At 42.2% G+C, this 72,089-nt stretch overlaps 1 protein-coding gene across 1 annotated transcript; it reads right to left on the bottom strand.

The window, feature by feature from the left end:
* Positions 1-12,848: 12,848 nt before the first annotated feature.
* On the bottom strand, positions 12,849-69,188 carry LOC122655208. Its single transcript, XM_043849421.1, has 15 exons — positions 69,064-69,188; positions 65,941-66,903; positions 64,242-64,342; positions 64,003-64,117; positions 63,620-63,697; positions 63,327-63,419; positions 62,950-63,033; positions 50,632-50,730; positions 48,113-48,175; positions 47,963-47,993; positions 35,784-35,830; positions 22,258-22,316; positions 15,939-15,961; positions 15,528-15,580; positions 12,849-13,007 (listed from the first exon to the last, which is right to left on the bottom strand). Exons 1-15 carry the CDS (start codon positions 69,109-69,111, stop codon positions 12,849-12,851), a joined length of 2,016 nt encoding a protein of 671 aa, XP_043705356.1. The 5' UTR covers positions 69,112-69,188.
* Between the last annotated feature and the right edge of the window lie 2,901 nt (positions 69,189-72,089).

Genomic DNA, 72,089 nt, shown 5'->3' with positions numbered 1-72,089 from the left:
GTCGTGAGGTTGAGCTGTCAGTGGCTGGGGAGCGAGCTATGGCTGAGTTTCGGGGGTCTCGGGCGATGATAGACTTGTTCCACGAGAGTACCCAGGACGTATATGAGGGGGGTATCCGTGATTTGGCGACTCGTGTTTTGAAGGAGACCCCTGGCTACGATTTCTCAAAATTCTCTGAGTTTGTCTCGGTGCTGTCTGCGATGACTCACGCTCCCACTAGGGATGATGCTGCTGTGCCTGGAGCGAGTGCAGTCTTGCCTGAGGAGACCGTGGCCTTGCTTGAGGAGAGCGTGGCCGTGCCTGGGGAGAGTGTGGCTCATCTTCCTGAGGACGACATGATGTCCCCCACAGGGTCCGACGTGACTCCTCCCGTCGACGCCCCATGATTTTATATGTATTTGTGAACAAACCTTTGAGATTTTGAACTTGGTTGTACTTGTGATTCCCGTCGCTTGTAGTAGATTTGTTTTCCTTTTACTTGCCTTCTTGCTACTTAGGATCTTGATGGTCTTCGGTCCCTGGCAGTCGAGGGATGCAGGTAGCCTCCTGCGGTACTGGTTGTCGGACCTTGGTGGTCGTTGGGCCTGGGTGGCCTTATGCCATGGTGGCCTGCGGGCCTTGGTGGTCAACGGTCCTGGGTAGCGTTATGCCTTGGTGGTCATCGGACCTTGGTGGCATTACGCCTTGGTGGTCAGCGGACCATGGTGGCATTACGCCTTGGTGGCCTACGGGCCTTAGTGGCATTACGCCTTGGTGGTCAGCGGACCTTGGTGGCATTACGCCTTGGTGGTCAGCGGACTTCGGCGGCATTACGCCTTGGTGGTCAGCGGACCTCGGTGGCATTACGCCTTGGTGGTCAGCGGACTTCGGCGGCATTACGCCTTGGTGGTCAGCGGACCTCGGCGGTATTACGCCTTGGTGGTCAACGGACCTCGGTGGCATTACGCCTTGGTGGTCAGCGGACCTTAGTGGCCTTCAGCCTTGGTGGTCAGCGGACCTCGGTGGCATTACGCCGTAGTGGTCAGCGGACCTTGGTGGCATTACGCCTTGGTGGCCTACGGGCCTTAGCGGTCATCAAACCTGGGTGGTCTTGTGCCTCTGTGGTCATCGGACTTTGATGGTAGTCGACCAACAAGAAGGAGTAGACAAGTGTATCCCAATTTCCCAATATAAATTTCAAATAACTCTTGAAAATCCAAATCTACTGTGTATCATAGCTGATTGCTGACTCTGCTACTGCTACTTGGCTGACTGGTGACTCTGCTACTCCTACTGCTGCTAGTGTTTCTCTTACTGGCAGTACTTCCTCAGGTGTTCTGAGTTCCAAGTGCGCTCTACCTTCTTGCCCCCCTGAGTCTTCAAGCGGTAGGTCCCTGGACGTATCTGCTTGGAGACTATGTATGGTCCTGCCCAGTTGGCTAATAGCTTTCCTTCTTTCCATGGCTGGGAAGCACTGGCCCTTCTCAGGACCAGGTCTCCCTGGTGGAACAACCTCTCTCTTAACCTGGTGTTGTAGTATTTGGCGGTTCGTTGCTGGTAGGCTACATTCCTTAGGAGTACGTTCTCTCGGACTTCATCGATGAAGTCTAGGTTCGCCCGTAGTCCATCAACGTAGAGTGCGCTCGTTGAAGTGTAGGACTCGATGGGACATAGCGAGGACTTCGGTCGGTGCCGGATGCCTCTGTGCCCGTATGCCAGGCGGAATGGGCTCTCCCCTGTGGGTGTCCTAACTGTGGTCCGGTACGCCCACAGTACACTTGGTAGTTCCTCGACGCACTTCCCCTTAGCGCCCTCTAGCCTCTTCTTGACCCCTTCTAGTAATGTTCTGTTGGTCACCTCTACCTGACCATTGGCCTGTGGGTAAGCTACCGAGACAGGCTGATAGTCGATGTTGTAGCTCTGACAGAATGCCCTGAACTTGGGTTTATCGAACTGTTTGCCGTTGTCCGATACTAGGATTTGTGGCACGTCAAATCTGTAGATAACTTCGTCGCGGACGAATTTCTCCATTTCACTCTCCGTTATCGTGGCCAAGGGCTTAGCCTCGACCCACTTGGTGAAGTAGTCAATGGCGACGACCAGGTACTTCTTGTTTCCTGATGCTGCCGTAAAGTCGCTTAGGATGTCCATCCCCCCACATGGCAAAGGGTATGGGGTTAAGGATTGATGTCAGTTTGGTGGCGGGTAGATGGGGTACTGGGGCGAACAACTGACACTGCTCGCACTTCCTGACATACTGTATGGCCTCCTCTTGTATTCGTGGCCAATAGAGTCCCTGGCGGAGGACCTTATAGGCTAGGGCTCGTCCTCCTATGTGGCTGCCGCATATCTCCTCGTGGACTTCTACCAGGGCGTACTCGGCTCCCTTGGGTCCCAGGCACCGGAGTAGTGGTGCTGTGACGCCCCGCTTGTATAGCACCCGGTCCAGGACGGTGTACTTTGCAGCTCTCATCCTTATTTTCCTTGCCTCGATCTTGTCTTCTGGTAAGACATCGTTCTGCAAGTAGTTGAGTATAGGGTCCATCCAGCTGGGCCCTTCTTCGATGGCATTGACCTGCTTCTCTTGGTACGTTGGTTCATGTAGTACTTCAATGTACACCGCCCCTGCCAGGTTCTAGAATTCATCATTGGCTAGCTTGGATAGAGCATCAGCAGCGGTGTTCTCGATCCTGGGAACGCGAACCATCTCGAACTTCACGAACCCCTCGATCAATGACCGGGCATGTGCTAGGTATGCCTCCATTCGCTCGTTCTTTGCCTCATATTCTCCATTCACCTGGTTCACTACGAGCTGGGAGTCGCTCCGGATGGATAGGTGTGTTACTTGGATGGCCTTGGACACCCAGAGCCCAGCCAGTAGTGCTTCGTACTCTGCTTCATTGTTGGATGCCGGGAAGGTGAATCGAAGTGCATACTGGATCCGGAATCCCTCGGGGTTGGTGAGTATGAGGCATGCCCCATTTCCTGTTGCATTACTCGAACCATCCACGAACATCGTCCACGATCCGCAGTCCTGTTCCTCTGATTTCTCTTCCTCTGCTTCAATCTTAGATAGGGTGCACTCGGCGATGAAGTCCGCCAGAGCTTGACCTTTGATGGCTATCCGGGGTTGGAACCTGATGTCGTGTTCACTCAGCTCTACCGCCCAGGCCACCAGTCGCCCAGAGACATCTGGCTTATATAGCACCTTCTTCAGAGGTAAGTCGGTGAGGACCCTGACGGTATGGGCTTGGAAGTATGGCCGTAGCTTCCTGGCTACTACCACTAGTGCGTAGGCTACCTTCTCGATCCTGGTGTACCTGGTCTCTACGTCAATCAGAACATGGCTGACAGAGTAGATAGGTCTTTGGACCTTGCCTTCCTCTTTCGGGATTACTGCGCTTACGGCGACCGGGGTGGCGGCTAGGTAGACCTATAGGTCGTCGTTGGGTTCTGGTCGCCCCAGCAGTAGCGGGCTCTCCAGGTACTCCTTCAGTTGTTCGAACACCTTCTGGCACTCTGTCCACTTGAAGTCCTTTGGACTTCTGAGGTTCTTCAATGTCTTGAAGAACGACAGGCACTTGTTGCCCGACCGTGACACGAACCTCCCGTTCAATCTCTGCACCTCTCTGACTGTCCGAGGGGGTGCCATCTCCTGGATGGCCTTGATCTTGGACGGGTTGGCTTCTATTCCTCGTACTGAGGCCATGAACCCTAGGAATTTTCCTGACGTTACCCCGAAGGCGCACTTTGCGGGGTTCAGCTTCATCTGGTTCCTTCTCAGTACTGTGAAGGCTTCCTCTAGGTCGGTGAGGTGCTGGTGGGCTTTGACGCTTTTCACGAACATGTCGTCCACGTACACCACCATGTTGCGCCCAATTTGTTCCTCGAGCATCTTGTTGACCATCCTCTGGTAAGTAGCCCTTGCATTCTTTAGCCCGAACGACATGACACGGTAGCAATAGTTCTCCTGGTTCGTCCGGAATGCCGTGTAGGGCTCATCGTCCTCATGCATAAGGATCTGGTTGTACCCTGAGTAGGCGTCCATGAAGCTCAACATCTAATGGCCGGCGGTAGCATCGATCAGCAAGTCGATCCTGGGCAGGGGGTACTCATCCTTCAGGCATGCTTTGTTCAGGTCGGTGTACTCGACGCACATCCTCCACTTTCCATTAGGCTTAGGTACCATGACCACGTTCGCGAGCCAGGTGGGGAACTTCTCTTTTCGGATGAACCTCGATTGGCTCAGTTTCTCTACCTCTTCTTTGATGGTTGCCTGTCGATCAAGGGCGAAGTTACGCCTCTTCTGCTGGACGGGCTTCCTGGTCGGATCGATGTGCAACCGGTGCTCTGCTATGGAGCGTGGTATACCTGGCATGTCAGAGGTCGACCATGCGAAGACATCCATGTTGGCTTGGAGGAGGTGCCCAAGGTCGTTCTTCTGCTCGTCGCTCAATAGTGAGCCTATCTGCACAACCTTGGAGGGGTCATCCTTGCTGAGTGGCCATGGGACAAGGTCCTCCACCGGTCTACCTCTCCTCTCTGTCAGTTCATCTCTCTGGTCGCTGACCAGGTTCTCTAGGCAGAGTGTCATTCCTCGGGTGTTGCCATTGTTCTTTATGAAGGTCGCATAGCACTCCCTTGCTTTCTTCTGATCTCCTCGGACCTCACCTACCCCATTATCGGTAGGGAACTTCATCTTCAGGTGGAGTGGTGATACTACTCCTCTAAGGGCTATCAGGGATGGTCGCCCTAGGAGGCCGTTGAATGACACCACGGATTTGACAACCATGAAGTTCACCATGATCGTCACTTGCTGAGGGTGTACTCCGAAGGTGACTGGTAACTCTATGGTGCCTCTGATGGAGGCAGTCGCGCCCGAGAATCTATGGAGGTAGGTAGGTTCTGGCTTGAGCTGATCATCCCCGAACCCGAACTGTCGGTAGGCGTCCAAGGAGAGCACGTCTACAGATGCCCCTGTGTCTATCAGTACCCTGTGTACAGGTCGGTTGGCTACCTCCACCTGTACCACCAAGGTATCCTCATGTGGGAAGCTTAGTCCTTCCAGGTCTTCATCCGAGAAGGAGATCACCGTCTCGGTCTTGGCTATCTTGCTTGGCTTCTCTGTAACTCCCACAAACCGGGCATTGGCTTTGGCCTTCCTAGTGGACTCCTGCCCCGGCCTTCCTAGTATGGTGAGGAAGGGGGCTCCTTTGGTGCCACTAGGCTCTGCTGCATCTCTCCGCTCTTTTGGGCGGTCCCGATCTGTTCTCCTTCTCTTCTGGGTCCTTCTCTATCTTGGTCACGGCCCCTATCACCCTGACCCGAACGGCCATCACGTCTTCCTCTAATGTACTTATTCAAACTCCCTGCTTTCATAAGGCCTTCTATCTCCCTCTTGAATTGGTAGCAGTCCTCTGTGTCATGCCCATTCTCCTTGTAGAAGAGACAGTTCTTGTTAGGGTTACGCTTCTCTGGTCCGGCTAACATGGGTCGTGGCCAAAGGAGTAGGTCACGGTCTTAGATCTGCATGAGTATCTGGGACCTGGTGGTATTCAGTGGTGTGAACTCAGGGCTGCCTGCTCTTTCACTCTTCTCTGGTCGACGGTCTGTCCGCCTAGATGGGCGGTCATCCTTCTCTTGGCGGCACTCGATCCTGGACCTCTTACTTTCTTTACGGTCATTTGGTGCTAACCTCTTGCTGTCTTTGCGGCTTGGCCTTGATCACCTTCTTCCTGGCCTGCAGTACCTCGGCCATGTTGGCAAATTCGTTACACCGCTTCAGGAGCTCCTTCATGGTCCTGGTCTTGTGACGTGCCAGGTCCTTGATCAGGTCCAGGTCCCTGATGCCCCCTGCCAAGGCAGCATGCTAGGCCTGGTCGTCTAAGTCTCGAGCTTCCAAGGACTCTTTGGTGAACCTGCTGACATATTCCCTGAGAGATTCCCCAGGGTTCTGTACCACGTTCAGTAGATTGACGGTGGTCTTTTGTTTGACGCTGCTCTAGAAGCGGGTGACGAATTATTCACCCAGCTCCGCGAACGAACCTATGGACCTCGGTCGTAGCCTGGAGAACCATGAGTAGCTGAACCCTTGAGGGATGCAGGGAATGCTCGACAAGAGATGACGTCCGATCCCCCGTATAGGGTCATCATCCCATTGAAGTAGTTGATATGGTCGTTAGGGTCGGTGGTACCACTATAGAGCTCAAAGGTAGGCAACCTGAACCTGGAGGGGAGTGTGGCGGACATAATCTCCGTGGAGAACGGATGCTGACCTGGTATGGAATGTGTCTCACCCTTGGTCTACTTCTTCAACCCTTTCAGCTTCTCGTCCAGGTCGCGCAGTCTTCGATCTAGCTCCTCATCTCGTGACTGTCCTTTATGCCTGACAGGGCGTTCACTGCGACCTCGTTCCCGCCCTCTCCATGAAGTTTCCTCCTGCCTTGAGTGCTGACGGGATGGTGAGTGGTCGCGCCGTGACGAGCCCTGGCGCGAAGGTGAGGGGCTCTCCCTGTAGGTCCAACTACGTGGTGGTATGGGACTTCCTCCCAGTCGACCTTCGAACACGGACCTCTGGATGGATCTCTCCGGGCTTGGCACCCTTGTCAGGGGTGTTGGTGTCCTCCCACGCTCTGACCTTACTGGGAGGTCTGCCGTTCTTCTGGGATGTTGGGATGGTTCCCCCTGCTGGTGTACAAGATTTGCTCGTCCTGCAACTCTCCCCGATCTGTCACCCCTGGGAGAAGACCTCCTAGGGTTTGATTCTTATCATGGTACAGGCTCTGCTCTTAGTGATGACGATGTTCTGCGGCGGTGGGACGTCGCCCGCTGCCTCAGGTAGTCTCAAAAGAGTCGTTATTCATCGAGGATCTGTCTCTGTAGGTCGTTAATCTGACCCATGGTGGCTGGTGCATTGGGGTCAGGTACCACCTCTACCACTACGTCGTTTGCATCGTCGTTGTTGGGCTCGTCGACCGCAACTTGGTCATCATGTGAGATCTCTTCCTCCAGGGGGACATGATCTTGGTCATTGGCTCTGCGCCGAGAGCACTCTGGAAGGGGTAATCCGTTCCTTGCTACGTGGTTGGTGGAGGCAGCAGTCTTCCTTCGTGGCGGCATTGTTTGAGTATGGAAGCGAGCTAGTAGGTATGATAGCTAGCGTCGATTCCCACAGACGGCGCCAATCTGTTGCGTGAAGAAATCGTCGAGCGGTCCTGCGAGTGCCGTCACCTGCAAAAGGACCAGGGGGTCACCAGAGAGAACCGGTGTGGTTCCAGCCTAGGGCTCTCTGATGCTAAAGTGAGATCTCCTGAGCAAACAGATGAATAGAGATTATTCAAGATGGGTTGAGGGTGTGAGATACCTCCTCTTTTATAGCGGTGCATGGCGGAGTGGAGAGTCCCTAGTTGATGTGGAGTCTTCTTCGTAGATGGAAGAGTGAACCACGGAGTGGATAGAGTCCCTGAATAGCAGGGCTCCTCCTTGGTTGGTTGTCTTCCTGTGAGACTTAGTGTCCCAGTAGGGTTGTCCTTCTTGACGGATAGATCCTTCTACGTGGTAGATAGGATCCCTGGTGCTTGAGTCCATCTAGGTTACGCAAGTGGTAGGTGAGGGCCCGGAGCCTTCGTGGTGGTGTGTATCTTGTTGGTGACGTGGTGGTCATGTAGTCCAGCTCGTACTTGTACCCTGTCGAGGTCCCAACTCTTCAGTGGATAAGGCCTAAGGTGGAAGGATGTACAAGTCAACATTGGCCCAAGGGGGATGACGCCCAAGTGTGGGTGACGCCCTAGTGGGTGGCGCCCAAGTGTGGGTGACCCCCCAGTGGATCTCATGCTGTCGGTGTCCGAGTGATCTCCCGCTGTTCCAGGACACGTGGTAGCTTCTGATAGGTTGGGATGATTTGTGGTTCATCACACCTTGCCAACAGTTGCTTCACTAGAAAACCCAGGAGGAATGTCAAGATACTCCTCTTCTTCAAGCTCCCCATGTAAAAAGGCATTCTTGACATCTAGTTGTTGCAATGTCCAGCCAAGATTGACGACACATGAGAGAATGACCTAAATGGTGTTCATTTTTGCCACCGGTGCAAAGGTCTCCTAATAATCCAAACCATAGGTCGTGTAAATCCTCTAGCCACCAGCCGAGGAGCCTTGTAACGATCTACGGATCCATCTGCCTTCTGCTTAACAACGAACACCCATTTACAACTGACAGTCTTCTTTTGGGGAGGAAGACTCACCAAGTCCCATGTATTGTTCTTCTTCAAGGCTTCCATTTCTTCCACCATTGTTGCTTTCCAATTTGGGTCTTTAAGAGCCTCCTGCCAATTATGAGGAATTGAAATAGAAGACAAAGACGATACAAAGGCACGAAAAGAAGGAGACAGACACCCATACGCAACAGCCTTAGAGATAGGATGTAGTGTACAAGTTCTAGTCCCCTTACGGTGGGCAATGGGAAGGTCAAGGGAAACATCAAGAGAAGGAGAATCTGAATTACTGGGATCTGAAATAATGGGCTCAGAAGGATCATTACCCAATGTAACCGGATCTGGTACAGGGGATGACGGTTGATTAGGTAGAGTTGGTGCAGCTGTGGTTGGCTCTATTGCTGCTCACGAGGTCGACGATTGTAGACAATGTCAAAAGGAATAATTGGTTGACGACCATGGACTGGAGTATGACCATTGACAGCATCAGTGTTATCCGAATTCTCCCCCTGAATAGGAACAATTGCAGCAGGAGATAGATGAGTAAGAGAAGAACCTTGATGCATGTCATCACTAAGTACCAAGGGCCCCTCTTGAGGAGATGCCGGAGAGAAGTAAGGAGCTGCCTCATTAAAAACCACATCCATAGTGACATACATACGCCGTGTAAGTGGGTGATAGCACTGATAGCCCTTCTGAGATGGAGAATACCCAACAAAGATACATTTCAGTACCCTTCGCTCAAATTTGCTAGGATGGTGATGGTTCCTAGCATAGCACACACAACCGAAAACCTTTGGAGGAACAATGAAGGTTGTCGATCCTTGAAGAGCCTGGAGAGGTGAAGTAAAATTTAGCACATGAGTGAGCATCCGGTTGATCAAATAGGCAGCAGTAAGGATGGCTTCGCCCCAAAAATGCAACGGTACATGCATCTCAAAAAGCAATGAGCAAGCCACCTTAAGCAAGTAGCGGGTCTTCTGTTCAGCCACACCATTTCGAGCAGGTGTATCCATACAACTAGTCTAATAGAGAATGCCGTGAGAATCAAGGTATGTCCGAAACTGACCATTACAATATTCTCGCCCATTGTCACTATGAAGGATCTGGATGTCGGTCTTGAACTGAGTCCGGAGACCATGTAGTGAAAGGACTGAAAACGGTTGAACACTTCATTCTTAGGTCGCATCAGATAGAGCCAGGTAACCTGAGTATGACAATCAATAAAGGACACAAACCACCAAAAACTCGAAATAGATGTACATCGAGCTGGACCCCATACATCCGAGTGAATTAACATAAAAGGAGTGGGACTTTTATTATTAGAAACAGACTAAGAAATACGGGTTTACTTGGCTAAACAAAAGCTTCACAAAAAATATCTTTCGAACTACATCCGGAAAATAAACTAGGACAAGATTTAACTAAGGTCCCCTCGGGCGGGTGACCCAAACGCTTATGCCAAAGAAAGAAAGATGCCGAAACATCAGATTTGGTGTGATAAGCTTTGGAAGATGTATCCTCATCGAGCAAATAGAGACCACCACAAGCCCTACCAAAGCCAATTGTTTCCCCCGTTACCAGATCCTAAAACAAACAGTAGGAAGAGAGAAAAAAAAAATAACTATACAATTTAAATCTGTGGTAAGACGATGAATAGAAAGTAGATTGGTAGAAAAATCAGGAACATGTAAGACATTCTTCAAAGTTAAAGTACGAGTGCATCGAACGGATCCTTGTCCAGAGACAGAGGAAAGTGACCCATTTGCAATACAAACCTTGTCTTTACCAAAACAAGGAGAATATCGGGAAAAAAGACTAGAATTATCGGTCATGTGGTCTGAGGCTCCAGAGTCAATAATCCATGGACTGGGAGCAGCAGACACACAACCAGCAAAAGATATACCTGAAGAGGAGGAACATGGTTAAAAAAGTAGAGGACGAAGCCGTGGCAGGATTGGCAGGGGCAGGTTGATCCAATTTTGTGACCAAGCGGCGAAGCAGCATAGTGACCTCATCTGGCATGGAAGGAGCAGCAAAAGGAGGAACATGGACTGGTGAATCAACCTCGGTAGTTTCAGACACATGTACAGATGGCTTGCCACGGCTACGGCCACGGCCCTTAGTGTTGAATTCCGTGAATATTGGCTTGTCAATGACACAGACCATGCCTTTATTTATAACTTCAGAATATTACAAATATGGAATGATTTACTCAATCCTTATCTAACACATTTAACATGTGCATAATGAACCTAGACACTATAGGTACAAGGACAATATTACCCCTGAACCTATATTACAACACTCCCCCTCAAGTTGGAGCATACATGTCAAACATTCCCAACTTGCTAACTATAGGACAAAATAGTTTACTACTAATTCCTTTGGTAAGGACATCAGCCAATTGCTCACTTGATTGAATGAATGGGACACAAATAACTCCTTGCTCCAATTTCTCCTTGATAAAATGCTGGTCGATCTCAACATGTTTGGTACGGTCATGTTGGACCGGGTTGTGGGTAATGTTGATTGCAGACTTACTGTCACAGTAGAGCCGTATTGGTAGATCAAAAATCATACCCAAATCTTGGAGAAGTACCTTAAGCCAGAGTAGTTCACATATGCCTTGAGCCATAGCTTTAAACTCAGCTTCAGCGGTAGACCGAGCAACAACTGTCTGTTTCTTGCTTCTCCACGTAGTTAAATTTCCTTCAACAAAGGTGTAATATTCGGATGTTGACTTTCTATCTTCTGGACTTCCTGCCCAATCTGCATCAATGAAGGCTTCTATCAGAAGATGACTATGTGGAGAATACAAGACTCCTTTTCTAGGGGATGACTTCAGGTACCGAAGTAATCTATACGCTGCCTCCAAATGAGAAGAGTAAGGGTCATGCGTGTATTGATTCACAATACTTACAGCAAATGTAATATCCAGTCAAGTATGTGAAAGGTATATCAATCGGCCAACTTATCTCTGATAGCTACCCTAATCCATTGGGTCACCTTCCTTACTCTTCAAATGTGTGTTAGGTTCAAGAGGAGTATCTGTTGTTTTGCAACCAAGCATTCCCGTCTCACTCAATAAATCCAGGGAATATTTTCTTTGAGAGAGAGATATGCCCTTTGCTGAATAAGCAACCTCAATCCCCAAGAAATACCTTAACTTTCCCAAATCTTTGACTTCGAATTCGCTGCCCCAGATAAGTCTTCAGCTTCTGAATTTCCTGTACATCGATGCCCGTGATCACTATGTCATCAATATAGACAATCAAAATTGTCACATGCTGTCCCACCCTTTTTACAAACAAGGTGTGATCAGTATTGCTCTGCTTATACCCATACGTCACCTTGGTTTTATGAAAGCGACCGAACCAAGCTCTCGGTGACTGCTTTAGACCATACAAGGCCTTCTTCAACTTGCATACCTTTCCTTGGGTCTTTGGAGAAGCAAAACCAGGAGGTATCTCCATGTAAACATCCTCTTCCAAATTTTCATGAGGAAGGCATTCTTCACATCAAGTTGTTGGAGATCCCAACCTTGATTCACAGCATATGGAATGATGACTCTCATTGTATTCATTTTTGCCACAGGAGCAAAGGTCTCTTGATAGTCTATTCCTTAGGTTTGAGTAAACCCTTTGGCAACCAACCTTGCTTTATACCTTTCTATTAAGCCATCTGACTTGTGCTTCACAACAAAGACCCATTTGCAGCCAACGGGTTTCTTTCCTGGTGGAGGAGTCACCAAATCCCAGGTCTGATTTTTCTCTAGGGCACACATTTCTTCATTTAGCGCATCCTTCCATTTCTGTTCGGCTATTGCTTCCTGCCAATTGTAAGGAATAGTAATAGAGGATAATGAAGACACAAAGGCATAGAAAGAAGGAGTTAGAGAGTTGTAAGACACAAAATTGGAAATTGTGTGTTGTTTACAACTCCGCTTTGGTTTCTGAAGAGCAATAGGTAAATCCAGACTGGGATCAGAGGGAAGCTTACTAGGAGAATGAGTGGGACTCGGAGCAAGTAATGATTGTGTAGGATCAGTGGTGGTGGTCTCTTTGTACAAAGGTCCATGAGAAGGGAAAAAAGTTCCTTGAGAGTAACCCTTCACACCTTTCTCCCCCTGGACTGATTGATGCTGCTCATTCTGTCCCATTTCTTGTTCCTGACTTGTAATCCCATCTTCCAATTCAACAGAAGAATCCTCTATAGTAGGTACATGAACATCTAGAGGAACAATCAATGGGACCTCTGAATCACTTAGAATCTCCCCCTGCAGAGGTACCGGTGATTTAAAGTAGGTCTCAGACTCTCGAAACACAACATCCATGGTAACAAATAATTTCCTGGTTGGAGGATGATAGCACTTGTACCCCTTCTGGGTAGCTGAGTAGCCGAGAAAAATGCACCGAAGCCCTTTTGGATCGAACTTGCAGTGAACATGGTGGTTCCGGGCAAATACCACACAATAAAAAATTTCGGAGGGCACAACAAAAGTAGATGAGCCCAACAGAATATCCAATGGGCAGCGACCCTTTAAGACTCTTAAAGGAAGCCTATTGATAAGGTAAGTCTCTATAAGAACTGCATCACCCCAGAAACGAGGAGGAACAGCCATAGCAAACATCAGAGAGCGAGCAACCTCTAGCAAATGTCAGTTCTTGTGTTCAGCTACTCCATTCTGAGCACGAGTATCCACACAAGATGTCTGATGAATGATCCCATGGGTATCTAAGTAGGATCGAAAAGCACCATCCATGTATTCTTTGCCATTGTCCGACCGAAGAATCTTCACTTTGGCATCGAACTGGGTCTGAATCATCTTGTGAAATAGGGTACATGGAAAAACATCACTCTTACTATGCATCAAGTAGACCCAAGTAGTCCAACCATAACAATCAATGAAGGTGACAAACCACCGAAAGATAGAAGTAGAAACACACCGAGCAGGGCCCCATACATTAGAATGTATCAAACCAAAAGGAGATTTTTGCTTTTATTATCAGAAATAGGATAAACTGTTTGAGTTTGCTTGGCTAAAATGCAAGCATCACAAGAAAGATTATACTTATTACAATGTTTTCCCAAACTGGGAAAAAGATCAGATAAAACCCCTATAGGGGGATGGCCCAAACGACGATGCCAATTATTCAATTCCAAAATTGCAGAATCAGAATCAGTAGATGAGGACTGAGATGTCAAAGCTATCGGTGAACCAGAAATAAGGGCCGATCTTTCCTGAGTAACATGATGAACCATGGTTGTACGTCGACTGTCCCCAGCAAAAAGAATCGTATAGGCCTGCTCATGAGTTGGCTGAGGGTCATGATTTAGAATATTGGCCCGGATTTGATCAAACTCAATATTGAGGCCGGCCAAAAAATAAAAAACACGTAGACCATCTTCCCACTTCCGAAATGCCATTGCATCAACATCACAGGTTCAATAAAGGTGCCCAGAAAATCCAGCTACTGCCACATAGTGCACATGGTATTATAATACTGAGAAAGGGACAACACCAACTACTTGGTAGAGTGGATCTTGTGACGGAGTTCATAGCACTGGGCGGCATTCCCAACCTGAGAATATGTGTCCTTGGCCGTCATCCATATCTTAGCAGCCATATCAAGGAGAAGGTAATGCCTGGCAAGGTCTTGTTCCATGGAATTAACCAGATAGGACAAGACCAAAAAATTAAAATTCATCCATGGATCATATGCATAACCAGCCTCCGTAGTGAACAAGCAAGAACAAGACCATAAGAGATAGTTGTTGCCATTCAACTTGATAGGGTTCACCGAAAACGGAATAAAGTCATGTTGCGACGAACCATCAGAACCAAAGGAAGCAGAAGTAATCTCCGAAACATCAGGCATAGTGGCTTTTTTTTTTTTTTAACCTGAATATTTTTTGGGACCTGGAGCAGCCCCTAAGCAATTATTAAATTCAATCAATGAAACAACAAATACAAGGGGGGGACATACCCGCCTTACCCCAAACCATACCTAGAATAAAACATTCAAACACTCCTTGACACCTCAATACCAACCCATCTATACAAGTTACTTCCTTAAAACCAGCAGACCACAAGCATCCTCACGTGTAATCCTTCGGAGGTCGGGAGGAAGATCCTCCCCCCTTTGAAACTCCGTATCCACTGCTGCGTCAAATGCCAAATTCACCAACCAGTCTGCTGCCCTGTTGCCTTCCCTAAACGTAAAAAGGCATCAGGCATGGTGGCTGGATAACAAAAATCGCAGAAAAAATATCCCCGATAAAAAATCAGATCATAGAGAGAGGAAAAAGGCCCTTGGTAGGAGTAAATTCACCACCAAGAGCGGAAAAAAGAAGGTGGCAAGGGTGTAGAGGCCTCCCGCGAGAAGGAAAGAGAGGCCGAGAGGCCTGTAGTGGCTGGCGGTGGTCAGCGGGAGGCTGGATGGGCTTGGCGGAGGCCTGGAAGGGCTGACGGAGGCTTGCAAAGGTCTCGCGGAGACCTGGAGGGGCTGGCGGAGGTCGGCGGGAGGCTAGAAGTGGCTGACGGAGGGTGGTAGTGGTGGCGGGAGGCTAGCGGAAGAGTGGTGGTGGCAGCGGAAGGCTGGTGGTGGTTAGGCTATGGCGAGATCACAAAAGAAAGAGGGACAAGAAAAAAAAGAAAAAAAAAAATTATTGCCCATATTCCCGGATGAATTTTGGCTCTGATGCCATGTTGAATTCTGTGAATACTGGCTTGTCAATGAGACAGAGGCCAAGCCTTTATTTATTGTTGTAATATGGGTTTTTTGTCCCACATTGCTTAGATGTATTCTCTTCATATGATTTCAGTATTATAAATAAAGCTAGGCTGTGATCACTTTGATCAAGCCAGTATTCAAGGAATTCCACATGGTATCCGAGCCAACAATATTCCGGGAATATGAGAATTAAAATTTTTTTCCTTTTTTTCTTTTTTTTCTCTCTTCTCCTTTGTGTTTCTGCCCTAAGGCCAACCACCACAGCCAGCCTCCTCCGCCACCGCCAGCCCTCCACCACCACCAGCCTCCCTCCGCAGGCCCTTCTTTTTCCGCCAGGCCCTCCCACCCCTTCCGCCACCACCGCCAGCCCTCCCAGGCCCCCCTTCTTCCGCCTCCACCGCCAGCCCCCCCACCTCTCGCCTTCCTTTCTTTTTCGCGAGAGGGTCTCCCTCACCTTGCCATTATTTTTTTTTTTCCACCCTTGGTGGTGAGTTGACTCCCGCCAAGGGTCCTTTTTTTCCCTCCGTATGATTTAATTATTTTTGGAGGCCTTGTTTTCTGCGATTTTTTCCAGCCACCATGCCTAACGCTTCAGAGATCACCTCTGCTTCTTCTGGATCTGATGGTTCGTCGCAACGTGATTTTATTCCGTTTCCTGTGAACACCATTAAGTTGAATGGAAGCAATTATCTTATGTGGTCTCGCTCCTGTTTATTTGCGATTGGTTCCCGTGGCTTGTCTGGCTACATCATGGGCGCCACGGTCAGGTCTACAGAGGCTGGTTCTGCACAGGATCGCTAGATGAATTTTAATTTCTTGGTCATGTCATATTTGGTTAATTCCATGGACCAAGACATTGTTGGGCGGTACCTTCTTGACTCAGCTGCGAAAATATGGAAGACAGCCAAAGATACTTATTCTCAGGTTGGGAACGCTGCCCAATGCTATGAACTCCATCAAAAAATTCATTCTACCAAACAGATGGAGTTGACACTTTCTCAGTATTACAATACCATGTGTACGATGTAGCAACAGTTGGATTTTCTAGGCACCTTCACTACCACCACTGATCTTGATGCCATGGCCTATCACAAGTGGGAAGATGGTTTACGCGTCTTTGATTTCTTGGCAGGGCTGAATATTGAGTTTGATCATATCCGGTCAAATATTTTGAATTGGGAACCTCTCCCCACTCTTGAACAGGCCTATGCGATCCTTTCGGCTGAAGACAATCGACGAACAGCCATGGTTCACCCAGTTACTCAGGAGAGATTGGCTCTTATTTCTGGGTCACATTCTACCCGTGGGGGCTCTTCCCGTTCTGCTAGCACTGATCGGTCCTCTGGTGATCGACCTCCCATTAAATGCGATTACTGTGGGAAGGAATGGCATACGAAGGGCTGCTGTTGGAAACTTCATGGTCGCCCTGCAGACACTCGCGGCCGTGGTAGGGGTGGTTCCAATCGGTCCAATAATTCCCGTGCTCATCAGGCAACTACTGAGGATCAGCCTGATCATTCTCTGTCACAGGTTATGGAGGATTTGCAAAATTTGCGTGATATGGTGACTCGTTTGGACTCATCTTCTACGACATCTGTAGCTCCTTCCATGGCTGCCTCGGCTCTATCTCTGCCTGCTAATCCCAATACACCTTCTTCCACAGGTATTTCATTTGGTAGGAATTGCACCTCGGTCATGCCCGATTCTTGGGTAATTGACTCAGGGGCAACCGACCATATGACCGGTTCTTCCTCTTTTTATTCCACTTATTTTCCTTTATCTGGTCATAGTAAGGTTCGAGTTGCTGATGGGTCTCTTTCTCCTATCTCGGGAAAGGGATCCGTACAGTGTTCTTCATCTCTTACCCTTTCCTCTGTGTTACATGTTCCGAAGTTTACTACTAATTTGCTTTCCATTAGTAGCATAACTAAGGATTTAAACTGCAAAGTAACATTTTTTCCAACCCATTGTTTATTTCAGGACTTGGAAACGGACAGTACGATTGCATGTGGTAAGGTGGTTGGTGGTCTGTACGTGCTTGACGGTTCCCGGGCAGCTTTGACATCTCAGCCTGCATCTTCTGATTTTGATTCTGCATTCTTTGAATTGAATAACTGGCATCGTCGTTTGGGCCATCCACCGTTTAGGGTTTTGTCCACTTTATTTCCTAGTTTGGTGAAGAGATGTAATAAACATAATTTTTCTTGTGATGCTTGCACTTTGGCAAAGCAAACTCGAAGCATTTTTCCCATTTCTAACAATAGAAGCTTGCATCCTTTTGGTTTGATACATTCTGATGTATGGGGCCCTGCCCATTGTGTGTCTAGCTCTGGATTTCGGTGGTTTGTCACTTTCATTGACTGTTTTAGTCGGACGACTTGGGTATATTTGATGCATAGTAAGAGTGACGTCTTTACCTGTTTCACTTTATTTTATAAGATAGTCGAAACACAGTTCGATGCCAAGGTCAAGATTCTTCGGTCCGATAATGGAAAGGAATACATGGACGGTGCCTTTCGGTCTTATTTGGACAGCCATGGGATCATTCACCAAACCTCTTGAGTTGACACTCCCGCTCAAAATGGGGTGGCTGAACGCAAGAACCGCCATCTTCTGGAGGTTGCTCGTTCTCTTATGTTCACTATGGCTGTTCCTCCTCACTTTTGGGGTGATGTTGTTCTTACAGCTACATATCTTATCAATCGGCTTCCCTCCCGTGTTTTGGATGGTCGCTGCCCCTTGAATGTGCTCTGTGGGAAATCAACCTTTGTTGTGTCTCCCAAAGTCTTTGGTTGTGTCGTGTTTGCCAGGAATCATCATGTACACGGCAAATTTGATCCCAAGGGACTGCGATGCATATTTCTTGGTTATTCTGCTACCCAGAAAAGATATAAATGCTATCATCCTCCTACCAGGAAAGTTTTTGTCACTATGGATGTAGTGTTCTGGGAGTCTGAAGCTTACTTTAAACTGCCGGAACCTCTGCAGGGGGAGATTATAAGTGGTGAAGAGGTCCCGCTGATTGCTCCTCTAGACATTGAAATACCTATTATAGAGGATACCTCTGTTGAATTCGAAGAAGGGGTTACTAGTCAAGAACAGGAAGTGGGACAGCTACAACAAGAAAAAATTGTGTACACTCGGGGAACTGATTTTCCTCTGGACGGCCCTCTATACAAAGAGACCACCACCACTGATCCTACTCAATCGGCATCTACTCCTGCTCCAAGTCTTACTCCTAGTCAGATTTCTGGTAAGCCCCCTATTGATCCCAATCTTGATTTACCCATTGCTGTTCGGAAATCAAAGCGAAGTTGTACATTGCACCCTATTTCCAACTTTGTGTCATATAACTCACTAACTCCTGCTTTCCAAGCATTCATAGATTCTTTATCCTCTGTTTCCGTCCCTAACAACTGGCAGGAGGCTATAGCCGAACAGAAATGGAAGGATGCGATGAATGAAGAGATGCATGCCCTTGAAAAAAATCAGACCTGGGATTTGGTCAGTCCTCTACCTGGAAAAAGACCTGTTGGTTGCAAATGGGTCTTTGTAGTGAAGCACAAGGCTAATGGCTCAGTAGAGAGATACAAGGCGAGGCTTGTTGCCAAAGGGTTTACTCAAACCCAAGGTATTGACTACCAAGAGACCTTTGCTCCTGTAGCTAAGATGAATATTGTACGGGTTATTATCTCTTGTGCTGTGAATCGCGGATGGGAACTCCAGCAACTTGATGTAAAGAATGCCTTCTTGCATGGAGATCTGGAAGAAGATATCTACATGGAGATACCTCCTGGTTTTACTTCTTCAAAAACTCAGGGAAAGGTATGTAAACTAAAGAAGGCCCTATATGGTCTGAAACAATCACCTAGGGCTTGGTTTGGCCGGTTCCATAAGGCTATGATTGCTTATGGATACAAGCAGAGCAATGCTGATCATACGTTGTTTGTGAAGAAGGTAGGACAGCAAGTGACAATGCTGATTGTCTATGTTGATGATATAGTGATCACAGGCAGTGATGCACAAGAAATACAGAAGTTGAAGGCTTATTTGGGCACCGAGTTTGAAGTCAAGGAATTGGGTAGATTAAGGTATTTCTTAGGGATTGAGGTTACCTATTCAGCTAAGGGCATATCTCTCTCTCAAAGGAAATATACCTTAGATTTGTTACAAGAGACAGGGATGCTTGGGTGTAAACCAGTAGATACCCCCCTTGAGCCCAACACACATTTGAAGAGTAAGGACGGCGACCCGGTGGACAAGGGCAGTTATCAGAGGTTAGTTGGCCGATTGATCTACCTCTCACATACTCGGCCAGATATCACATTTGCTGTAAGCCTTGTCAGTCAATACATGCATGATCCTCACTCTTCTCACTTGGAAGCAGCCTATAGAATTCTCCGTTACCTTAAGTCATCTCCTGGAAAAGGAATCTTGTTCTCTCCTCATAGCCACCTCAGGATAGAAGCATACACTGATGCAGATTGGGCTGGCAGTCCTGATGATAGGAAATCCACATCCGGGTATTGCACATTTGTTGGAGGAAACCTAACTACTTGGAGAAGCAAAAAACAAGCTGTTGTGGCCCGATCTAGTGCTGAAGCTGAGTTTCGAGCTATGGCCCAAGGTATTTGTGAACTTCTTTGGCTCAAGGGGCTGCTTCAAGATTTGGGGATGGTTACTGATCTTCCTATGCGACTCTACTGTGATAGCAAGTCCGCAATCAGCATTGCACACAATCCGGCTCAACATGATCGTACCAAACATGTTGAGATTGACCGGCATTTTATCAAAGAAAAGTTGGAACAAGGGATAATATGTATCCCATTTATTCAGTCTAGTGATCAGTTGGCTGATATACTCACCAAAGGAATCAGTCCTAAGTTATTTTTTCCTATAATTAGCAAGTTGGGCATGTTTGATATGTATGCACCAACTTGAGGGGGAGTGTTGTAATATGGGTTTTTAGTCCCACATTGCTTAGATGTATTCTCTTCATGTGATTTCAGTATTATAAATAAAGCTGGGCTGTGATCACTTTGATCAAGCCAGTATTCACGGAATTCCACAAACTTCAGAATATTACAAATATGGAATGATTTACTCAATCCTTATCTAACACATTTAACATGTGCATAATGAACCTAGACACTATAGGTACAAGGACAATACTACCCCTAAACCTATATTACAACACTTAGTATTACCATCCATAGGACCATGGTACTAAATCTCGTTTCGTTTCGGTGTTTCGGTCTGACCGAAATTTCCGAGATACCGAAATTTCGTCGAAATCTCGGTCGAAATATGGTATTTTTCTGTGGGTGTAAAATGCCAAAAATGTCCGAGATTTCCGAAATTTTCGAAACGAGATGACTGAAATTACCGAGATTTCCGAAATTTCCGAAACGAGATGACCGAAATTTCCGAAATTTCATCGAAATTTGGTCGAAATATTCGAAATATTGCATTTTTTCATTTCGGACTTGCGTTTCGTTTCGGACAGGTCGAGATACTCGAAATATTCGATATCTCAACCGAAATTTTGCGAGTTTTAGTACTATGCATAGGACGACCATGGAGTTTCCAGCAGAAATCTTTGGTATGTCTCCCTCGACCACAATAGTCACACTTTGATAGGAGGCCGATCAGTAGTAGTGCGATCAGTGGACTTCTGGTTACTTCCCTGAGATGGTACAGTAGGACCAGAAGTAAGGGCTGATCGCTCTGGTGCAGAAAGGACAGAATGCGGAAGCATAGCTGATCGGCGATTATCCTCGAGTTGTACTAAGGCTTAGAACTGCTCCAAAGTGGGAAAAAGGTTCACGGCTGAGAATCTGTGCACGGAGCTGGTCATACTCGACCTTAAGGCCAGCCAAGAAATCATAAACACGGAACTTATCCTTCCGTTTCTGAAATGCAAAAACATCAGTGGCGGTGGAGCACTGAAAGTCACCATAATAGTCCAAGGGAGATCGCAACTCAGAGAAATATTGAGATAAGGTTCGATCACGCTGCTTAGTCGCATGAAGCTTCTGTCGTAGTTCATAGACTTGAGCATCGTTACCAACTTGGGAATAAGCTGCCTGAGCTGCTTTCCAGATCTTGGCAGCAGTATCCGGAGCATATAACCATCAGCAATCTCTGGCTGCATACTGTTGAAGATGAAGGACATAACCAGGGAGTTGGCGGAACTCCATTTGCTTGTTAAGTTTCAGCAGTGGGTTTTGGCTTACCACCAGTGAGATAGTCACAATATCCACGGGCATCAATAGAGAGGTAGACTCACTTGGACCACTTCAGATAATTTCCCCCATCGAGTTTAACAGGACAAGGGGGAAAAGTTGGATAATGGTGACCTCCGTCCTCTCCAGAAGAACTAGAAGATACCTCTGAACCAGGCATCTCAGATTGGATAGAAGAACCTAAAGAATTGATCTTGTATACCTGATAAAAACAGGATCAGAAAAAAAAATATCGATTCCAAGGAAGTTGAGTATGATCAGAAAAACATATCGATTGCAAGGAATCAAAGATAAAACCTGCAAACAGAGATCGATTTCAGGTGATATCCTGAACAAAAATCGATAGACACAGGGAAACAATGGCCAGAAAAAATCGATTCCAAAAGCTGTAACAGAATCGATTAGAAAAGGGGAACCAGAAAAAAAACGATGCCAGTCAGATCAAAAATAGATTGGATAAAGTCTGGATCCCATCAAAGAGAAAAATAAAAAAGATTACGTCCTTCACAGCATTAGTGTAATCGAAGGAACCACAAAAAAAGAGGGAAAAAAGGCCCTCGGTGACATAGAAAGGAGCCACCGAGGTGGATGGATTGTGAGAGAGGGCTGCTTCTAGAAGAAGATGGGAGGCAGAGATGTTACGCTAGACTGTGGAAGGCACTGAAATCGAGAAAGAAAGAGAAAGAGGAAGAGAGGCTGATTTAGGATTGATTCCCTAGGTCGATCTTTCCCACTCTGATACCATGATGATTTGGGAAAATAGGAGTTGTGTCATATGAGACACAGTCAATCTTTATTTATAATGAGGAGTGGAACAATCTAGAAAGGGTACAGGACAGAAATACCCCTATGGACAATTCTACCCTTTAAACTCAAATCACAACAGATATAATTAATTTTATCTTCTATAAAACAAGTTCAGATATATAGTCTCTAAAATATTTTCTTCTCATTCTGCAGAGATGATATGGATACTCAGACTCAAACAAGGTTATAATAAATTGTCTGATAACCAGGATAAAATAAACCTATAAATTTTAAATCTTTCTTCAAAATGGTTAAATATGGATGAAGCAGTAGAATTTACCTCACATCTTGCTTAAAATCTTCAGGGTCCTCGTAAGAAGCAACACGCCGATAAATAGTCTGACAAAGAGGAACAAGAAAATAAGCAACAATAGAGGAATAATGGGGACCAGAAATGCCAAATAACATCCTACAATTTTCTTACAAAAGGATGTTAATTTGATTGGAAAGGATTCTTCCGAACCCCATATTTCAGATATATTGGGACATGATATTGGGACAACAACAACAACCATAACCTTATCCCAACTAAATGGGGTCGGTTACATGGATCTGATAAGAGGCTATGACAGTAAAAGAAATCAGAGAAGTAAAAAGGAGTAAGAGGAGTAAAATGAAGTAAAAAAAGACAATAAGAAAAGGGAGAAATCAAAGCAGCATCCCAGGAACATTCCCCTACAAGGGGTCGGCCACACGGGTCTTTCTCCTCCACACCACTCTATCGGCTGTCATACTAGGATCAAGCCCTACCACATGCATATCCTTTCGTACCGCTTCTCCAATAGTCATTTTAGGCCTGCCCCTACCTCTTTTAGCTCCGTCAACCTGAATCTGATAAGTCTTCCTTACTGGTGCATCCATAGGTCTTCGTTGTACATGACCATACCACCTCAAGAGGCTCTCATGAAGGGAAAAATGATGACAGCAATAGTACAAAAGATACTCTTTCTACATAACCAACTGATGAGAAGTATTACTATCAAATATTAGAGAAGATATGTTGAACACAATGGCCCTCTGAGAGGGGGTGAATCAGTGGCTCACAAAAACTTCTTCCCTGACGATGAACCTGATGCAGATAAGTCACCTAGAGAGCTTATTTTATTGGAAATAAGCTTTGGGTTGGGTTATGTAGGTGTTGGGCCTTTGATCCCAAGGTTTTCTTGGTAATGGGCAACTTTAATGGGCCTAAAATATTGTTAGAAAGTAGGAAAACGGGATTTACTTCATTAGTTTAGTTAAGAATCCTGTTTTGAGTCAATTTCTTAGTCAGTTTATGGTGCCTTATTAGTTAAGGATTGGGTTAGGCCTCTCCTTTTTAGTGTTTGAGTCTCCTAAATAAGTTTGTAAGGGGCTACAGCCTTATACACCAATTTAAATTAATGAGATTGAGAAAAAGAAACATAGCTTTGTGCTTTGCTCTATGCGAGAGTGGTGGGATGCCATTGGTGAGAGACCAAAATATAGTGAGAGGCCCGAGTCTGAGAGAGACTACTCTATCTTCTTCTTCCCTTCTTCCATTTATTGCTTTTTTTTTATTGTTCTGAAATTTCCTGCAAATCTGAGAACTGATCGAAGTATTTACTATTGTTGGACCTGATGTTTGCGATCCTCTTGTGGACTGGTTATCCCCTGAGACTGGTCTGCATTAGAACCTGTCATTGCTATGTGTTGGAGTGTCACCACTCATTAACCACCCATCATATAGCCATTCACATTCACCAACACATACATCATCTACATCCACAAAGCACATAAACCCAATAAAGCAAACCACAAGAGATAGTCATGACAAAGGGTATACGTGGTTTGCCAATGTGGCTACGTCCACGGTGCAAATGACCGCTTCAGCTACAACCCAAATCCGGCCTATGTATAATGCACAATACAACTTTTAGTGGCACCAACCCCTAGATTCTTCTAGCACCCACTATCAAGCGCCCCCTTGATAGATATAGTCTTTAAAATTAAATGGCATAAATGCTCAAAACCCAACTGAAACATTTTTACAAAAATCTTGTCTACAGTCATAAACATATACAAGAGAGGAATTGTACAATAGAAATTTTACCCATAATGAATCTTGCTCCTCCTTTTCTCCCACTCTTTTGCTTTTCCTCAATGTATAAGAGGCTTCACATGGTGTACCTGATGGGACCTTTCTTAAGCCTTCTTCACAAACTCTAGGTTTATAGGAAGCTTTTCTCCACACCTTTTCTCAACCCTTGATATTCCTCTTAAATGCTCATCACTAGCCTTCCCTTTGGATGCTTCAATACTTTAACGGAAGCCTTGAATGATGGTCTTTTAGGGTTTCTTCCTTTTTGGAGCTCTCTCTTATCTCTACTTTCAAACATGGATTCTCCTCTCTTTTCACGTATACAGCCCTTTAGCCACTTAAATAGGCAAGGATGACTTAAACCAAGTTGGGTCACTTGTCACATTCGACACTCGATATGCCTGGCTTGATGTTGAGCCACACGGCCTCTTCGGTGACAAATCCTTTTAAGTGTCAAACAGAATGATAAGAATGTCTAGTCTATCAGACATGCATTTCAACATTTAACATACTCTACTCAACATCTATGTACTGTTGACCATTGTAATTTCGCTGTCAAAGATTCTTCATTAAACGTCTAATTAGGTGCATTCAACGTTGAATCTGGGTAGTTGCAGCACTTCTCCAAATTGCTGAAACTTATCCTCTTCTTCCCAAAACACCATTCTTCAACTCCAGCCATCCACCCATCACCTCGGGAGTGTATTGGATGTGTTGACAACAATGACAACACCACAGACACGCCACATTGCTCAACAAGATACTCTACAAAAGAATGAGAAAATTAAATATATCCCCTGAGGTTTAAATCATTTTCAGCATCACAACCTAACATCTAAAATGTAAAACTTAGACCCTTTACATTTCTTAGGGTGCCAAAAAAATCCGCTCTGTAACTCCAACACCAATCAAAATGCTTATCCGATCTGCATGGCACTGATTTCCATAAAGTACAAATTTGTTCTTACCTTAAGTATGTATATATTTTTTTAGATTCTTTTTGTCCATTATTCAATAAAGACCAATTTAGAGACAAATTGGTCCTCATTATGCTAATGTACAGTATGAAATCTCAAAATTATTAGAAAACCTTGCCATCCAGAACAAGGAGGCAAGGCTGAAAACTTGCATTTATATATATACATTTACAGAGAAGAAGGTAACGCGAAACATGGGGTAAAGCTGCGTACAATTGCCCCTCCCACACCCTGCAGTAGCAGGAGCCTCGTGCACTGGGATGCTCTTTTTTTTTTTTTTTTACAGAGAAGAAGGTAACCCTAATAGAGAAATCAAACAGGGAAAGAAAAACACAACAGAATACAATAAAATCCAAATACAGAAAGTAAACAATAGTTCTGCTTTCCTCCTTGATAGGCATGTAGAGACTTCTCTCTAGTCTTATTGTTATCATACAAAACACCTGTAAATGTTAGAATGGAACCTATAGATAGATACAATGATAGAAACACATTCACATGCACAGCTCTGGTTCTCAGAACTAGTAGCAGAGGCAATGGTGGAGAATGAAACCCTCTGTATTGAAGAACACAAATAGCATGGGAAAGGATTTGGAAAAAAGGGTGTCCAATCGGACCAATTGGGACTTAAAGCACTTTATTTTAGCCCATGGTTGGGTTCTATGAGACTTGGGCTTGTTATTTTTGAATTTTTTATTGTAATGGGACTCTTCTATAAGCCCAAAAGTTGGGATTTAAAAGGGTACAAGGGAAAAAGTAATGGATCATAGTTATCATGGCGTAGCCTAGGCAACGCCTTGGCGTCCAAGCTCCTTGGTCGCCTTGGATGCCTAGGCGGTCGCCTTGCCACCATGGCAGTGTCGCTTGCTTTTTGGCCCTCTAAAATGCCATGGTCGCCTTCCCGCCTTGATAACTATGTAATGGATAAGATTATCTGGGGTCCATTAGTAGATTATTTTAAGTTTATGGAGTCTTTTATTACCTTTAAAAGTTTAGTTTAGTCTAATTACTCGTTAGGAAGTTCACATTAGGTAGAAGTCTATTTCCGTTTCTATTTAAAGCTTGTACAACCTCCCCCCCCCCCCCATCCCCCAACAATTTGATTGAATGGAATGAATTGATTGGGTTTGGTTGTTGCCAATGATGGCTGAAGTTTCTCTCCCCCCTTGATTTGGTAAGAGATTTTCTCTCTTCCCCTCACTTCTTCTCTCTTTCTCCTTCCCCACAACATGATTTGCACCTTTTTTTTTCCTTTCTCTTATTAATCTCTCTCCCTCCTACAGTCAGTTCCCCTTTTTACCTCCTATTTTTTTTCTCTCTTTAATGGGACAGCTCTATGGAGTTAATTTCTTTCTTTCCTCATCCCCATCGTAGACTCCTAGATCCTAAATTTTAGAATCTAACATCCCTAATTTATCACCTCCATGACACCCATTGACCCTTTTTTTCCTCTCCTCCCTTCCACCCATTAAAATTCAAAAACTTACGAATTTTATGAATGCTTTAAATTCTGAAAATTAGTTGTTAGGAATCTTGTAGCTTCCATCTTCAATTCTGACCATTAGATCTGATATCAGATCTTAACCACATTTAGCCATCAGATCAGGATCTCTTCCATTCATTAGTTGGCCCATTACTCGTAGGCCAATCAGATCTGTCAGATCTAATCAATCTGAATTATGGTATCAAAGCCCAAATCTTGTATTTCTGATGACAATCAATTATGATTTTCTTGCTCTTTAATTTCACATGGAGAAAAGTATGAAGAGATTTGAGGATGTATTGTTGGATCTCCGATCGAGTTTTCAAAAGCTTGCCGACAATACTAAACGTCTATGCGATAATGTATTGAGTATGATGGAAGCTTCAGAAAATGGATCAAAAGTGGAAGAAGATCCAATGGCAGAAGAACTCGATGATCATCAAGAAATTATTCCAATTGAGGGAACACAATTCGTAGAGATCGAGAGCGTTGAATTCCTTAATTTTGGAGGTAAGAAAGCAGATCGTTGCTGATTTTGGTCATGAGGTGAGCTGGATCAACAAACCATCAAACCCGACTATCATGCATGCCGATCGAGTGGCGTTGATTCTCCCTTCTATAAAACTCGAGGATGAGTTTTTTCCAACACCAGGAATATCGATGCAATTAAGGATGTCCAATCGGGTTATTTTAGCCAATGGTTCGGTCCTATGGGCCTTGGGCTTTCTATTTTTGAGTTTTTCATTGTAATGGGCCGCTTTTATAAACCCAAAAGTTAGAATTTATTATAATACCAGAAACTGAACAATCAGATTAGAGAGAAAAGAAGGGAAGAGAGAAAGAGGAGGAGAAGAAGAAGAGAGAGCAAATCCCAAGAGAGAGGGGACCTGTGGTAGAACAGAATGTTCTATCGCAGGTCACTTAATGCATAATAACAAAAAGAATTTAGGACAAAACTCCCCTTACATCACCAAAACACTAACAAACAGAAATAAAACCAGGAAAAGCCACAAAGACTCATCTGCCCTTAAACTATCGACTTCAACACTCCCCCTCAAACTGGAGCATATGTGTCACCCATGCTCAGCTTGTTACAACAAGATCGAAAACTAGGAGCAAATTAAGGACTTTGTGAACACATCAGCAATCTGATCAGAAGAAGAGACAAACGGTGTCTCGACCAGCTTCTTCAAAACTGCGTTGCAAACAAAGTGACAATCCACCTCTATATGCTTAGTTGTTTCATGAAAGACAGGATTACTAGCAATATAGATGGCTGCCTGGTTGTCAGAAAACATCTTTATAGGGGTTGGTACTGAAAAACCCATCTCAAGTAGGAGAGACCTAACCATATCAACTCTGCAGTGGTATGGGTCATGGCTCTATACTCTGCTTTAGCACTAGATCTGGCAATTATGGTCTGTTTCTTGCTTCGCCACGTAACCATGCCCCAACAAACGTGCAATACCCAGTAGTAGACCGACGATCACTAGCTGAACCTGCCCAATTTACATCAGAGTAGGCAACAAGCTCCATATGCTTATTGGATCGATAAATCAGCCCCTTCCCAAGGGGCCCTTTCAAATACCGAAGAATCCAAATGACTACATCCCAATGAGACTTACAAGGAGACTGCATTTATTGGCTGAGAATACCAACAGCATAAGAAACATCTAGCCTAGTGACTGTCAAATACAACAACTTCCCAATCAAGCTTCTGTAAGAATGAACATCCTTCAGATCCTCACCATCATCGAGCCAAATTTACGATTAGGATCCATAGGAATATCTACTGGTGCAGCATACCATAACAAGAGATCTAACACATATTTCCCTTAGGCAGGGAAGTAGTGAAGCTGGCCCAAATCTTTAGTTTGAAAGTACTACAGAAACAATTTTTTACTTCTTGGATTCCACTCTCATCATTCCCTGATACAATAATGTCATCAACATAAACAACAAGTACAACCAATTTCTCTCCTTGGCGACGAATAAACACAAAATGGTCAGAGAAGCATGAGTAAAACCAAAGTGAGTCACAACAGAACTAAACTTCTCAAATCATGCACGTGGAGACTGTTTCAGCCCATAAATGACCTTATATAGCCTACACACACGACCACTATTCTCCCCCTGAGCAATATAGCCTGGAGGTTGCTCCATATAGACCTCTTCAAGTAGATCACCATAAAGAAAGGCACTCTTGATGTCTAACTGGTACAAGGGCCAATCAAAATTCACAGCTAGAGAAATAATGAGGCAAACAGAATTCAGCCTAGCCACAGGAGAAAAGGTCTCAAAATAGTCAACACCATAAGTCTGGGTGTACCCTTTAGCTACCAAGCGGGCTTTAAGCCGCTCAACAAACTCATCAGAATGGTACCTAATAGTGTACACCCACCGACGCTTAACTAGGTCTTTACCAGGAGGTAAATCTACCAATTCCCATGTATGTCAAGTCAATAAAGCATCCATTTCCACATCCATGGCCTTTTTCCAAGCGGGGTTATTACATGGTACTAAATCTCGTTTCGTTTCGGTGTTTCGGTATGACCGAAATTTCCGAGATACCGAAATTTCGTCGAAATCTCGATTGAAATATGGTATTTTCCTGTGGGTGTAAAATGCCAAAAATGTCCGAGATTTCCGAAATTTCCGAAACAAGATGACCAAAATTTCCGATCCGAAATATTCGAAATATTGCATTTTTTCATTTCGGACTTGTGTTTCGTTTCGGACAGGTCGAGATACTCGAAATATTCGATATCTCGACCGAAATTTTGCGAGTTTTAGTACTATGGGTTATTAAGAGCCTCAGTGTGAGTGCGGGGAACTATATAAGAAGACAAAGAGGTAGCAAGGCTATGATGACAAGACGGAAGATGGGATAAAGAAACAAACTGCTCAATAGGATAGGTAACTAAAGACTTGTGAGTGCATGAATGTTTACCTTTCCGAGTGGCAATGGGTAAGTCATCAGGATCCGGATCAGCTGATAATTCAGGAAGAACAAGTAAGGTTGGATCTCCGCTAGAGGTTGAAGAAGGTACAGGAAGTGATGCAGAAGGACCAGCCTAATCTGTATGAAGCTGCCCAAAGCGCCTCTTGCGCCGATACAGCTGTAGTAAAGAGTTAGACAAGGGAACAATGGCAGGAATATGAGGAGGATCAAACACAGCTAATGGATCACTGGACACGGTGGGCTGATCAGAAAAATAGGATGTACCTTCAAAAGAGGTGACATCCGCACTCACAAATTGCCTTCTAGTAAGAGGGTCATAACACCTATATCCCTTCTGGGTTCTAGAGTAACCCAAGAAGACACATTTGGTTGACCTAGGGTCCAATTTATCACCATGGAGATGGAGATTATGAACAAAGCAAACACACCCAAAAACTTTGGGAGGCTGACTAAAACTCGAAACTCCAGGAAACAAAATGGAAAAGGGTGACTTGTCACCAAGAACAGAAGATGGCATACGGTTAATCAAAAAACATGCAGTAAGAATTGCATCACACCAAAATTGTTTGGGCACTTGCATATGCAACATGAGGGCCCTAGCAACTTCAAGTAAGTGCCTATTTTTCCGTTCCACTACCCCATTCTGTTGAGGAGTATAGGAACAACTAGTTTGATGAAGCATATCCGTTAGCAACACAAAAAGATGAGATCGCAGTTTGAAAAAACTCCAAAGCAATATCAGAAAGAAAAATTTAAACACAAGCATTAAACTGGGTCTTTATTTCATTGCAAGAATTTTGAAACACAAATAAGAATTCAGATCTATCCTTTAAAAGGTGCAGCCAAGTAGTTTTGGAATAATCATCCACAGAAGTCACAAAATACCGAAAACCATGTCTATTACTTGCCCGACAAGGACGCCATACATCTGACTGCACTAATGAAAATAAAAAAGTACTACAGGGCATAGAGCGGGAGGGATGAGTAGCACGATGATGCTTACCCAACTCGCAGCCCTCACACTCTAATTTATTCAAAGATTTAAACTGGGAAAAAACAACTTTTAACCTAGACAAACCTAAATGTCCTAGCCTACAATGCCATCGAAACGGAGACTCTCCACCAACAGTAGTAGCTGCAGCTGAAGTAGATGGGGCAGCACCATGCAAATAGTATAGTCCATCTTTCTCACACCCTCCACCAATCTTCTTCCTCATGTGAAGATCCTGAAAAACACATTAAGAAGGAAAGAAGGGTACGGAACAATTCAAACTTTTAGTAAGTTGACTAACAGAAAGAATACTTAAAGGGAATTGGGGAACATGTAAGATAGAAGAAAGAGAAATATTAGAACTAAGAGAAACAGTACCATGTCCGGTAACAGGAGTAGAGGAACCATTGGCCACAATAACAAAAGGGGAATGAGAGCTAAGAGAAATTTAGCTAAAACAGACGACTTACCAATCATGTGAGCGGAAGCCCCCGAATCAATGATCCAGGGTGTGGTAGTGGAAAGGAGAGTAGTAGGTGTACCTACATGAGCAAGAGTGGCAACAGTGGTAGATACCCCAGAAGTGGAAGTGGATGATTCCAGACTCTTGATGCGACACAGGAGTTGTTGCATCTCATCACGGCTGTTGGTAGAAGAATCTCCCACAGTCGAACCAGACTTAGTATCACTAGGTGTAACAAAATCAATACCATCTTCAGAAGTTGCATGATTGGCCAAGTTTTGCGCCCATTCGGGTTTCCCAGGCTTGGACCAACAAGTATAAACAGTGTGATTTGTCTTCCCACAATAAGAACACAATCGAGCTGCTTTATCAATATACTGCCCTCCAAAAGTACGACCACCAAAACCACGTCCTCCCCCTGAACTATGGTCTTTACCACGGCCTCAAATAGTAGTGAAAGCCGAATTTTCCTTGGGGTTAGTTTCCGGCTTGGAGCTGGGAGAAACAATATGCTGCAGCCGGGAAAAGGTGTCATTCAAAGTAGGGATAGATTCACCAGCCAACAGGTGTCCTTTAACAGCCTTAAGACTAGGACTTAAACCAGCCAGAAACTTAGAGACAAAAAACTCATTCCTTTGAGCCTTTAACTTTTCAATGTCAGTAGTAAGGGGCTGGAAAACATTCAACTCTTCAACCATGCCCCTAACGGCACTGTAATAGTCTTGGAGAGGCTTGTCTCCCTGCTGAAACTGAAATAATTTCTCATAAAGTTCAAAGATCCGTGTCATACTCTTCTCTTGAGAGTATGTCTCCTTGAGGTCATCCCAGACTCCCTTTGCCGTGGTGTGAAACATAACATTCGCAGCGATATCCGGCTCCATGTTGTTCCATAACCAAATTAAAATAATTGCATTCTCCTTATTCCAAGTATTGTGGTCCTTAGAATCAGGTTCTAGAGGAGGAGAGTTAATGTAGCTAAGCTTGTCCTTACCTATAATATAAACCCGGACAGCCTGTGCCCACAATAAGTAGTTGGAATTCCCCTTTCAACTTATGGATGTAATCTGAACATTGACATTGTCGTGGGGGGTCTTCGAATCAGCCATGGTAGAGAAACTTCAAACAATCGATAGAAACAAGCCCACAGAGTATTCGATTCTGAAGTAATAGAAGTAGAGGAGCAGCAACCAATAACAGCAGCTGATAATAAGAGACAGCTAATGCAACAGGAAAAGAAGTAATAGGCAGCAGCAACCTCACACTAGACAGCAGCAGCAATACCACACTCAATAGGGGCAGTCCAGGAAGAGAACAAAGCAGAATCGATTGCAGGATATTTGGAAAAAGAAGAAAACCTTCAAACAAGCAGCACCATCACTCGAACTAGGTTACAATAACCCCCAGAAGCACTAAGCACCATGCAGAAGCAAGCCTGAACCATGGGACATCAAACCAAACCTTCCCAAAGAAAATCGATTATTGTCAGGGTTTTATCCTAACATCGATATCAGCAGTCTTCAAAAATAGTTGAGGGAGAACTCCAATCAGCGATCAAATAAGGTAGATAGCAGTAGAAATCACTCCATTAATTCTTCAAAGGAGTGGAATTACATCATAGAAAGGGCAGCTATAGGTGGCTGCACACCTCAAACAAAAGTCGATTAAATGAAACCAGAAGAAGATCGTGAGGAGGTACTCCAATCTGATTAGATAATCTCTGATATCATGTTATAATACCAGAAACTGAACAATCAGATTAGAGAGAAGGAGGAGAAAGAGGAGAAGAAGAAGAAGAGAGAGCAAATCCAAAGAGAGAGAGGACCTGCGGTAGAACAGAATGTTCTATCTTCTGTTCTACCGCAGATCACTTAATGTATTATTAATAACAAAAAGACTTTAGGACAAAACTGCCCTTACATCACCGAAACACTAACAAACAGAAATAAAACATGGAAAAGCCACAAAGACCCATCTGCCCTCAAAACTATCGACTTCAACAGAATTTAAAAGGGTATATGAGAATAAGTAATGGATAAGATTGTGGGATCCATTAGTAGATTATTTTAGGTTTAGGGAGTCTATTATTAATTTAATAAGTTTTTACTCTTATTACTTGTTAGGAAGTCTAAAGTCCACATTAGGTAGAAGTCTATTTCCCTCATTATTTAAAGCTTGTAAACCCCCAACCCAAATGATTTGATTGAATGGAATGAATTGATTGGGTTTGGTTGTTGCCATTGATGGGTAAAGCTTCTCTCCACCCATGATGTGGTAAGGAATTTTCTCTTTCTCATTCCCCACCCCACAGTTTCCACCTTTCCTTTCTGATGCAGGAGCACTTCCTTGGACCGGGCCAAACCTGTTTGAGAATCCAAACCAAAAACCGGGTCAAAATTTGGGTGTTTGGTCTAATAGGATTTTTTTTATTAATTCTATTTTGGAACTCTTTGAAAAAAAATTTTATGGAGTTTTAATTAGAGTTGAATACGTAGAATTTCAAGTTTTCTAGTTCCTTAGTTTCCTTGTTGAGTTAGTTTCCTTGCTTTATAGTAGTTTCTTTTTTGTAGGAATCTTTATTTTCTTTAAATATGCTTTGTAACCCAACACATTGGACAGATTTGAGGATGGAATAATGAACTGAGTTTGTGAGTTTCTGCGTGGCATCTCTCTCTTGATTCAGATCTGGGTTCATCTTTTCCTGGTGTGTTCTCTCCTCACTACTATATTCTTTCCTTTTAGTCCACTACTCTCCTTACTGTTGGGTTTTTTCCCCTGATACCATCTATGGTTTTCCTCTATTGACGGTACTACTAGCCTGAAAAGAAAGAGCTGCTGATCCATCATCCCATTCCAGTTTAACCTGGGATTTTGGGTGTGAAATCTTCCTCCTTCGGTGACCCCATACCTTCAATATCAGTCCTCAAGACCCCTTTGAATAGAGAGAACCAAGTCAGCAACTTGCTGGTACTGTTTACCGCCAGTCCATAATTTCAGACTTCACCATTCACTTGATAGTTGATGATTGGAGCTAAATCAGGCTGGAATCAATAGGGCCTGATGAAGCGATTTGGGTGCTTGAGGCCTTCAATCAATTGGATCTCACAGGGAAGAGATCAGAATTGAAGTGGCTTCTTACTACACTGGGTTTATGTTCATTTGCGGGTTAAGAAAATGACACTGCTCTGCTGCTCATCTCTATATTTTAAAGTCTTGTTTCCTAATTCCCTAAATACCCCCCCCCTTCCCCATTTATTCCATTACTCTAAAAATTTACCCTGGTTATTATATCGAAGTCCCTTTCTGATCCATTTTCTTAACTACCGAACAATTCTGTAAGTTCTGATTATTTACAGTTCTTCCACTATGCTTTTAAACTTCAATATAATTACGGAACTGCCATTATTTCTTGCAATTGAGTTATCTAGTACCCAGGTGGGCCCATAGTGATTCCGAATAGGGTTTCCAAACCCCGGGATCACCATCAATTTTTTACTAGAGAAAACCTGGCCATGGATTCCTTGTGCTCAAAAGTCAAAACTAGAGTTCGCTTGCCCAATGGAAAGGTTGCTATTGTATTTCTTGATTGATGAAGCGCAAAGCGACAATTTCATTTCGCAGTTTGTGGTGATGTTATCAAAGACCAATGAGATCATCATTGAGTCTGAGGATGATACGATGTAGCAAGGGAAAACCTAATAACCAGTCAACCAGAGACTGAAGAAGAGAAGAAACAAGAGAGAAATAGAAGAGACAATGGAGAGAGAAGAGGTGAGAAGAGAACTGATTCAGCGATAGAACCAGTGTGTATTCTATCAATGGCCTGCATACTTTATTTATAATAACAGCAAAACAGAAGTACAATCCAAAAAGGAAACTAAATCAGGAAATGAAACATAAGAAAACTACCTAACAACAACCAACCATAACTCTCACGATAAGGACACTCCCTATCGTGAGAACCACCCAACTCTATTACCGCCAATAAGTATTGGGTCCAATAGGGGTCCATGACCCCATAGGACCACAACTTACAAAAAAATTTATTGCATTCTTGTATTATTTTTGGACATTAGTATGTGATAACGACAGTTTTAATACATATACTTGTGATAAAATCTATTATCCAGCTATCTAATATACAATCTTGTCATCAACTAGTCAACAAATAATTGACTAGCACTGTATATGTGATGGTTACATAAAATATTTGCCCATTAAAAAATTTCCCTATAACATAGGTTTTTCAGGAGAAATATGGAAGAAAGTAAATATACAAAAGACATTAAATAGGGATCTCTAATGGAGCAAGACATTCCACGGTCTCATGTTTCCTTAAAACTTTACACCATTTCGAAATTTCTCACAAATTCTTTAGAACGAGAAAATTATCATTCCTTTTCAGAGATATTAAATTTCATCCCAAATCGAAGTTGTCAGATCTTGCTGCAGGACACACTAGAAAACAGTCTACAAATGACATACATTCAAATCGCATCTGTGATACCTTTAGAGTTATACCATACAGACAGCCTACCAGTGGTGTTAGTGTAACAATGTATATGGCAAACATGCAAAGAGCTTGGGACCAATTTGATCAATACTACTTCCTAGTCCTTATAATCATACATACACCATCAAAGTAGACCAACAGTCAGTTCCTCAACAGTTATTGAAGAACATCCACTGCAACATCATGATCATCAAAAAAGAATGTAGCAGTTAGAGCGCCTATTGTTCAATTAGATCCCTTTTTTTGGGGTGTGTATTCCATGCACTTTGCAGTTGTAGACATTTGATAATAGCCCATTTCAAAGTGTTTCCAGATCACCAACACTAACTTATTAGTAAATGTTTAAATGGAGAAAAAGTACCTGCCCTAGGCCAACAACACCAATAAATTGCAGTGTCTTCTCCCACTCTGCAATCAAAACATATAATTTTAGGGTAAGCAATTTTATGAACATTTATCAATTTAAAATCTCTTAAATGCATTCAGGAAAATTAAAAAAAACATTGAATTTTGATGGGAAAAACTACAAGGGGCTTCCTGGTAACTGGTTCCTAATGAACAAAAGGCCTACAATCATAAAAACCAACATTCTCTAGTCTCTACGTTGACAAAACATAAAGGTCAAAGTCTTTGATCTACACAATATTCTCATGTACAACTAACCTATTATTAGGCTCTCTAGTATAAAAAGAAAAAAACATATTTTTCAGTTTATTTTTTTTTCCTTTTGTGAAGGGGGATTTGAAGAAGGGTGAAAAGCAATATCATTTTTTTTTTCCCTTTTTATTAGTGGCAACAAAGAAAAGTTCCATTACTATATCAAAGTTCACCTGTAATTTATCTATGCACTAAGATGTTTGCATATTGAATGATACAGAATATATATCATATTAAAGTAGATGCCTAGGCGTCCAGGAGCCTTGTTGGTGTCGCCTTAGTTTTTTACCGCCCTCGACTGCCTTGGTTCCCCTAGACTCCATGACAACTATGATCCTCAATAACCTTCCACAACCCTGACCAAAGGCCTCTATCAACATCTGCAAATTCCTAGGATGTGCATGTTCAGTCCAATAAATAGGAAACACATAATCTGGTGAAGCACATGGAGTTATCATCCAATAATCTTCTGTTTCATACAATCCATGGTCCTGAAGAGAAAGTAAAAGGGATCAGCTTCCGTAGGACAGAGCCTCTGGGGATGTCAGAATATTTTCCCTGGCAGTAAAAAACAATTTCAGTTCAGGACCTTGAGGTGGCTCTTTCCATACCAGATTAAATAATCCCAAGTAGAAGTTCCACATAATATGGGCGACTTGACAATTTGGAAACATATGTGCTGTTTTTTTTCGCTCTTTCTTTTTTGAAGCACATCTGCACATGTGCTGTTGATTTCTACTCCTTTAAGCATAAATAACAGTAGCACAGTGTTGCAATCCTTGAATAATGGCTTATCAATGAGACAGTGGCCATGCCTTTATTCATAATCTTAGAATATTACAAATATGGAAGACTTGCTTAACACTCAACTAGCACATTTAACATGTGCATAATGAACCTAGACACTATAGGTACAAGGACGATATTACCCCTGAACCCATAACACTCCATCTCAAGTTTTTGCATACATATCAAACATGCCCAAGTTGCTAACAATAGAACAAAATAATTTACTACCAATTCCCTTCGTAAGAATATCAGACACTTGATCACTAGACTGCACAAACGGAATACAAATGACTCCTTTCTCCAGCTTCTCCTTGATAAAGTGTCGATCAATCTCAACATGTTTGGTGCGGTCATGTTGGACTGGATTATGGGCAATGCTGATTGCAGATTTGCTGTCACAATAGTCTCATGGGAAGATCAACTGACATTCTAAGATCTTGAAGAAGCCCCTTGAGCCAGAGAAGTTCGCAGATACCTTGTGCCATTGCTCTAAACTCAGCTTCTGCACTTGACCAAGCTACCACTGCCTGCTTCTTGCTTCTTCAAGTACTTAAATTAGCTCCAAAATAGGTGCAATATCCAGAAGTGGACCTTCTATCATCAAGGCTGCCTGCCCAATCTGCATCAGTATAAGCTTCCACTCAGAGATGACTATGTAAGGAATATAGAACTCCTTTACCAGGAGAGGACTTCAGGTACCTTAGAAGAATGAGGATCATGCATAAACTGGCTGACTACACTCACTGCAAATGCAATATCTGGTCGGGTATGGGATAAATATATCAATCTCCAATCTTTGATAACTTCCCTTATCCACAGGGTCACCTCCCTTACGTTTCACATGTGTTTTGAGTTCTAGAGGTGTATCCGCAGGTTTACACCCAAGCATCCCAGTGTCACTCAATAAATCAAGACTATACTTTCTCTGGGAAAGAGATATACCTTTGGCTGAATAGGCAACCTCTATTCCCAAGAAATATCGCAATCTGCCCTAGTCTTTAGCCTCAAACTCAGTACCCAAGTAGGTCTTCAACTTCTGAATTTCTTGGGTATCACTTCCGGTAATCACTATATCATCTACATAGACAATCAAAATAGTGATATGCTGTCCCACTCTTTTAACAAACATTGTATGGTCAGCATTGCTCTGCTTAAATCCATTGGCAACCATGGCTTTATAGAACCAACCAAACCAGGCCCTAGGAGACTGCTTTAAGCCGTATAATGCCTTCTTCAACTCACACACCTTTCCGTTGGTGTCTGGTGAGGCAAATCCAAGAGGTATCTCCATATAAACATCTTCTTCCAACTCTCCATGTAGAAAGGCATTCTTCTCATCAAGTTGTTGAAGATCCCAACCTTGATTCACAGCACAAGAAATGATGACTCTCACTGTATTCATCTTTACCACAGGATCAACGTTCTCTTGATAGTCGATTCCTTGGGTTTGAGTGAACCCTTTGGCAACCAACCTTGCTTTATACCTTTCTACTAAGTCGTCGGACTTGTGTATCACAACAAAGACCCATTTGAAGCCAACGGGTTTCTTCCCTGGCAGAGGAATCACCAAATCCCAGGTCTGATTTTTCTCTAGGGCATGCAATTCTTCATTCATCGCATCTTTCCATTTTGGTTCTGCAACTGCTTCCTGCCAATTGTTAGGAATAGTAGCAGAGGATAATGAAGACACAAAGGCATGGAAAGAAGGAGTTAGAGAGTTGTATGACACAAAATTGGAAATTGGATGTTGTGTACAACTCCGCTTTGGTTTCCGAATAGCAATAGGTAAATCCAAACTAGGATCAAAAGGAAGCTTACCAGGAGAGTGAGTGAGATGACTCGGAGCAAGTGCTGATTGAGTAAGATTAGTGGTGGTGTTCTCTTTGTACAAAGGTCCTTGAGAAGGAAAAGATGTTCCCTGAGAATAGCTCTTCAAACTTTTCTCCCCCTGGACTGGTTGCTGCTCAATCTGTCCCATTTCTTGTTCCTGACTTGTAATCCCATCTTCTAGTTCCACAGAAGAATCCTCTATAGTAGGTATATGAGCATCCAAAGGAACAATCAGTGAGACCTCTGAATCACTTGGAATCTCCCCTTGCAGAGGTACCAGTGATTTGAAGTAGGCCTCTGATTCGCGAAACACAACACCCATGGTAACAAAGAATTTTCTGGTTGGAGGATGATAGCATTTGTATCCCTTCTAAGTAGCCGAGTAGCCTAGAAAAATGCACCGAAGCCCTTTGAGGTCGAACTTTCCGTGAACATGGTGGTTTCTGGCAAACACCACACATCCAAATACTTTGGGGGGCACAACAAAGGTAGAAGAATCCAACAGTATATCCAATGGGCAGCGACCTCCTAAGACTCGGGAGGGAAGCCAATTAATAAGGTAAGTGGCTGTAAGAACTGCATCACCCCAAAATCAAGGAGGAACAGCCATAGAAAACATCAGAGATCGAGCCACCTCGAGCAAATGCCGGTTCTTGCATTCAGCTACGCCATTCTAGGCAGGAGTATCCACACAAGAAGTCTGATATAGTATCCCATGGTTATCCAAGTATGACCGAAAGGCACCATCCATATATTCCTTACTATTGTCAGACCGAAGAATTTTTATTTTGGCATCGAACGGGGTCTGAACCACATTATGAAACAGGGTAAAACAGGGGAAAACATCACTCTTATTATGCATCAAGTAGAGCCAAGTAGTCCGACTATAACAGTCAATGAAGGTGGCAAACCATCGGAAGTCAGAAGTAGAGCACATCGGGCAGGACCCCAAACATTAGAATGTATCAAACCAAAAGAAGATAAATTCCTATTATCAAAAATGGGATATATTGTTCGAGTCTGCTTGGCTAAAATAAAAGCATCACAAGAAAGATTATATTTATTACATCTTTTAACTAAGCTAGGAAAAAGATCAGATAAAACCCTCATCGGGGGATGGCCCAAACGACGATGCCAATTATTTAACTCCAAAATACCAAATTCAGATTTAGTAGACGAAGGTTGAGATGTCAAGGCCGCCGGTGAACCATCAAGTACATAGAGACCACCAACCACTTTACCAAATGCAATCATACGACATGTGTCCAAGTCCTGAAATAAACAATGGTCAGGGAAAAAAGTCACTTTGCAATTTAAATCTCTGGTAATACTACTAATTGAGAGTAAATTAGTAGAGAATTTTAGAACATGCAAGACAAAGGACAGGCAAAGAGAGGATGTGCACTGTACAGATCCCTTTCCTGAGATAGGAGAAAGAGACCCGACAGCCACACGAACTTTAGTATGACCGGATAAAGGAAAATACTTGAAAAAAAAGTGAGGAAGAACCTATTATATGGTTGGTTGCTCCAGAGTCAATCACCCAAGAATCGGGTATGACCAAGGAGCAATTCCCACCAAATGAAATACTTGGGGAAGGATTGGTATGAGTGGAAGAAGGCACAGAAACAGTCGAGGCAGCCAATGAAGAAGATGCAGATGCTGAAGAAGACGTGTCCAAACGAGTCATCATATCCCTGAGATTTTGTAGTTCAGCCACAACATGAGAAAGAGATTGCTCGGGCTGCTCTTCAATGGAGGCCTGATGTGCACATGCTATTGGACCGATTGGAACCACCTCTCCCCCGCCCCCAAGTATCAGCAGGGCGACCATGTAGCTTCCAACAGCGGTACTTTGTGTGCCACTCCTTCCCACAGTGATCACATTTAATAGGAGGGCGATCCCCAAATGGGCGATCACTAGTAACAGAACACGAAGTATTGCCACGGGCAGAGGATGGAGCACCAGAGAGAAGAGCCGATCTTTCCTGATTAACAGGAGCTGTACGTCGGCTGTCCTCAGTAGAAAGAATCGCATATGCCTGCTCAAGAGTGGGCAGAGGATCACGATGCAGAATGTGTGCCCGGATCTGATCAAACTCAATATTGAGGCCAGCTAGGAAATCAAAAACACGGAGACCATCTTCCCACTTTCGGAAAGCCGTAGCATCAACATCACAGGTTGCAGTGAAGGTGCCCAAAAAATCCAACTGCTGCCACATAGTGCACATGGTGTTATAATATTGAGAAAGTGACAACTCCAACTGCTTGGTAAAGTGAATCTTGTGACGGAGCTCATAGCACTGGGTTGCATTCCCAACCTAAGAATACGTGTCCTTGGCTGTTTTCCATATCTTGGCCGCTAAATCAAGAAGATATCGACCGACAATCTCTTGCTCCATGAAATTCAACAAATAGGACATAACCAAGAAGTTAAAATTCATCCACCGATCTTGGGCATGACCAGTCTCAGTAGGCCTAACAGAAGTCCCTGTGATGTAGCCAGAGAGACCACTGGAACCAATAGCAAACAAACAAGAACGAGACCACAGTACGTAATTGGTCCCATTTAATTTTATAGGACTGGCTGGAAAATGAACAAAATCACGCTGCGATGTGCCGTCAGGGCTAATGGGAGCAGATGTAATCTCAGAGGAGTCAGGCATTGTGGCTGGTCACAGAAAAAATCTCAATAACAGAGAAGAAAAAAATGCAGAATTATTCACTGCATAAGGAAAAAAATTGGCAGAGAAAAGAGCCCTTGGTGGGAGTCAACTCACCACCAAGGGATGGTTTAAAATAATCGCATGGTGGCTGGAAGGCCTCCGGCGAAAAAAAAGTGGGAGGAAGGGTCGCAGGAGGGTAGCGGTGGTGTGAGAAGGTGGTAGGAGGCTGGCGGAAGGTTGGCTGTGGTGTTTAGGTGCTGGCGGAAGGCTAACGGAGGTGGTGGCTGCTGGCGGTGATGCTGCTAGGATGAAATCACGATGAAGAGAGAAAAAAAGGCAAGAGATTTTAGGTCTCATATTCTTGGATTTTTGGCTGTGATACCATGTTGAAATCCTAGAATAATGGCTTGTCAATGAGACAGTGGTCATGTCTTTATTTATAATCTTAGAATATTACAAATATGGAATACTTGCTTAATACTCAACTAGCACATTTAACATGTACATAATGAAACTAGACACTATAGGTGCAAGGACGATATTATCCCTAAACCCATATTACAACACACATAAATTTAAATCCTCTTCATTAACTGATTAAATGCCAGAAGCCTATCAGGAGATAGAATCTGAACAAACATCTCAACTCTAGGGTTGCTGCTAAACCTAAACACTTTGATCCATCCTCCTTCGCATGCAAGATCTTTTCATAAAAACCATAATTGACCAAATAGTAAATACTCCTTTACCTCCCATCTTTCTAAATTATTGCATTTTCCCTGGTTTGATCAATTTAGCAGATATTGATAGTAACTTTATAAATTTGTAAGAGATCAGCACAATCTTCAATCATCCACTAAAAAAGATTCTTCTGGAGTTAGGGGAACAAATTGCAGATGTTAGATATGTATGTCCATCAAACCCGGTTTGTTCCGGTTCAATCCGGTTTATTGTTTATTGAACCGTTTATACATGTTGGTTTAATATTCTCACATGCGATATAAACTTTTTTTGAGCAATGGATGTCCGCAAGTGTATACTTAAAAATGGTAGTCACGACTAGGGTTTGGGCTGGGCACCCTTATCATATGGTCGTCGCATTGGGTATGCCTAGACATGTTGATGTCAGGGTACGAATGCAAGTACACCATATGGTGTGTATTGGCGAAGAATCTACTTGTGTCGATTCCCTCATGTATTACTGCCAAATGTAGGTTTGGGATAGACATGTGTCACCAAGACCTAGTACCTGAGAGGGCCTTGTCACTGTAAAATGCGAACGCATTCTTTAGTTCATCAATGACTAAAGTTCAAGAGAACCGAAACCAGTGTTCTGGGAATGCGTAAACATTTTGTGAGTGAAAGAGTCACTCAACATGGTCTCCACTGCCCGATTGGGGAACATCAAGGATAAATTGTCTGTAGATGGTCGGATGAGAATCAGGATCCTGTACCGTTTTAGAAATGGTTTTGCGAAACTTGTTTTCACATAAAATGACAAATATTATTTATATTTTTTATTAAAGTATTTAATCGCGTTTTGCGGATTCCAATCACGTACATAGACACTCAGATATGGACATGTACTATGGAATGGGGTTTAGCAGTATTGAGATACATACCCTAGATTTCATAACGATTATATTGATTAGCAAAGGGTTGGTGTGTAATAAGTTGTTAATATGCAAAGGTTTTGGGATTTTCTAATTAATAATTGATTTAATTAATTTTAAATGGATGTGATGCAATTATTTAAATGTCCAATAAAAATAAAATTAATTAATTATTTATCTTCCCTTTTAGATTCTGCTTCTTCACCAATTAGAAGCCCATCAAGAAAGCCCATTAGATTTCAAGTCAAACTTGAGGAGAGAGAGAGTCAGACTCTCACAAGGACTGGAGAAACGGCTATTTAGAGCCACACCTACTTAAACCTAAGGGGGGGGGGGGAGTCAGCCAAACATGCTTAGATGAATTTCTCCCTCCCTCTTGCTACCCGAATTCTCTCTCCTCTTTCTTCTCGCTTGCTGTCTTGCTCTCTTTGAGTGGTGAGGTTTTTTAGGGTTTTGGAAAACCCTGGTTCTAAAAAGATTGGATCTTTTGTTGGAGCAGCTTGTTGTTTGGCTTGGGGATCTTCAGGTGCATCAAGAAGATTCAAGAAGGGCTTTCTTGAAGTGCTCGTTAGGAGAAAAACCATTATCTGGAGGAGGAACAACACTTGAGGCTCTCTAGGTTAGCGAATCTTGATGTTTTTAATCATTCATTGAGTTTCTTATTATTTGTTATTCATGGGATGTGAAAGAATACCTAAATCGATCTCTTTCTGCTGCGCATTCGGGTATGGAATGGTTTCCTTTTTCCATGGGATGAGATGTTCTTTCTCTTCTTGTCTTTACCCTAATAATTATGGGATGACAAAAAGAGATCGGTGAAATAATTTTTTTATTTTACCATAAATTTCCTTTGAGTGATTTCCCGTGGGCAACCGTGGAGATGATCCCATGATTACCTAACAGCAGATTCATTCATCACTTCAGTAGAGCCACTCAACAAGATGTCTTTTATGGGAGCCACCCTACACAATCTATGATACAAAACACATTAGGTCTCTTCAAAACATTTACCTTCCAAAATCTGATTCTTGTCCCATTAGCCACCCTAAGCGATCCGGGTGAATTAACAGGATTTATTTATTCTTCTCATAAATGGATCCCCAGAAATCCTTTCTTCTTTGGTTTGCAAATCCATCTCAATCTTAACAAGTTGAGAGCAATTCTTTTTTATCCTGAAAAGCCACCCCATCCCAAAGAACCCAATGAAAATTATAAATTATCTTCTCTATCTTTTAAGATGTGAACAATTTTTTTTTCTATGTGGTGACAATTGTAGATGCATACACTACAACCACAACAATAACAACTCAGCCATATCCAAACTAAACGGGGTTGGCTACACAGATCCTTGCCCTCCAATCAGCTCTATTCAAGGTCATACTTGATAAAAGGCATAAACTATGCATATCTTTCTTCACCGCTTCTCCTAAGGTCATTTTAGCTCTGCCCCTAGCTCTTTTAGTTCCTTCACTATGAATCAAATCACTCCTCCGTACTAGATCATCCAAAGGCCTCCATTGAACATGGCCATGCCACCTCAAATGACTTTCTCTTAGCTTCGGAGCTATTCCCAAATCAGCTCTAATATGATGATTCCTTCTTTATCCTTCCAAGTTTTGCCACTCATCCATCTTAACATCCTCATCTCCGTTACACTGAGTTTATCTATATAATGCTTCGTAACTGCCCAACATTCCCCACCATACATCATAGCCGATCGTCTGACTGTCCAATAAAATTTTCGTTTTAAGTTTTAAAGGAATACGTCAATCACACAGCACTCTGGACGTACCTCTCTGTTAGACACAGTGCAAATGGCAGTGTCTGTGTGTTGGTTATCATTGTTGTCAACACAGTGCATGTGTTGGTTGTTGTCAACACTGTCCATCTTGGTGCAGTACAATCAGTAGGGAAGCAATACAGATGGAAGCTATGAGTACAGAGGTGTACAGGCAGTGTACTGGTGTGGCAGGGCATCAGATGTGATGTAACAGGGATCATAGGTGCTTTAGCAGAGCTGGCTTTGGCAGACAATTGCTTGGCAGTGCAGATAGTACAGTGGCAGTGAGTCAGGATACGTGTTCAAGACTCATGTGGCAGTGTATGAAGGCAATTGGTAGTGTATTACAGTGTTATACAGTGGTTGGCAACATGTAGCAGCATTGGGGACTGTGTACATGCAACTTCCTATGGTGACTGGATAGATTCATATGGAGGGGTCAACTTTGGAGACAATTTGGGCATGCCAAGTTGTCGAATTGGAAGAGGACATATACTGTAGAGTTGTAGTGCTTTGACTCCTCTTTCCAATGAAACTAGAATCACCATATCCCAAGCTCGTATGACAAAGATACGAAGTTTTCCATATCAATAGGTAGAAAAGAAGCACAACGGGTGAGTCCAAGTGTCTGTGGTCAATACAAATGAGTGATGTTGACATGGCAGGCACATGTATGCATGTGAGGTGCATGTGGTGAAGTGGAAGCCTTGGTGGCAAGTTTGGCTTGATGGCTATCAAGGCACAAGGGGCCACATGGCCAAGGCAGCTTGGCCATTTGGTGATGGTGCAGCAGCAGAGCAGCTTAATGGAATTTTTGAGATGCCTTCTAGTCAGAATTTGGAGGAGCTCAAAACATGAAAAGTGAAGATCTCTGAGTCAGTTTTCCAAGAAAATTTGAATCAGAACAAACCGATATGAGAGTGAAAAGTTATGGCATGATCTTCAGGCATGGTACGCTAGTTGAAGACAGCAGTTTTGAGTAGATTTTGAGCTCTATTGGGCATTACTCCGCACACGTAGGCAACTTGTTGAAGCGCGTATATCTTGTGTATTGTGGATGCGCTTGCATTGTATATTGAAGTGTCATGTATGCAGAGTGGGTGTGCACAGTCTGGTAGGCCGGGCCACTTGGCGGTTGCAGTGTGGACGTGCATACAATTGTGTATGTGCGATTGGAAGGCATCTTGCATAAAGGCCTCCACTCTACAACCAAAAAGGCAAGGCAGCACCGGCGGAAGGAGAGGCCGGTGGAAAAGGCGCAGCAACCAGGAGGGTCTTGGTGGCACCGTCAAGAGAGGCCGGCGAGAGGTGCGGCGACATTGCGGGTCCCGGCAGATAGATGCAGCGGCAAGGGAGGCCAGCGGGAGTGGCTGGCGAGAGGCAAGAGGCACGACGACCTAGGCGGGGTCGCAGCGGCACCGGCGAGAGAGGTGTGGCGACCTTGCTGGTCGTGGGGGACAGAAGGCACAGTGACTAAGGTCACAGCGAACAGAGGTGCGGCAAATAGGGTTGCGGCGAACAAAAGGCGCCGCGACTAGGTCGCGGCAGACAGATGCACAGCATCTAGGGTCGCAGTGGACTGAGGCGTGGTGACTGGGTCGTGGCAGCAGCACCGAGAGGCGACCAGAGGGGTCGCGACTCGTGGCGGACAGAGGCGCGACGACTTTGCTGGTCGCGGCACACAGAGGCAAGTACGGCGAGAGGAGACCAAGGAGAGTCATGGTGGTGAACCCCATTCACTGGAGAAATCGGGAGAATGCGCAATGGGAAAAGATTAGTAGGGTTGCATGGTTCAAGTCTCGTTTACCATGCTAGACGAGGAGGCTATGGCCTCCTACAGCCAGCGGCAGTGGTGGAGAAGAGCAATGCGAAGAACAAGGAAAAAGGAAAAAACACTCTCTAGGGTATTGGGCTCTGATACCAAGTTTGGAATCATAGGTTGAGGAATTATGTGACTTGTCATTAATGACAAAGGTCCTCTTTATTTATAATGTAGTTACAACCCTAAAGGGGTAAAAAGGTAAAAAGGGAACAATAGTAAAACCCTAAAGTAAGGTGCTAACAACATAATCATACAGTTCTCAACATACACTTCTCTTGATGTTGAGCCAGAACGAACAACCTGCAAGTTAGAAGCTTGAGTAGCATGAGACCAAAGAATGCAACTATATCATGTGCAGATATTATAGGTGGAAAATCTTTCAAAAATCTTCTTTCATTTGGCAGGCCTTAGTTTGACGTGCCCTACAGTTTTCTCCTCTCACTTCTAAAACCCCAACTGGGACAACCAAAGAGGAGCTCCTCCATTGGATTCCTATCCAAACTACTGCTACTCAAGTCACGATTTACACCTATGTCATCATATCTAAGTTGGGTAGGTTCAATCCTAGCATGCACTTTAAACCATATTGACCTTGGCCAAGAACAAGTAAGAATAGGTATAAGTAATTAATTGAAGAAGGAGAAAACTAGCCACCAACTCAAATCTTGATTCATTAAACTAATCTCATGCCCTTTTATCGGCTTACATTGATTTGCATCCGAAGTAAACTATCCAATATCTAGTTTATTATTACATTAGAACTTTATAAAACAGAAAAAGGAATTCAAGACATAACAGAACTCAATTCATAATTTACCTGTATTAATACTAACCTCCTAATTTTGAATCTATAACTAACAAAATCCTAAATGACTTAACAGAAATAGAAAATAACCCTTCCATTTGTCATGACTTTCTAAAGAGATCAAAAGCAAAACTACCCCTAACCAACCAAAATTCCCAAAACACCAACATAAGTTTCAAGCCCAGAAAATGAGATAAATCTAGAATAATTGATTCAATAAATTATCACCCACGATTTACTAGGATGCTCCCACATCTTGGTAAGGGGTTATGAATTACATCTCTCAAAGATCAAACGCTATTGACATATGGGATCTAGTTTTGACAAATTAAAATTCTTTTGATTACATCCCCATAGTTGTCAGAGCATCTAAGTGACCCAAGGTGTTGGAGGGGCCTAGACGCAAGGAGAGACCAACAAGGTGACCAAGCCATCCAAGGCCCCCGCCTAGGCGACCAAGGTGTCCAAGGTTACCAAGGCGCCTGGACGCCTTGACAACTATGTACATCCGAATATCCTAATTTTTTTTTCCCTTGATTCCTTTCATATAGAGTAAATTGGAAAAAAACTATACTGACCGTATAAAGCATAAAGGCCTGCAATTAAGCCCTGTCCAAAAGCACAAGAAAAGAATTACCAAGATATGAATTTAACAATATTTGGTACCATACAATTAGCTTTTCAATGTTAATAGTAAACTTGTAACTCAAAAGCGACACGGTCCTTACCACACCATACCCAATAACTTGTACTGGTGTAGGCTTGATATCCTCAAGAATTGCCTCGGCTTCCTGCATATAATCTCAAATTAATACTAAGTAATGTAACTCAAACAAGGAAGCAGATATCCAAATATTACGAACATATAGAAAATCAACTCTAATAGTTTGAATTCTAGGTTTTGGATGTAAGCACGATACTAGAACTAGAGCACGAATATTAGGTAAGGTGTGTGAAGGACACAATATTATTTTTTGTCTTCCCCCGAGTTTATTCCCCACTGTTCGTATGGCCGAATATATTGATGCAAATGTTGACATGGTAAGGAATCATTTATTTACTCCATGACACAAACTCCTATTGTTAACAGAAAAATGACAGTGTAATGCTTGAATGATCTTATGATCACCCCAAGCTTCTTATTTATAATTGAAGAACAAAGTACAAAGGACATTAATACCCTGTCGTAGCCGACTCTACTAAGGGAGTCGGCTACACATAAAAATAGAACCCCAAATGACCAGAATACCCACACGGTATTCTAGAGCACATAATTTAACACTTCCCTTCAAGTTGGAGCATAGATGTCAAACATGCCCAACTTGACTAGAATAGGATGAAACACTCAGCCAGTCAGTCCCTTCGTGAAGATATCAGCTAGCTGATCACCAGATTTCACAAACTGAACACAAACCAATCCTGCTTCTAACTTCTCCTTGATGAAATGCCTTTCAATCTCAACATGTTTGGCAAGGTCATGCTGTACCGGATTATGAGCAATATTGATCGCTGCCTTGTTGTCACAATACAACATCATAGGAAGACAAACAAGAACACCAAGATCTTGACGTAAACCCTTGAGCCATAACAACTCACAGATACTTTGTGCCATAGCACGGAATTCTGCTTCAGCACTAGGAGCAACCACATTCTACTTCTTACTGTGCCAAGTGACAACATTCCCGCCTTCAAAGGTACAATACCCAGAGACAGACTTTCTGTCAAGAGAACCAGCCCAATCAGCATCTGTATAGGCCTCTACTAGGTGATCATGAGGAGACAAAAAAATTCCTTTCCCTGGAGCTGACTTCAAATAACAAAGAATACGAAGAACAGCCTCCATATGAGCAGAGTAGGAATCATGCATAAACTGACTCATAAGACTCACTGCTATAGCAATGTCAGGACACGTATGTGAAAGATAAATCAACTTCCCTACCAAACACTGATATGGACCCTTATCAACAGGTTAACCCTCCTTCTCCTTGAGCTGCACATTAGCATCCATAGGTGTATCAGAAGGATGACATCCTAATAACGCAGTCTCAGACAATAAATCCAGGATATACTTCCTTTGAGAGAGAAAGATGCCCTTCGAAGATCGGGCAACTTCAATTCCAAGGAAGTACCTTAGTTTTCCCAGATCCTTAATTTCGAACTCCTGTCCAAGAAATCTCTTCAGCTGACTGACCTCATCACCATCATTTCCGTTCACCACAATATCATCACCATCGTTTCCCCATATTCTTTTCTTCTTCTTTCCGTTCACTGTTCTATCGATTCCAGCAAGTACCTTTCATCCTACGTGGCTGTCATTGGGTAAATCTTAAACCTTCTTGTATCTTGTTCATCTATCATTACGGTTGCTATCTCTCACTTTTCTGCACGGTTTTTTTTTCAGTTTTCCTAGTCTACAGTTTCTGTTTACTCCATTCTAGCAAAAGAAACTTCATGTTTTCAGTCCTACCAATCCAGCCATTGGATGGACTTCCTATTTTGATATTGTCTTCTCTCACCCTTACTACCTCCGACCAGAACTAGGGAGACATCTGATCATCAGATAGCGAGTTATTGCTTCTCCTATGAGTTACTGCTTTCTGAAGTTTCTAATTTCTGTTCACGCCCATTACTTCCTATCTAACCCTTGGATCTTTGTGATATTTTAGACACATAACCAACAGATTTAGGTCAACCTTCGACCAAAATTTCAGTCCCATCGGCTGACTGGATAACTGGATATCCAACCTTTTATTCTCTACCCCTTAGCTTCTTAAGCTATTTCACTGCAGTTCTGTCCTGTGGTTGTTTTCCATTCTCAAAATCTTATTTTGATTTAGTAGAACACATCACTATGGGAACCCAAGGAAGGAGATTCCTCCGCATCAAACCATACAAATTATGTATCTAAAAGAAAAACGGATACACCAAAAAATAAATCTATAACACAGCTACCTTACAAGTATTTGAAGGAAGAAGTTTAATTCCTCGTTTCACTCAGATATATTCAAGGAAACTTTTTTTTTTTTTTTTTTGTTGGGTGGGGGGGGGGGTGTTGGATGAGTACTAATGCTGAACTTTTATCAGTTTACCAGAAGAATCACATTTGCCATTAATCCTGTGGTTAAAATAAATTTCAGCTATCCCAAAAATTAAAGAGGCAAATCATCAAACAGAACAGAACTTCACTGAGTACCCATCCGGGAGAGAAAAAAAAGATGAAGTTAAATCTCACTAACACTATAATTACCTCATTCAGTATGCTAAGAGTCGTCTCAGGTTGCAGCTCTTTAATACGTAGACCATCTTTTGCCCAAGAAAGAAAACCCCCTTGAACTCGATATGGTTTCTGTCATATACGACAAATTAAATCAGCTAATACATCATAACTAATTTTCAAGATCTAGAAGAACAACGATCAAGTTAGATACTGGATGATGAAATACTAAGAAGCTATAAGAATATAGATATAGTTGTGTAATACTGTAATGATACAGGGCTTAAGAGGATAAATGCAAGTAATAGATTCTAGGTTAGGATTTATTGATTAAGCCATTATGAAGCTATGTATTTCAGAGTTAGTGAATTTCAAAGAATATAGGCTGTGCAACAGTAAGGTTGCTCTATTGCAACCTGGTGGTCACGGGTTCGAACAAGGAAACAGCCTCTTAACAAAAAGTGGGGGTAAGGCTGCATACATATGCCCCCTCCCAGACCCTACACTAGCGGGAGCCTCGTGCACTGGCAATGCCCTTTATAGGCAGTACAACAGGTACAGGAGCAGTTAAGTTGAAATTTAATGGAGATGCATGGGTTCAGTTCAGACGGAATTCAAGGGGGTCGATTGGAGTGAACATGCAATCTTCACTTTAAAGGTACAATTGAAAGGAAGTACTTTTGGGGGAGAATAGGCAAACCCGACAAGAGAAATTGAAATTCTCCCATTTTAACAAGACACTGAGTAACCAAGATAGGGCTGCCAATGGATCGGATTTTTATCCACAAACGATTCAATTATCCTGATTATGGAAATGCCTATATTCAATCCAATTAATATCAGATCTAAAAACTATAACTTGCATATCCTCTCTTTTTTTTCTTTTCTTTTTTTTTCTTTTTCTTTTTTTTTTGATAAGGAATATAGCATGCATCTCCTTCTACAATATAATGACTTTAGGAGTATCCAATAATTTTATTTATACAATTCATAAATAAAGCTATATACCTTAAATAATTATCATATATTTCATAGGTCGACAATCAGAAATTATAGTATCACAATTTAAGCTTAAGCCAAATAAACACGTATGCAATAAAAAGGAATTTATACATTCTGTCATAGTTGTTTAGGTGTTGCTTAGGCATCTAGGCATCCAGGCGCCTTCTTGGAGCCATGGCGACAGTATGCTTACTTGATGCAGGAAAGGCAACCGCTTTAGTCACCTGGGCATCGCGTTGGCCTGCCTTATGGCCTGGGCAGATGCCATACTGTAAGTTTGCTTTGTTATTTTTTATATATATGAAAATGATTCTAATTCTAATTCTAATTCTATTATTGGTTGTGTATAGGATTATGAAGTACATGCTATACAGAATCATGCTGCAATGTAAAAGAATGGAAAGGGGAGAAGAGACTCAGAGAATATTTGACACCACGCCCGCCCACCCGTCTAAACCCTCAACAGCTCATCCCCAATGACTCCATCTGCGATTCTGGTGTAAAGGTCCACCATCCGCAACTCTGGAGACTCTTTGATGAACAGTATTCCCCCAGTTTCTGATCATGGTTTTTTTCTTTTCTTCTTCTCCTTCCGCCTTCTGCATCTTTGTTTCCTTCTTATTCTTCTTCTTCTTCTCTGTTTTGCTTTTATTTCCCCCACTTTCTTCTTCTTCTCTGTTACCGTTGAGCACAGGATGCATTGTGCTACTGTTATTATTGTTATCAACACACTCAGTCAACAGCAAAGTGTTCATAAGTTTGATTGAGCAAGCAGTGCAGTGAGTTTTGGCCAAGCATGCAAGAGCATTGAGAGGTTTATCAATGTGAGGTGAGCAACTTGATGAAGGTGTTGGCCAGCTGTGAGCTTCTAGAATCAAATGAAGATTTCTGTGGAAAAGCAGAGCAGAGTAGAGCTAATTTTATGGGCTGACATGAGCTTGGTTGGCAGAAAAAGCAATGTTGATGGCGTGACATCAACTAGGCTGGAAGACCAGGATAGCCATATAGCAGTTGCACAATCCTAATGAGCATCATATACAGTTGTCAATGCAGTAGGCAACAGCTGTGTAGATGTGTTGTTGATGGAGTAGTAGCATTGAGCAGGTGATGAGAGGCTTGTTGTGACTTGTGATTGGCATGGTGAGGTGGCAGTTGTAAGCCCTTGAGTACATGAGGTGTTTGCCAAAGGTGAAGTATGCAGTTATGTGAGGAAGACTGCAAGTTTGTGTTGGAGCAGTAACTTCACAGATGTTTTGAGATGTCCGTCACTGGAAATTTGGTTGAAGCCCAAAACTAAAAGACTCTAGTTCTATGAGCAGGCTTCACAATGCCTCAAGAATCTAGTCAATCCGAGCTCGGATGAGGGAGCAATGATCTCGAATGCAGATGTTGTGCTTGATGCCCAGATTCTGTTCACTACACTGTACAGCAGCTTTGAGGACCTTTTGAACTCTCCTCTAATTGGAATTGTAGGAGCTCAAAACATGAAAAATGTAGATCTCTGAGCTAGCTTTCCAACAACTTCTTGATCATATCAATCTGATATCAGAGTGGGAAGTTATCACTTGATCTTCAGACATTGCGCATTTGCGTGTATGCTTCAGGTAGCAGTTTCAGCATTGCATCAGTTTCAAGATCAATTTTAGAACCCATGCACTGAACCTGAGTTGAAGGTGTAAACATGTAAGTTATTGCCCTTTGAGTCATCTTTCATGTGGAAAAAGAATTGGGTCAATCGAAGGTTCAATGAGAGAGATGTCTATTTGAGTGGGAAAATGTCAGGCATCCGGCCTCAGTCCAGCTGATTCTGTCTGAATGAGAAGATGAACAGTTACTTCTGCAGAACACAGTTTTTTGCACAAACAGCAACTTGAGGCATGCTTTTTGAGGTCTTCCTCACTTCCTGAGTTAAAGATCCAAACATGTGAATTGGAGAGCTTCAAGTCTACTTTCATATGCCTTAAGAATCAGCTCAATTTGAGTCCAATCGAAGAACTTATGATCTCGAATGTGAATGCAGCGCAGTGTGACCAGAACACTTTGTTTGCATATACAGAAACTTGAGGCACATTTTTCGAGGTCTTCCTCACTACTTGGGTTGAAACTCAAAACAAGAAAGTTGTGGAGCTTCAAGTTTTCTTTTCAATGCCACTGAAAACCTGATGTGTGATGGTCTTTTTGCCGACTACGCACAAATGATGGTCGAACCACAGGCGGATCAACTTGGTTCAATTTTAGTTGCATTTTGGGGCTCTTTATAATCAAAATTTGAGTGTTGTAAACATTGGAATTCCCAAGAGAAAAGAAGAAAAGCCCTAGAGAAGAAGAGGGAAGAGAAAAGACAAAGAGACAGGAAAGAGAGAAGCTACAGTTTGTTGCTTAAATCCACTCTACCTACCACTCTTGAGTGATTCATTGCTTCATTGAAGGTGAGAGGACAGGTAGTTGAGAATTCGTGTAAACCAAGAGGATTTTGCAAGAGAAGAGAAGAAAAAGGAGTCCCACAAGCAAATGTCTACTTGAAGATTCCAGTTCCTCCCATCAAAGAGTCAACTGAAAATTCCACTGACCCTTAAAGCAGCGGTTGGTGACTCGGAGTCTCCAAGAGTACCAAGAATCGAAACAGAGTAAGGGTTGTAAGGGTTTCTACTTTGTAGCTTGTTTAATTTGTATTCTTGTACTCCTTATGTGCTAGACATAGGTTGATGTATTGTTGAATACCTAGACTAGATTGTGCCTGCATTGTAGGGCAATCATTCATAAGCCCATTCTTGTTTATTGTACTGGGGAGTTCAGTGGGTGTTGGACATGGGGGTTGAAGCTACCTAAAATGAGGCGTTGGAACTTGGAACGTCCTCCTAGCTGATGTTGGGTAAATCAGGGGTAGAAGCTCCATGCCGTTGCAGTTGACTAAAATAGTAATATATTGAGCATATATGAAGCCCATTTGAAGTATTGCTCCGTGGATGTAGGCATATGCCAAACCACGTAAATATCTTGTGTCGTGGGTGCTTGTGGTGGCAGTCTGTTGTTTATCTTCTATCTGCATTTACTTTCCTAAGGCAGACGTACGTGTATATATGTAGAGACTAGTCACTGGCCTGGTAACCTAGTGATTACGAGCTGTGGTTATGTGCTGGAAGGATGGTTTGTGTTTGAATGAGAAAGAATATTGATGGTAACAACTAAGTGACAGAGCAGTATAGTTCAGTGTGTGCCCAGGCAAATAGTTAAGTCAGCTAAGCAACAAAAGGGAAAAGATTTTAAATCACTGATTCCCACCCCCCTCTCAGTCACCACCAATGTTCAACAGTTTCCCTGTCCTGTCTTCTACTTCTTCTTCTTTGCCTTCCCCTCCTCCTCCTCCTCCTCCTCTGTTTCGCTTTTTTCAGCTGATATCATTTTATTTCCTTTCTTTTTTGTTTTTCCATTTTATGCAATTCATGTTTCTGGGTCAACTTCAATGCCTGGAAGATTGCATTAGGTGGTTTGCCATGATAGGTTGACATGAATGCAACTGTGCCATGCATAGTTCAAAATCTCGTTTCGTTTCGGTCGAAATTTCGAATATTTCAAGTATTTTGGTCAAGTCGAAACAAAATACAACATCGAATTGAAAAAAATGCCATATTTCAAAATTTTCGGAAATTTCAGTCATCTCGTTTCGGAAATCTCGGTCATTTTGGCATTTTACTCCCACAAATGGTGCCATATAGATGTGTAACATAGAGAGTGAAGCATGGCAAACCCTTGAAATCAGAAACAATGAATCTATGACAAAGTGAAACTCAGGGCGAAATTCATGTTACACACATTTTATGCACACCTAAGTGCCTTGTCGCACAGGCACCCCTCCACCGCCTTGTGTTGCCTTTTCGCCTTGACAACTATGCTTTCTGTCATAATATTTAGTTGGATATTGGATATCCAATCCAGTATAAGTGTATAACTATGCATATTAAACAGATTTGAATATGGATCTATGCGCATCCATCATTGTCATGGCAATAAGGCAAGGTAAGGCGGTTGCAGCAGCCTTGAGGCTTGGGCGAAGCTAAGGTGCCCAACGCGAGGTCTTAAGTGCCCATGTATCAAGGTTCGAAATTTCAGCAAAATGGGAAAAATGGGAGTGAAATCTGGTAATTTTACCGAAAATGTACAAAAATGCCCTATTGATGCCCTAAACAATGGATTTTTTCCCTGAAACTTCAGATAGTGCCTATTTAAGCATTAGTACACATGTTTGAATCATTATATGCAAAAAAAAAAAATTCTAGTTTGGCTTCGGACCCAATGTTTCCAGTGTATAGTGTAGCTTGCTGTATCATTTCCCTTATATAACCTATTCTACATTTAGGCATATACCATACAATATTCAATCAAAATAATAAAAATGTGCTTTAGGAATTAAGAACCATAAAATTGGCAAGCATAAAAATATGTTGTTCCTCTTCCTCTTCTCCTCAAGGAGAAATGGAGCGAAATCTTGTATCCCTACTAAGTCAACTACCATGTTGGAAGTTGAAACCGAAATATTCAGCAAAATTTTCCCTTTTTTCCGCTTGTTTCCTTTTTCATCAATTCTTCTTATTATTCCACTTTTTTCTCTCCTTTGCCCCCCCCCTCCTCTCTCAATCAGGGGGGGGGGGGAGGGGGGAGCATGACATTTAAGTCACCAGCACTAGGCAAGGTGTGAGTCCTTGAAAATACTGTTTTGGGATGAAAATGCATGAAAACAATTGAAAATATTGTTGTTATGTTCAACTAAATGGGTGATTTATGTGTTGTCCTAATTTTAATTATTGTTGTTATAATATGGGATTAATAAGGGTAGAATTGTCCTAGGGATTTTATGTTGTGTTGCCCTAGGAGCATTACTTTTTTTGTATTCCATTCTCATTAGCATAAATAAAGGTGTGTTGTGTCTCATAGACACAAGTCGCAATTCCCAAAGTAATCATGGCATCAAAGCAAGAATCGACCTAGGGATTACCGTTGTCGCTGCCTCTCTCTCTCCTCTTCCTCTTTCTCTTCTTTCTCTCTTTCACCAGTGCCACAACCACCTACCACCACCATTGGCCCTCCATCTCACCGCCGCCGCCTCCCTTGCGCCTCCCTCTCTCTCGGTTTCCCTTCCAGTGTCACCGAGAGGCAGGGAGTCGCAACTCCCTTTCTCTGCCACCCCTCGGTGGTGTTCTCTCACCGCCAAGGGCTTTCCCCTCCTATTTTGTTGATCCCCAACCCTTCTTCATGCACTAAAAGGCTGCGGTTCTTGGTTCTTGCAAGTTTTTGAGATCTGTTAATGATCTAATTTTTTTCTCCCAGATTTGTAGTTGAGTTATTCGGCTATTTGCTACGATGTCTGATTCTTCGACTGCTACATCTACTTTGGAGAGGCAAGTTCATGGTTCTCATGACGATTTTCCCACTTTCCCTGTATGTGTTGTCCGATTGGATGTTAGCAATTATTTGATGTGGTCCGGATCATGTTATCTCAACATCGACTCCCGCGGGTTTGTGGGTTATCCCACTGGCACAAAAGAGAAACTCCTCACTGCAAGTCTTGAACAAGACAAGTGGAGTTCTTTCAACCCATGTTTAAAATCTCTTCTCGTCTTGCCATTTCGGGCTGGTCGAGATTTACGAAATATACCGAAATTTCGCCAAAATATGGTATTTTTTTCTGCCATATTTCGGCACTCCATCTCGGTGGGTTTTTGGCCATATTAAGGCCCGATACTTCATGTACACCCATATTTAAGCTAAATAAACACATTTAAACCTTCAAATTGCAAAAAAATGAACTCAAGGTGGTGTTTTGGGTTTGCACCCTTGATTGATAGTATAAGGTCGGACCGTTATGTATAAATAGTTAAATACACATTGTTTAACGAAATATACCAAAATTTACTGAAATTTGAACATTTTTCATTCGGAAGCCCATCTCGTCTCGGTAGTGTCAAAATTACCGAAAGTTCGGCGATAATCGCAAAATTTTGAACCACAACTTGCTCATGGTTATCTTATGCTTGACACTGTTGCAAAAATTTGGAAGGCTGCCCAAGAGACTTATTCTCAGGTTGAGAATGATGCCTAGGTCTACGAATTACGTAAAAAAATCCATGAGACCAAACAGAAGGAACTCGGCCTTTCTCAATATTATTCTGTATTGCGTAGTCTGTTGCAGAAGTTAATTTTTTATGACACTTTCCAGGCCTCTACGCATTTTTTTGCTAAAAGATTATATGTATTAAAAGGATCAAAAAGGAAATATACAAGGAAGACCAGAGAAGAAACTCAAAACATAAAATGCAAAGACCAAACTCCCACCTTCGGCATTGCCATCAGCAGGGGAAGGACTCGCAACAACAAAACTAACTAGTCAAGATATGAAATCTTGCCCTTCCTTGAGCATCAATCAGCAACTCATCACGAATAGAACGAGGAAACACCACTGAGGATGAAGAGCTTGCACTCCTTGCAGCCAATTTGGCAAGAAAATCAGCAATTGGATTTGCTTCCCGGAAACAGTGTATGATTTTCTTGTTGGGTTTAATGTAGAGTATGATCAGCTACATTCCTAGGTTCTTAGCAGGGATCCATTCCCAACTCTGGAACAAGCCTATTCTCTGATTCAACTTGAGGACAGCCGTCGCAATGCCATGCTGCCTCCTCCTTCTCAGGACAAATCGGCTCTTCTGTCTAGTCCTCCTGTGCACCCTAAGAGTGGGTCTTTTGGTCCTAGTGACAAAGAATCCATTAAGTGTGATTATTATGGAAAAGAAAGACACACCAAGGAATTCTATTGGAAGCTTCATGGGCGCCCTACTCCTACTTCTATAGGGGTTGTGGACGTGGGAAACCTGCTGCCCATCATACTGAGACCATGGCACCTAATGCTCCTATAGGTGTTGCACCTTCTCCTCCTCTGGATGAGCTTACCATGCTCCTGCATGGTCACAAAGTTGGACTCCACCACCGGCTCTGCCAGTTCTGCTTCTGCTTCCGCCTCTACTTCCATCTTGGTACCTTCGGACTCTACTACTCCAATTATATCTTTTGCTGGTCTTTGTACATCTTCTCTTTCCAATTCTTAGATCCTTGACTCCAGTGCTTCCGATCACATGACCTGTAAGGCAAATTTCTTCTCCACATATTCCCCTTGTTCCGGTAAGGATAAAGTTCACATTATTGATGGTTCCCTTTCCTCCATTTCTGGGAAGGGGTCCATCACATGCTCTCCCACCTTGTCTTTAAATTCTGTCTTACATGTTTCTAATTTTACTACCAACCTTCTCTCCATTAGTTGTCTCACATTTGATCTTAATTGTAAGGTGATTTTTTTTCCTTCTTACTGCCTTTTTCAGGATCTGGTAACAGGGGAAACGATTAGATCTGGTAAAGCTGATGGTGGTCTCTATTTGCTTGATGTTGCTCCTTCTCTTCATCACGCTCATCCCACTACTGCTGATTCTTCTGTTCCATCTGAATTATTACTTTGGCATCGTCGTTTAGGGCACCCCCCCTATGGGCACTTTACTTAAAACATTCCCTAAGTTATTTCTGGTTGTAATCTTAAAGATATTTTTTGTGATGCTTGCATTTTGGCAAAGCAAACTCGTTCTTCCTACTCTAGTTTGAGTTCTAGAAGTGATACACCTTTCATGTTAATTCATTCTGATTTGTGTGGTCCTGCCCGTTGTTCTTCTCTTTCTGGTTATAAATGGTTTGTGTCTTTTATTGATTGTCACTCTCGTTGCACTTGGCTTTATTTGATGCATCATAAAAATAAGGTTTTTAAATATTTTAAATCCTTTCACTCTTTTGTTCGTACCCAATATAATGCTCAAATTAAAATTCTTCGTAGTGATAATGGTAGGGAGTATTTTGATGGAGCATTTCAGACATATCTCACTTCTCAGGGCATCCTCCACCAAACCATCTGCGTAGACAAACCTGCTCAGAATGGGGTAGCTGAATGAAAGAACTGCCACCTATTGGAAGTTGCTCATGCCCTTCTATTTGAAATGAATCTCCCATCACATTTTTGGAGTGAAGCTGTCATAATGGCTGCCTATTTAATCAACCGAATGCCTACCCGTGTTCTCCAATTTCGCTCTCCCATTCAAGTCCTTCAAGGTTCCACCTCCTTCATTATTCCACCCAAAGTTTTTGGGTGTGTTTGTTATGCCCTGAACCATTAGCACCCTTGTAAGTTAGAGCCGTGAAGCTTAAAATGCATTTTTGTTAGGTACTCTCCTACTCAAAAAGGCTACCGCTGCTATCATCCACCTTCCTGCCATATGTATGTGACCATAGATGTTGTTTTTAATGAAGCTGACCCTTCTTATGATGTGGCATCTCATCAAGGGGGTGATCTGGTTAGCGTTGATATGCCTGATATGCCTGTGTCTTACCTTCCATGCCTTCGGTTCAAGGGGAGTCTTCTCTTCCCATTCAAAAGGAGACTCAACCTGCGGTTATTCCACCAGTTATTTTAACATACACTCATCAACGTTCTCGTCGTATGATAAAAATAGACACTACCACAGCTGCGCCAGATCCACCGGTTCCTCCTATATTGGATCCATCACCTCCGGGTCCCTCCCCATCTCCTATTTCAGATCCATCTTTAGATTTGCCCATTGTTGTTCGTAAAGGGGTTAGAACTTGTACACAACATCCTCTTTCTCAGGTTGTCATATGAGTCTCTCTCCCCTTTGTATCGTGCCTTTGTTACTTCTCTATCCTCTGTTTCCCTTCCTAAAAACTGGCAGGATGCTCTTCAAGATCCCAAATGGAAGGCAGCTATGATGGAGGAGATGCACGCCCTTGAGAAAAATGGCAACTAGGACTTAGTTGTTCTTCCTCTCCAGAAGAAAACCATCAGTTGCAAGAGGGTGTTTGCTGTCAAACAGAATTCAGATGGTACTGTGGATAGATACAAAGCCAGATTGGTTGTCAGGGGATTTACCCAAACCTATGGTCTGGACTATCAAGAAACCTTTGCTCTTGTTGCCACGGGTGATCTTGTCATGTGCAATCAATCTTGATTGGGAGTTGTACCAGTTAGACGTGAAGAATGCTTTTCTTCATGGGGTATTAGAAGAAGAAGTCTACCTAGATATCCCTCCTGGATTTGCTACTTAGGAAATTCATGGGAAGGTGTGCAAGCTCAAACGTGCTCTGTATGGCTTAAAAAAGTCTGCCAAAGCTTGGTTTAGCAGCTTTCACAGTGCTATGGTTAAGTTTGGTTACACCCAGAGTAATGCAGATCACACTCTCTTTATTAAGAAGTCTGGAACCAAGATTGATATTCTCATTGTTTATGTGGACGATATAGTGGTCACTGGAAGTGATACTGAAGAAATTGCAAGATTGAAACTACATCTTGGGAAGGAATTTGAAATAATGGATCTTGGCCCATTATGATATTTCCAAGGAATTGAGGTTGCTCGTTCTACAAAAGGGGTATTTCTTTCTCAGCGAAAATACACCTTGGATTTATTGTCCGAGACTAGCATGTTAGGGTATAAGCCAGCCGAGACCCCTCTTGAAGCTAATACTCGTCTATCTAGTAAAACCGGCGACCCTGTGGACAAAGGAAAATATCAGAGGTTAGTTGGAAAGCTGATTTACCTTTCCTATACTCGAACAGATATTGCATTCACAGTCAGCATGGTGAGTCAGTACATGCATGATCCCTATACTTCTCATTGGAAGGTTGTGGTTCGTATCCTTCGATATTTAAAGGCTGCTCCAGGCAAAGGAATTTTATTTTCTCCCCATGATCATCTTTGAGTGGAGGCTTTTACTGGCTCTGATTGGGCTAGTTCTCCTGATGAACGGCGGTCCACTTCTGGCTACTGCATTCTTGTTGGAGGTAATTTGGTCACCTGTCGAAGTAAGAAGCTGATTGTTTAAAGACTTAGCTCTTCCTACTTCATTACCCATGCTGCTCTATTGTGACCATGGTACTAAATCTTGTTTCGTTTCGGTGTTTCGGTCTGACCGAAATTTCCGAGATGACGAAATTTCAGTCGAAATATGGTATTTTTCTATGGGTGTAAAATGCCAAAAATGACTGAGATTTCCAAAATTTTCGAAACGAGATAACCGAAATTACCGAGATTTCCGAAATTTCCGAAACAAGATGACCGAAATTTTCGAAATTTCATCGAAATATTTGAAATATTGCATTTTTTCATATCGGACTTGCATTTTGTTTCAGACAGGTCGAGATACTCGAAATATTCGATATCTCGACCGAAATTTCGCGAGTTTTAGTACTATGATTGTGACAACAAGCCTACCATTAGCATTGCCCATAAACCTGTTCTACATGACCGTAGTAAACACGTGGAGATTGATCGTCAATTCATCAAAGAGAAGCTTGAACAGTGGTTGATTTGCATTCCCTTTGCTAAGTTTGGTGACCAATTGACTGATATCTTCACAAAGGGGTTAAGTAACAAAGTGTTTTCTCCTCTTGTATGCAAGTTGGGCATGTGCGATATCCATGCTCCAATTTGAGGGGGAGTGCCATAATATGGGATATAAGGGTAGAATTGTCCTAGGGATTTTATATTGTGTTGCCCTAAGGGTATTACTGTCTTTGTATTCCATTTTCATTATTATAAATAAAGGTGTTCTGTGTCTCATAGACACAAGTCACAATTCCCAAAGTCATCAATTGTTAATTAGGTATATTTATTTCTGATTAAATAATAGAATATTATTTTTTGGTATTCACTGAATTTTGAAAGGTAATCTATCACAGATATACAAATTTGTCCATTATTAAGATCACTTCTTCACATGGCTTCTCTGCCCAGAAATTTTTTACTTCTTTTTCTGGTAAATGAGAAATTCACGGAAACTTTTTAATAAGATGCAGCAAAGATTGTTACCTGCACAGTTAAAAGTAAGGGCAGAATTCTTCTTCAGCATATGTAGACACCAAGATCGACACGGCACAAATTTGGCTACAGGTTTATTCATACAATAGTTTATATTTTCAAGGGTGGTGGGCAAGAGAAAATTTTGAAAATTTACTTGAGGTGCCACACAATTCAACAAAATAAACTGCAACGACCAGAAACATGAATAATATGTTATATTGTCATCTACTAATTTACAATATAAAGTAAAATTAATAACAAAACATAAAAACATTTTAAACAGCCTACATGATGAAATTATCAGAAAAGAATGAAAAAAAATAAAATTTTGTCATGAAATCCTATGTTTTGAGGTTTACCATTTCCAAAATCTAGTGTCCATGTTAGTCTGACACCTAACCCATATCCATGTAAGAAAGCAGCAGACAAAATGGATTAACATACTTGCCTTAACCCCAAGTTTCCTCAAGGACCTTGCAATGCCTTTGGAGCGAGTACCATCAACATCCATAAGTATGACCTTCGACCTATCCTATAGGTGGCAGAAGAACATTATTCTGAGACATCATTATTGGATCAAAATCAAAGAAATACTACAAGTTTTTCCTCACCCACAGAGAAGAGAAAATCTCTTAACCTACGGGTTATGGTGGTTGGATGGGACTCCTGGAATAGTTCCAAGGGCATTTCGAACTTTGTACAGTAAGGGGCAGAGGGAATAATGATACCCCAATGGCTAGATTCTCAACAACTATCATGAAGAAAAACTTTGGCCAAATACTTAAGCCTACGGAAATAAGCCACATTTAAGATAGTGTTACATACTTGCACAATCTTCAAGTTGCGAATAACAGCAGCAATTATGGCATCATCAAGGTCTCTTCCACTCTTTATTAACTTCTTTACAGAGCCATCAATCTGAGGAGTTCAATTAAGTCCCATATAACACTCTTTTGCATGTTTTTTGAACAAATCACTCTTCGAAAATATGGAGTTCATCACAAAAGGGAAAAGCAAAAACTAAAAGAAGAAAAAATAAAAGGAGGGGGGGGGGGGGGGAGACCTGTTGTTGTAAACGTGTAAGGTAGAATAAAGTGAGTGGCTGAGTGCTAACCAACCTGAGGCAGAGAAATACTTGCATATCTATACCGAGCTCCTCGCCTAAGGTCAGGAACACCATCTCTCTCCCTAAAATTCTTCACAAAAATTAATGCATATCAACAAAACCAATGAACAGATCAGACCTCTACAAATTGATGCATATTTAAATATTCACCAAAGAAATTCTCTTTTCAGCAAGTGGATCCACCCCCCCCCCAACAAATTCAAAAAAGAACCATAAAAATAAATAGCGATTTTTTCTTTTTCCTATTTTTTTTTTTTTTGGGGGGGGGGGGGGGTAGAACTAATTAATAATAAAGTTCATGGAGTATTCAGTGGTTCTAACCAAACAGAAACAATGTATCAAAAGAAAAGGCCAGTGAAATTTACAGTCTCTTGCCTCAGGCCGGACATCAATAAGTACAACATTATTTTCCCCTGTCAAGAGCTCCAAAGCTGATTTAGGAAACAAATCTCCAGCATAACCGCCATATGTCAAACCCCAATAAGATACCCTGCAAGAATCTGGTAAGCAATATAAATCTTCAAGGAAAACCCAGGCAAAAAATAAAGGAGCAAGGGAGAGGATGGAAATCGGAAAATGCTTCCTACAACAACAAACAAAGTGAGATTCCCTACCCTAAAGTGGTCAAAGCGCCAAGGAAAAGAGCAAATGGAACAATCGGGTCGTTAGGGTCCAAACCAAGATTTTTCTCCAAGGCCTCAATGACTATGTAAACCTGCTTCATGGCATGATACTATGATAAGCAGTCAGTCGAGAAAATTAAACATAAAACAAATAGACACATGCAAATTCTCTTGGATATGGTACATATGGGGGTGCATCTATATGAAAAATCACTCGACAAGAGCGATCTAATTGGATTATATGGACCAATAAGCTTGAAAGTGATGTAAATGCTAGAGCTCCCACAGCATTATTCAATGCTGTTTAGTATCCCTTTATTCCGATAAATACCATTAAGAGAGGGAAAAAAGAGGAAAAAGTACTCATTCTTTTAGCATGGTTCAGCTAGAAAACAGAAAGAAAAAAGCTAGCTACTAAATAGAACTCCAGATCTAAGACTCAAGAACTAGAGGAAAGAAAAAAAACATCGTACCTTCTGACTTTATGTGGTAATAGAGTAAGGAAGGGATGTCTTTAAGGGCATGAGATTTCGGTCGAAAGAACTGAGATCTGGCGAAATATTTCGGTTTCAACCTTGGTCGAATTAAAACTACATGCAACTCCATAGGCATTAAATGTTTAGTCAAAATTTTGTACCGTTTCAGCATTTTGGTCAACTACTGCTGAAACAGTACATTCATTTGATTTAAGTACCAAATCTCGGTCGAAATACGTATCTATTCTGACCCATTTCGACATATTTTGACCAAAATCTGCGAATTCGACTCCAACCCCTTGCTTTTGAGTTTTTTGGTCATTCCACTTGCAAATCTGGTGGAAAAACATGTTGGAGGCTTTTACAACACATCAACAGTGAAGATTTGGTGCATTTGAACTAGATTTCTTACAGATTCATAGTTTGAAGTATACCATTTTCCCTAAGGTTTAAATTTTGCAAAAAGTAGTGGTTAGGCTTCAATTTTTTATATGTTAGATATTATCGGGCGATAAATGACTTCACGGAGTAGGATTTAATTTTACATTTTAAATTATTTTTTTATTTTCTGGTCTAAAATTTGATTTTCTTGCAACAAATTTTTGAATTAAATAGGGTTAATAATTAGTGGTTGATTGTTCACTTATGGAGTTATAGTTGTAACACTTGTACGTGTATGGTGCGAAAAACTTGTACTTGTAAGTAGTAACCTTTTGACACTTTAATAATATTAAATGATTTTTCTCCATTTTTAAATTGAAATTGCATATTTTTAGTTGTTTTCATTTATTTTTGTATGTTATAATACTAAATTATGTGCAGCATAGGCTGTATTTGAGAAATATACAGCTAAAGTACGCCGTACACTGCCAACCTAGGATACAAAACCAAACTAACATTTTCAATGTGTTCTTAACAATCTAAAGGTTCCACTGTGTTTAGGGGGTGCTTAATTAGGATCTCCATGAAGTTTCAGGCTAAAATATGGCCATTTGACCACTGAAATGGTCAAATGAAACCAAACACTGAGATGTGCAAAGTTTCTACCGAAATTTGGTGGTTTCGCGAAATATTTCGGTTTCGATAATTTCTTGAAGCTTGTTATTAAGAAAGAAAATGACATCATGGGTCTTAAGGGCCACCAACAAAACAATAATATGAGAAAAATTACTAATTTAAAAAAAAAAAGATATAAAGTTAGAAGAAGAGGTGACCTGCTCGAAAGCAGTTCCAACAGGCCTCAATATTTTTGTAGCTTTATCTTCAGATAAATTTAACACATCCCTGACCTCCGGAGGAAGTAGCTCCTTCACAGATCCATATGAGTAAACAACAGAGGCGGCACCACCAGCTAAATAATCCTCTGCAGTGACAATTGCCCTTCTCAGGACATCAATAGCAACAATGCCAACCTCAATCGTAGTGCGCTTCAAATCATCTGAGAATCCTGTCAATCTATTACCAGCTGATTCTCCCGTCCGATCAACAAAAAAAAGCACATTGTTAACAGCACTTTCAATTGCTTCAGTTGCAGTCTGAATACTGTATATTAGCGATGAGGTGATTGTATCTACTGAACTTTTCACAGCATGTTCTCCCTTGTCAACTGATGCATCAATGGACTCATTAAATCCAGATAAGATATCCTCAATATTTGTCTTCAGCATGAATAATGCATCACCAGCCATCTCTGAACCATCAGAAAGTGGGTTTTTTGGATAATTAATAGCTGCAGCATCAACAGGAGTCATGGAATCAGACGTAGAAGATCCTGATAATATATTGGCATTTTTAGCAACTGCATCAGGAAGGTTCAAAATTTCATCTTTTTGGGTAGGTACACTTGAACTTTCCACATAACTCATAGCAGTGCTTCCTAAATTATAGGGTTTACTAATTGCTCCAGTTGGAGAAGACCATTTGTTTGAGAACCCTGCCTCAATGTCATCTAGTACATTTGAGCAAGGAGGAATATCCATTAGGTCTGTGGAGACTGATTGTTCAGGCCTTTCAATTACGTGAGAGTAAAGAAACTTTGTAAATTGTGGTTTGAGGAAAACTTCTTGAGGATGAATCCTATGAGATGTGACCAAAGCAACCCTATCTTCCATAATGCATCTGAGCTTAACAGCCTTCCAGGTTGGGGTGAAGGGGTGCAATCCTGCATGGCAGTACATCTGCAGGACCATACTTTCAAAAGGTAAACTTAAGTTGCCCAGGCATATGCATTGAAGTAGAAATCCAAAGCATCTAACGTACAGAACAACTATATTGGAAATATTGCTAAGAAATAGATTAGACAGACATGCTTAACTGATGTCACTGCTCTTATTTTTTGTCCCCAACATAAAAGATATTGGTGATCTTTGGAGACAAGAGCTAATTGGAAAGATATTGGGTTTTTTTTTTTTTTACCAAAATAGAAGATCCTTAACAGAAGAAGGTAATTTCCAGTAAATTTTCCTTTTGTTTCTTCTCATGAATACCATTAATTTGATCTTTTGAAATAGTAATGGAGTCTGCATCAAAAAAAATGCACCATGGATGTGAACATATATTTTTTACACATTATTCTTAAGAAGAAGGTCATCTTTCATTTTTTTTTTTATTTTCCCTCTTTTATTTGTCATTTTCCATTTTTCATTGCTCATCTCTTTCCCCATCCTTCTTTTCCGATCTCTTCATTACCCTTTTTTGTTAGACCTCAGTTTTCCCTACTTTGTTTTGTTTGGATCCATGTAGTAGACCCCATTAAGTTGGGATAAGTCTGAGTTTGTTGTTGTTGTTTTATTCTCCAGATTGAAGATGTTGGAAACCATTTTTTCACAAGAGTATTCAAGATGTCTTTTTTGTAGAACTTGACCACTTCTCTAATTGCATAATACAAAACAGCAACAAAAATCCATCAGTCCAATTTCTGTTATTCTTACATTCACATGTAGATGACTAGAGTCAAGACCAATGCATGTGGGTCGATCAAGTAGATCTAATCACTGAAAACTTGGCCCCAATAAATGATATAAACATCCAACTACTAAAACAAAAGAAAAATAGAAATTTATTTTCCAGTTATTGAATTGTTCCCAAATAAATAACGAACATGGTGCATAATTACTATATAGATGGATGCACAGGATCCCTATGTTGGGTTTCATAGTCCTCGTATAACTATGATATAGACCCATCAAATGGATAGTTCCAGTCCCTCTGCATGTAGACCATGTAGAAAGAGTTGATCTGATTGATGTACCTGTACCTCAATCATTGAACTGATTAAGAAAAGAGAGATCTTGTATATAGTAAAGAAACCATTGAAAATCTACTGAATCCTAAACTTTGTAACGACACAAATCAGAATGCTAGTTTTCTGGGTTCAGAATGTGAAATTATTTATATATATACATACACACACACACACACAAAAAGGAGGAAATTTTAAGGTATCAAAGTTAAAGCATGCTTTGCCAAATCAACTATGATGAGTCACATCACATTTCCATAGCTTAGTGATCTTCCATGGCATTTATATGAACAAAAAAATGCATCAAACAGATAACAATGTAAAACCAGCATTTCAGTTATACCTCAATTTAAATCTCTCAACAAAGTTAAGAAAAACAAAAGTTTCATTGGAAAGTGAAGTGATATGAAAAAGAAAATACAAAAGAAATTTGTCAATGGGGTGTGTGGTTGGAAGTAAAGTTGATATAAAATGATATGAATAAAAAAAAAAATTGTGGGACCCACACAAAAAGATAAAGTAAGATAGAGAAAAAACTTCAGTTGTATTCTGCAAAACAAAAAAAAAAAGAATGATGCTATTATCCACTTAAATACCAATAAAAATTTTATTTCACTTCACTTGATTTCTAATCAAATGGACCCTACATGATTGAAACACCTTCAGGAACCTCTGACAACCATGAAACTCCACATCCTTCTATTTTTGAAGTGTCTATCCAGGTTTAGGATCACGTACAGAATTGAGTAATAACACATTCTGAATTAGAATCAGATGAACGCTTGTATGAATATTTATTTCAATGGAACAATGAATTCCACAGGAAAAAAAACTTAAAATTCTCATTGAATGGAACTATCACAAACTTATTAATTATTTAACAACTTGGACGTACTGTGAGATACATTCATAGCCGGGGAAAAATTAAAGTGATCGAATATGATATATTCCTACAGTAACCTTAAATCACGAAAGAATACAAACTTACAAAGTGAAAATTTAGACTTACAACTTCTTTAGCTGTTCAACACTAAAATGAACCACATAGTAAAAGAAATCTTAAACTAGAAACCCAATATTGAGTTCACAGACTCACCTGAGTATGAGATGAACAAATCGGGGTGGCTGAGCAAACAGGCAACATCGTCGAATCAGATAAACAAATCGAAGAAACTCACCAAGTCTTCATCTTTTACTCCAGAGAGAAGAATTAAGAGACTAACGTCTCAGCTTCAGATTATAGTGAAGATTATAGTTGAATTCTGATGAAAATTGGCCAAGACAAATCTATCCAAATAAAATCAAGACTTTTTAAGCAACTCTGGAAATGGACTTCTGACGACCAGTCTACTGCGACATTAGAATTGACATTTTAAGAAAGATTTCAGGAAAAAAAGGTATAGGTGGCTCTGTGATGAAGAATATGAAACCTAAAACATGTGTTCTGTTTTCCTTTTGCAGCATTATCCAGATAAATTAAAGAATTGTAGTTTTATAAGGACGTGATGAGAGAGAAAGGATATCTGGATATGACATGGAGATATCGTGTGGCTTGTCGAAGCTGTTTGCGTTGTCAATTTGGCTTTAGACTCCAACTTGTCTCAGCCGCAAGAAATTTGTACGATATTTTTATGTAGGGGTGTAAACGGATCGGAGTCGACTCGGATAATACTATATCTGCATTTGCATCCGCATCCGATTAGCTATCGGACGGATTCGGATAGTGCCAAATGGATATGGACACAGTTAAGGATCGGATATTTTATCCGTTTACATGTAAATATAGCTTTTCGGATAGCTATAGCCTATCCGTATCCGCATCCGTTTAGCTTTTGGACGGATTCAGATAGTGCTAAACAGATACGAAAATGGATTTCGGCTATTCATTTACACCCCTTATTTTATCAGTATAAGTTTTTCCCAGACAAGACTGCTATAGCTCCATGTGGAATATAATAAATTGTGCAACTACACGTGCCACGTGGAGGATTATGTGATGAATTCGAATCTTTGATATCTTTAGAAAATTGTAGTATCCAGATCGTCTATGGCCTGCCTGCCCGTAGCGGTCATAGCAGCGCACTAATGAGACGAGGCGTAATGACCACCTTATCCCTGCCCAAGCACCTTGCCCAAGCGGGGCTAAAGCAGTCATTACTGTCACGTCTCTATCCCAATGTAAGATATTTTGCCACATAGGGGTATGACTGGAACAATCACATATCATCCCAACACCTACCAGGATCGTAGATACAGTGTCCCGAGCCACAGTCCACCCTGTCATCACATCTTGATAACAGAAAGGAACGTGCAAAAAGAATAAACCATTCCAGATACAGAGCTAGCGGAAGCAAAATTTAATTAAATCATATGAAATTATAGAGCATCGGTTCTCTAATGATAACAAATATTACAATTTTAACATAAGTAACCATTCATTACTCTCCCTCTAAATAAACATACAGTTTATACATGAATGAAATGAAAACAAAAATTTAAATAATAATTAATTACCCCAATGGCACAAATCTTGGGTGTACATCTACATCAAAGCCACAGCCACTGGTTTCACTTGATTCGCATCCAACGGTGCTTATCAAAGTACAACCTCATGCATAACAACTAAAAAAGGGTTGCGCAACGAGGTTAGCTACACTAGCTAGTGAGAGAGCAAAGGGGAATACACATACACCATACAATCAATATCAATCAGAATGATGAATGCTAATGTTAGATTCATTTTGCAGCTAATACATAATTCTATCGGTCAAGTATATGCTACTGTAATAACTCGGGAGACACTAAGGGTCACTTATCCTATCGCCCCAGTGAAACCTCAATTATCACAAAGGGACCTGTACCGGTAGAAGCCATCATGACCACCTAGTGGTAAACTCCGATAGTCATCACTACCTTTGTCCTGGCCTCTCCCACCTCCACAGACCACAGGTGCTCAAACTATCCAACATATAAACCCTGTTGGCAAGGGTCATAGCATAAGGGAACAAGCATCCTAGCCACAGATATACTATATGCAGATCCTATCATCTCGAGAGGTATTCCGTGTGCATCAACGTCCCATCCCATCTAGTACCCAGGTACCAGCACAGCACGGCACATACAGATCAGGATGATATACAACAGTTTTCATAATTAAATAAATTGAGGTTCCGGTACCGGCACACCCGGCACCGTAGCCCGATACAATGGTCAGCATACTATCACATTCATAACAGATCACATTTGAATAAAATGCAATGTGCACAATGCTTATAAATATACCATAGCATGCTTAAGATTGACAATTATATAATATTCAAACCCATCAAATTCACCATTTACCCAAAAAAAAAAAAAAAAAACCCATCAAAGTCACTTAGAACTCACTCACCTAACACGGGCACCGCCTCGTGTGGTTGACATGAATCTCACCTGGGCTCCCCGCTATCCATCGAGTTGGGTAGCCTAGGAATACAAAAACAACATTAAAGCATGCATAGATGGGTCCCATGCTAGGCCCTTGAGGTTAAAATCAGATTTCAACCAAGACAGCATGAGCGAACTCACGGGCGATCTCAGCAGAGGTGAATCCGCCCCTGACTCCGTTCAGGCCAAAAGGTAAAGACAGAGCGAGCAGACCCACGGACAAAACATCTCAGTTGGATCCGATCGCGCATCCGTTCGACACCTAAGGCAATCACAAAAGGGAGCGGATCCACGAGCGGATATGCATCTTGGGTCCGCCCCTGCATCCGTTCAAATCCTGAGACAGACCCGAGAGTAAAAGGCTTCGGGCGGAGGCAAACAGAGTGAATCCGTGCCTTCGTCCGCTCAGGCCAACACACAGGGTTTATACTGGGCGGACTGACGGGCGGTACCACGATATATGGATCCGGTCGTTCATCCGTCGACAGTCTCTTCCAAGATTTCAGGTGACTTCAGCTCTAGCTTGAAGCTTGGAGCTCCCTTAGTTCTCAGGGACAAGGGAGGGGTGTCTAGGTATCCCTAGGGTCACTAGGTCCTAGGCTTACCCCAAGGATCCAAGATCCTACAAGGTTTGGGTCTCACATTGATCCATGGGTTGGGTTTCAAGGTTTAAACTAAGGATTCATTGGCCATGGC

The sequence above is a fragment of the Telopea speciosissima genome, chromosome 3 (genome assembly GCF_018873765.1).
Source record: "Telopea speciosissima isolate NSW1024214 ecotype Mountain lineage chromosome 3, Tspe_v1, whole genome shotgun sequence".
NCBI classification, from domain to species: domain Eukaryota; kingdom Viridiplantae; phylum Streptophyta; class Magnoliopsida; order Proteales; family Proteaceae; genus Telopea; species Telopea speciosissima.
The sequence above is the reverse complement of the archived record's forward strand: the minus strand, read 5'-3'. Positions and strand labels throughout refer to the sequence as shown.

What these genes read in the sequence shown, in the direction of transcription:
- LOC122655208 (XM_043849421.1), bottom strand. Translation starts at nt 69,111, where the DNA reads ATGTTGCCTGTTTGCTCAGCCACCCCGATTTGTTCATCTCATACTCAG. An exon ending in AAGTTATTGGGTATGGTGTG is followed by an intron (nt 47,994 to 48,112) that starts GTAAGGACCGTG and finishes GCTTTTGGACAG; the next exon opens with GGCTTAATTGCAGGCCTTTA. An exon ending in GTGTTGTTGGCCTAGGGCAG is followed by an intron (nt 22,317 to 35,783) that starts GTACTTTTTCTC and finishes CCTCTTTGTCAG; the next exon opens with ACTATTTATCGGCGTGTTGC.